Below are 72,089 nucleotides of genomic sequence, written 5' to 3'. Positions count from 1 at the left end.
TTTGAAAAAATCTGATTAGTGCTGTTCAAACTGTCTTTAACAGGTCAGATACAGGTCACATATATGGGCAAAAAAATCAGATTTGGGCCACATTTGCCTGCAGTCTGAACATAACCTACAGTCGGGGAAAAAAATTATTAGACCACCCTTGTTTTCATCAATTTCTTGTTCATTTTAATGCCTGGTACAACTAAAGGTACATTTGTTTGGACCATTATAATGACAACAGCATAAATAGCTTATATGAGTTTAATTTACGAGCTGATATCTAGTCATTTTCCATGTTTTCTTGATAATAACCAAATTCACTTCAGTTCTTACATCAATATCTGTGGCATTGTACTGACAAAAACAGTGCTTTTTGATGACTTTTGATCGTCCAAGAATTTTTTCCGCAACTGTATGTGATGGATTTGTGCGCACCAAGAACTCACAATAGTGTTACACAATAGTGGGCTTTTATTTCACAAGAAAGAAAAACATGTCTTACACATTTTACTTACATGGGTGACTTTCTGTAATTTACTAAAATTTCCACCACTGTTTTGTGTGTCTCCTGAGGCCTCCACTCTTGTCTTGTAAGCAGAAAACTCTCCTCCCTCCTGCATTGTTTTACTTTCAGGACCCACCACAGTATTGCATGCACTCTACACACTTGGAATGTGGAAACGTGGAAAAACATACATTTAGCATAACTAAAAACACTCTCTCAGGACCCCATATGTAACACAGGTTGATGCAGTAACATTTACATAATCTGCCAATTAACTGAAGTTAAAAATGTGCTGCTCCACGCTGCGCTCAACCCCAGTGGGCTTGATGTTTCTCGTGGTTGCTGGTTGTAAAATGGTCTTTGCTGACACAGGCGTCAACTCCAGCCACAAACACTTAGCCTGCTTCAATTAGTGCAGCTATACATTAGCAGACAAAACCACTGTCTCCTGGACAGTGAAAAATCAATGGCCGACACTGATACTGCCACAACTGAAACGCCACACCATCTCTGCAGAACTACACATTGTCAGCACAGTTTAGTTCAAGGAAGCATTGACTGGACAGTTGAGAAGAGTCCAGTGTTGTTAGAATTCAAGCGTTGTATGATTGTTTTGTTCAAGGAGCTACACTACAAACAAAAAGTTAAGGATATTTTTAATTTTTGGGTTATTTTTTTCAGTTGGGATTCTTGCACAGCGCTTTTTACTTTTTTGTGTGTGAATTGAATTGAAACACATTTTTTTAATGATCAGACCTAGTTATATTTACAAATGGCAAAAATGACCAAAAAAAGAGAAATATCCTTATCTTTTTGTTTATTATTATTATTGTTAATAATAATAATAATAATAATAATAATAATAATAATAATAATAATAATAATAATAACACCACCAGACTCCGAAACAGTTTTTATCCAGAGGCAGTTAGAATGATGGACTCCTGCTGAACTTTGAGCCCAGAATGCACTTTTAAATTGGCACTTTACTGCTGTGCACTTTCTTATAAAACTTTTTTTTAGTTATTTATAAGTAATTTTTAGGGGGGGTGTTATTGTTATTGCTATTTTTTATATCAGTATTTTATTATTTTTTATTATTTTATCAGTAACTTATACTATTTTTACTAAATGCTGCTGACAGTTGGGGACCTGAGTACAATATTTTGTTTCTGTGTATTTTTATATGCTGAAATGACAAATAAACTTGAATCTGAATAATAATAATAATAATAATAATAATAATAATAATAAAATTGCATTTATAAAGCACTTTTCATTCAGCAGAATCTCAAACTGCTACAGAGAAAAGACAGTCCAATAAAAAATAAAAATACTTCATCAGGAATAAAAGACTAGGCGAATAAAGCAGAGCATCATGGTGGCCCATAAAAAGCCTGTCTAAACAGGAATGTTTTTAGCCCCTTTTTGAAGAAGTCCAGTGGCTGGTGGTCAGGGAGGGAGTTCCAGATACGGGGGGCGGCAGAGGAGAAGGCCCGGTCACCCATGGTCTGAAGTTTAGTTCTGGGGGGGAGGAGGAGGTTGGTGCTGTGGGGCCGGAGACTACGGGTGGAGGTGTGAGGGGTGAGGAGGTCCTTGAGGTAGTCGGGTGCGTTATTGTGGAGGCACTTGAAGGCAATGAGGGCGGTCTTATGAGAAATTCTGAAGGGGATTGGTAGCCAGTGGAGGTTAAGGAGAATGGGAGTGATAATGTTCTTGTTTATGGGTCCGTTTTAGGATTCTGGCAGCGCTGTTTTGAATGGACTGAAGTTTTTGCAGCTGTTTTTTGGGGATCCCATAAAGAAGGGCATTGCAGTAGTGGTTGTTTGTAGTGTATATGTACTTTAAACATAAAACATGACCCAAAATTATCATTAGGTTGTTTCGAATAAATCATCTCGAAGTGTTGTCAAAGATGCCAATGTATTTGTTTGTAGAGATAGGAACTAAATTTATTTATAATGATAGTCCGCGGGATTTGTGTGACCACTTTAAGGGAGGAGTGAGTCACCCTGCCGGTCTCCCATGGTGAGGAAAACTAGCACCACAGGACCTTCGACCAAAGTATCAGAAAGTGACCAGATGGGACGAGAACCACGAAGAAACAAAGAAGAGTCAAAGAAAGTGACAAAGTGATAAAAGTTAGAAGCACTGTTGTTGTTTTCTCAACTGGACACAGCTCTAAATGAAAAGAATGGAGTTTGATGCTTAAATGTCAGTGTTTCTGATGGAAGTATACAATTATTATGGAATGTTGTTATCATTGCTAAGTTGCCTTTTGTTGATCCACGTTCAGACTAAACTGTGATGGTTCTGACCTTGTTTGGACGATTCCAAACAGAGCTTTAATTCAGCTACTGACAACACAAACCGAACAGAAAACAGAGGTGATTTGTGGTTTTACTGTGGCTGTTTTCAGTCTAAAAACAGAGCTAAGCTAACAGAGCTACAATGTAAACTATCAGCTGATGCAACACTTGAAGATTATGTCACAGTGTTATTTGACTTACTGTCAAAATAACAGTTTGAGTTTTACTTTGTGGAAGAAATGTAATGATGCCATAATACAGATGTTTGTGAACAATGAACTTTATACTGTAGTCAGTGAGTGATACAGTTTGTGATGGCAATTCTTTGTTTTTTTGGTAGTCCTAAGTATGTTCATTGTGTGCCACTTACCCATGCAGTTGAGAATTTGGAACATCAATACTACATAGAACCCTTGAAATATAACTTGCGGGACAGTTGCATCCTTTCTCTGTTCTTCTGTTACAGTAGGGGCTGTATTATAATATCTGTCATCTGTTGAGTGTTCATGTAACCTATTACATTTTAATTCAATTCATTATTTGGATTAATTTGCCTGCGATGGATGTAGGGATGTTTTATATTCATATTTACTAGGCCTGTAACGGTACACAAAATTTTTGGTTTGGTACGTTTTCAGTTTTGAAAGCCACGGTTCGTTTTTTTTTTCGGTTCGGTATGGGAAGAAAGAAAACCCCTCAAAATGTCTTTAATACATTTATGAATTTTTGAAAAATTTTCCCCCAATTTTTGGACACAATAGAATATAGAAAAACAGGAATATAATTCTGCTGCTATAAATCAAATAGAAAATGAAATGAATTATTAATATTACTAAATGTATTGTAAACATTAGTATTGCACTTTTCCCTGAAAGGTAGTTTTGAACTAACAACAAAAATCAAATCACAGTTCTGTCAGTTCACATTCAGCATAAAAATAAAAAAAATTCCACATGAAGTGCAACATTAACAAGAGGACAAACTGGTATTCTGTTTAAACAAACTGAAGAGCAACACTGACAACAAAAAATTAACCAAATTATTTATTTTAGGACAGATAGACTCTTTAGGCCACGTTGTGAACGTGCGTGTGCAGGGTGCCATTTGTCAGGGGGATGTTTTAGTTTTAGTTTTTTGTTGTTTTTTTTTTGGTCGGAGCCAGGGGGGTGGGGGGGTCCATAACTAACATAACAAACTCTGGCATGAAATGAAAGTGAAACTTTATATACTTTCAACGTCCAACTCCTGGTTTTATTCCTCTGTTATACAGCGTACGAGAGAGAGAGAGAGAAAGAGAGAGAGAGAGAGAGAGAGAGACAGACAGACAGACAGACAGACAGAGCTAGTGTAAGTGTTTTAGAACTACCGTGGTTCATAGGCGGTAAACAACGTCCATCTTATTAACGTGTGTTTCCCCGTTGTTGTCTTTCACCGGGACCTGAACTGATCCCAAACGGGATTGTAATGATGGTGGAGGGTCTCCAGTCTCTTCCTTCCAGGTTCACATCATATTTGTTTTTTTTTGTTTGTTTTTTTTTTTTTATCTTATATCATCTGCTATTTCGTACTTCGGGTCAATGTGCGCATCCTTCAATATGTCCGTGTGGAACTTGCGCGGATTTGAAGTTCTGCATCAAACAACGTCTTTTGTTCTTTTTTCTTTTTCTCAACATACTGTGCCGTTTCATTACAGCTGTGTACCGAACTGAACAGGTGTACACCGAAACGGTTCGGTTCGGTACGTGTACCGTTACAGGCCTAATATTTACCCAGTGAGACTGTTCTCCAGGTCACAGTTGAACATTGATGAGTCAAGGAGGTAAAACATAGGGAATCGAGAACAGCCTGCAGTAGGTGACAGTAATGTACTGAAACATTGGATGTCACTTAAAGTAATACGTTGGGAGCTACTACAGAATTATAGAAGACTCTGAAGTGAACCAGCTCCCCCTGCAGAAATAAACAAGACACAACAGGTCTTATTTTCAGCTAATTAGGTATATCCAAATGAAAAACATAAATACCAATTATATATGTAATCTGTGTGATTAGATTCTGTGTTTTTAACCGTCTTTATGTTATTATTCTACCTTCACTGGCTCCTAATTCACACCAAACTGTATTTTGCTGACAGGTTTGCAGCTATGAGACAGGACAGAATTCTCACCTCTATGCTCGATTTACGTCATGTGTGTTACAGGACTGCACATGTACGTCTACACATGGATCACACTCTGGATTGTCTCGGCACACTGGGGGTGGGGTCATCAGTTAAACACTATTGACAGCAGACAGCAGTCGAGCTGACAGCACTTGGCAGCTGATGACAATTAGCCAACAGGGGATGTGGAAACATTGAATTACTGTGGTTTGGTATGTGTGACAGTTGCACTGAGATAAGCCCAAAGCAGACAGAAAAGCAAAAACTAAAACAAACAGACCCTGAAATGACATGGAAAGTACTTTTTGACTGTGTTCCGGCTGCAGGTAAAAGTGGCTTTAATCAGCTTTTTTTACCCTCACATGTTATCAAGACCTTGCTTTTTATAAATGGCATAAAACAATTAGAATCTGACCTTTTCTATTCAGATTTGGTTTGTCTGTGCAGGTGCTCCTTAATAAGATACAGACGTTTTTGTAATGCAGTCTCATGACATATCAGAATCCATGCACCATCGTTATAGATTAAGTCACAATTCAGCACTAGTTGGTATCATTTGTTGGGTGTGTATTGGCAAGAATCTGGCAATACGATACAAATAACAATACTACGGTCATGATATGATATATCATGATATATCATGATACTGTTAAAAAGGCCATTTTTGTTTGTTTGTTTGTTTCTTTTTTTTTAATGATTATTTCCTCGAAGAATTGAATTACACCAGAAATATGCACAAATACTACATACATTTTTATTTGATCACAACAGGATCTAATGCTATATCACAAAATGTTCCTGTGTTCAAACTTAAATTATGTTTTACAGACATTACAGTTTAAGATCCTGTTCAAATGTTCATATTCTATTAGTTCATAACTAACATCAGAACATTATTTTTGTGCAATCCCAACAAAGGAACTACCATTATTTAATAAGAGTGTAAAATAATAATAAATAAAATATAAACAAAAAAAGAAAAACAAAAATGAACCTCCACAATATCTGCATATGAATAAATAGCTAAAAATATCAATACAGTACTTTTTAATATCGATACAGTTTTGTGAAATGAAATATCGCGATATATTGCAGAATCGATATTTTCTTACACCCCTAATCATTTGACTTTCTTCATCTTCACCCTCATTACCATCAAACATACGGCCCGTGGGCCAAAATCGGCCAGTGAAAGGTTGCAATCTGGCATGTGGGATAAATTTGTAAAGAGCAAAAATTACGCTGAAGACGTTAACGGTAAAGGGTGGCTAACTTATGCTAGTTCAGGGGCCAAATACACAGATAGTTTGATCTCAAGTGGGTCAGACCAGTAAAATAATAGCATAATAACCTATAAATAATGACATCACACCTATAAATTCTGTCTATTACTATAGGTTTTGTGTTTTTGTACATCCACTGCGATCTGTAAGTTGTAATGCAGATCTATAAATGATGAAGTTGAGGCATAATATTGTTAAAATTGCACTTCTTTTTCTGAAGAAATTTCAGGTTGTTCATGGTTGTTCAAGTTATTCATACAAAAATTATCAGGCCACTCTTGTTTTCTTCCATTTCTTGTTCATTTTAATGCCTGGTACAACTAAAGGTACATTTATTTGGACAAATATAAAGATAACAACAAAAATAGTTCACAATAGTGTAATTTCAGAGCTGATATCTCTCCATTTTCCATGTTTTCTTGATAATAGCCAAAATCACTCAAGTTCTTACATCAGTATCTAAGGCATTGTACTGACAAAAACAGTGCATTTTTGGCTTTCCATGTTTTGCTTTTCTGTCTGTTTTAGTCGCATGATACACACAGGAGTTAGGACTTGATTGCATAACCATTAATTTTGATGACTTTTGATGGTCTAATCATTTTTTCCGCGACTGTATCTTTTGTGTAAGGATAGATTGTACGTAAACATTTTCATAATTTAGTTTTACTTTTTTGCACTAAAATAAAGAGAAAATGTGTCAAAATATTCCTGAAATTGAGTTTCGGGGATATAATGGTTTAACCACTGGATCCGGAGCTGGAGATCGTGTGAAGGCGATAACTAGGACAGATTTGGTTGGATTTCGTCTCCCTTGATAACCAACATAGTGGACCCCTAGTTGAAGAACCCTATCGATTTCAGCTTCTCTATGAGTATTATAAGTCATTCAACTGGGGGCGCTTTATTTGAAAATCTGTTTTTTGGACATAAATCAAGGAATAATAGGCTGATTGAGATAAAATCTGGTTCAAATTGATTGTTTTACAAATGTCCATTTTCTTGCTACCATCCAGAGTTCGTATGGTGTCATTTTCATTCACTAGGTGGAGTTTTGTGGGGAAAAAATTGGTTCTCTGACTGTTATTCTGCCACTGTCAGGTCGATGTAGTTCAATTTGAGTTCATATCGATTGGCTAACAATTATCATGGATAGATTTATATATAGCAGAGGATTGGGGGGATTTCGGGGATATACTCTTGCTGTTGGCCCCTGACAGCATAAGCCTCATTATTTACAAGTTTTTATGCTTTTATTTAACTGGTTCCCAGAGGTGGGTAATCCCAGCTCCATAGAGTAAAAGTCCTGCCATGTATTTGTTCCAACCACTCACTGAACCAACCCATTTGGATGAGCACAACTCCTCTTCCAGGTAGATGAAGGGATAATTAGTGGAATCACCTGTGTTAAGTGAACAGGTAGAACCAATACATGGCAGGACTTTTACTCTATGGAGCTGGGATTACCCACCTCTGCTGGTCCCTGTGGCCCCTGAACTAAAATGAGTTTGACACCCCTGATCTACACCTGACTTCAGTGTCTGAGACGTCTTTATTGTTTCAAATGATTCAAAGGAGTTTATTTATCATTCCATCACAGAGAAAGAACGAAACTAGTTACTGAGGACCCGTATTAGCCATAGCAATATGGAATAAATAACTAATAAATAAATTAATACTTTAAAATCGACTAAAATCTAAGGCTAATTTAAAAAAATTAATTAAAATATACGTCTAAAATTTATTGTTTTGTACATGTGGGTCAGCTCAGAACCGTAGCCCCACTGGAACCTGTTTTTATTGACAATACATAAAAGATAAAGTGAGCAGCCAAAGACTGAAACAGATCTGACCGATAAATTTCCTTTAAGTGTGAACGTAACCTTTGTGATTGAGCTGTTATGTTATGACTCGACCTGGCATGGACCACTTTACACGGCCCACTATCATCCACCTCTGAGTTCCAACAGCTGGGTGTCCTGACCCTCATTCCTCCACATCATCCCCCCCCTCCCCGGAGCACATTCTCACACCCATCCTGTTCTTATACCCACTTTCCTCCTTCTCAACACCACATCATGTCATTGTCACCTCAATCTGCCATCAACCAGCTTATGATTCGCAGCCCAAACACCCACCCCCCAACCTCTAGACCTCTTTATAATTCCTCCTGGTCTTGATCCTCTATTTCAGTATAAATAATATAAGACAAAGAGGTTGTTGTTAGATTAGGATGTCTGTCCTCTTTAGGGTTGATAATACGGTATTTAAAGGGGTGGGGGGGCCCTGGATTGTACACATTTCTATACCGATGACACAGTTTTATTTTTCCTTTTTTATCTCACCAGCTGATAGACTGTATCTGGCGTCGTCTTCATCGTTGTTGTCAGTAGTGGTTTTTCCATTGGACATCTGTGCAAAACATTACCGATATTTCCTAAATGTCGAAAAACCGAAGTGCATAACGTCGGTTTTCCATCAAATCACAAATGCTTTGATTTGTTTATTTATTATCGCAAGATGGCACAAGAAGTTATTCCATAAACATGGTGACGGACGTAAATATCACGTTGATTTACAGATATATTCATTTATTATTATATATTATCTCTCTATCCCGTGCTAAATTTTAAAAAAAGGATTCAGTTTCCTGGTGTCTCCACACATACCGCGTCATGTTTCTTTTAAAACTCTTCTTCTTCACTTGTCGCAACGTCCATCAACATTTGTTTTTTTTTTTTTTTGTTTTTTTTATTCAAGTGACTCTAATTGTGGAAAAAGGTCTTTCCATTGCAGTTTTGTGTGATATACCAATTTTGCTAAATGCCCCAAAAAACCACCAGCGCAAAAACTTTTCAACGAAAAACGAGAATTTTGGCGAAATTGTCATTTTTACATTAGGCAAATTTTTATGCGCAAGTTATATTCATTGGAATTCAGTGGAAAAGCGACTACTGTCTTTGTTAATAATTTCTTCAAACATCTTCTCCCACAAAACTGTTGGTTGATTCATTTCAGATTTTATATGTAACTTCCTTGGGATGATGTCCTCAAAGTTTGAAAACAGTTTTGAGAAATGTTGATTTTTGAATTTTCTGACCAATTTCTGAAACATTTAAAATTTGCCTTTACTTAAAATGGTCCATATTTTGATGTCTTATAACATGGAAATGATTACTGATAGGAAGTCATATGAGCTCAAATGAAAGTACCATCCACTTCTGTTGGGAGATTGATCTCTAGAGACAGAACCTGATAACCTCACAAATTCAACTTGTTATTGATAGGGGTGTAAGAAATTATCTGTTCTGCAATATATCGCGATATTTCATTTCACAATACTGTATCGATATTAAAAAGTACTGTATTGATATTTTTAGGTATTTATTCAAATGCAGATACGGTGGAGGTTCACTTTTGTTTTTTGGTTTTCTTTATTGTTTATGTCTTATTTATTATTATTTAACGCTGTTTTATTGAATAATGGTTATTTGAATCATCCTAAAAGCACTTTTTACTGTCTGAGAGAGGCAGATGTTTGATGGGACTGCACAAAAATAATAAAAATAATAAAAACAAATTTTTTTTGGTTTTACTTTTTTGTTTATATTTTATTTATTATTATTGAACACTCTTTTATTCAATAATGTTAGTTCTTTTGTTGGGATTGCACAAAAATAATGTTATGATGTTAGTTATGAACTAATAGAATATGAACATTTGAGCAGGATTTTAATCTGTAATGTCTGTGAAACATAATTTAAGTTTTAACACAGGAACATTTTGTGATACAGCATTAGATCCTGTTTTGATCAAATAAAAATGTGTTTAGTATTTGTGCATATTTCTGGTGTAATTCAATTCTTCCAGGAAATAATCATTTTAAAAACAGAAACAAACAAAATTGTCTTTTTAATGGTATCATGATATATCGTATTGTGATTCTAGTATTGGGATTTGTATCGTTTTGCCAGATTCTTGCCAATACACACCCCTAGTTATTGATTCAAGCATACGTTTTTGTATCAATTTAGTAAAAAAAAGCAATTTTAAAAATAACCAACCAATAACCATTTTGAGCTCATTTTATGTATTTATTTAGGCACCTATCCTAGACATACTGATACTGCCTCTAATTTGACTAAACTCTATATGTGATGCAGTCGATTTTGTTTGGGGAAATGGTCACTGAGTGCTTTGAGTCCTAATGGATCTGCATTGATAAACCTTTGTGGAAGGGTTGGGCCAAATATTGATCAGGAATCCTTTAAGGTTGACTGGAAGCACTCAGAGTAGAGCTTTCATTACATATTCAGGAGAGAAAAAGCAGCTGCTGATCGCTGAAAGACAGGTTTTGGTTTTGGATTTCGATTACTTGCTTTTGTGGGAAGTATTTGATACAGCATAGGGGTTTTTCCCAAACTGACTCCATATCGAGAAGCTAAAGAAGACGAAGAAGCTACATCATTGTTACTGTCCCCGTTCCAAAACACACAGACAAAAAGAAAACATTTAAAATATCTTTAATCATTGGGTAAGCTTGTATAATTCACATACAGCATATTAGAATTCTCCACATCAATCAATAGTTATTTTTTTTCGGAACATTTCCACTTTACAAAGAAAAATAACGTTTTCCTCTGGACACACTGCATAACAAAATTATAAAAATGCATCATACATTTGTTCCACTCATTCAAGGAAATATCTATTGGACGGATCCAGTGGCTTTTGTGTCGTAAGCCTCTGTTTTATGTCGCATTCAGTGGTGTGTAATTGAATTCACCTCCATTATCATCTCTTAGAGAAAGTTTGGAACCTGAACAGCCCACACATAGAACTGAAGTATCAATAAAACCGAAGACGAGGAACTGCTTTTCATAATGAGCCTTTTTTGCAGAAGCTGTTCAGAAGCTACTCAGACCCACGTCAGTCCTGGGATGAATTGTGCTTGTGAGTGTTAATGTGTGTGAGAGAGGGGAAGAAAACAGCAGGGCACCGGGAGAGGAAGCTTCCTTTTAGCTGCATACTGTGTGCTGTGCTGCTCAGTTCTCTCTGTTTATCCCTCTGCTGCCTCCAGGGAGACAAAACCAGTCTGTGTTTCAGCTTCTCGAAAAAAAAAACAAAAAAAAAAACAGCCAAAACTGAAGCCACCAGCAGAGAAAAGCATCTCGACAGCATCTCAGGTGGCTAATAGAGAGGAAAGATGAGCTGAGAGGCTGAAAAAACAATGAGTATGCAAGAAAGAAGGCAAATCTGTATCATTTCGCTTCCTTGTAAATATACTTTCTTGGTTAATACTGTATTTGGAGAGTCAACCTGCAGAGAGTATTGGCTTATTTGCGGAAATTGAACAATGTATCTCTTTTGCTTTGTCTGTATGAATTATGAATCCTCAGGTACATATTTTACAGATAATTGGTTGAGCTCAACTTGTATCATCTTTAACCCTTAAAGCAGTGGTTCCCAACCTTTTCTGGCTCGTGACCCCATTTTAACATCACAAATTTCTGGTGACCCCAGACATTTTAAACAGAGACTTTTTTTTTTTTTTTGCTAAAATTAATTTGTTTTTGATCATGCAATAGTTTGCTATACTATGTTGCAAATAACCATTAATTTTAGAAGACATTTAGTCTACAGGGTGGGGAAGCAAAATTTACAATGAACATTTAGTTGTTTTTTTCTCAGCAGGCACTACGTCAATTGTTTTGAAACCAAACATATATTGATGTCATAATCATACCTAACACTATTATCCATAACTTTTCAGAAACTTTTGCCCATATGAGTAATCAGGAAAGCAAACGTCAAAGAGTGTGTGATTTGCTGAATGCACTCGTCACACCAAAGGAGATTTCAAAAATAGTTGGAGTGTCCATAAAGACTGTTTATAATGGAAAGAAGAGAATGACTATGAGCAAAACTATTACGAGAAAGTCTGGAAGACACTATTAAAGAAGAATGGGAGAAGTTGTCACCCGAATATTTGAGGAACACTTGCGCAAGTTTCAGGAAGCGTGTGAAGGCAGTTATTGAGAAAGAAGGAGGACACATAGAATAAAAACATTTTCTATTATGTAAATGTTCTTGTGGCAAATAATTCTCACGACTTTCAATAAACTAATTGGTCATACACTGTCTTTCAATCCCTGCCTCAAAATATTGTAAATTTTGCTTCCCCACCCTGTATATAATGTATATTATTATGGACGGAGGCAGAAAAGCCAGGCGTAGATTACTGCACAATGTGAGAATTGGATTTTCCTTGGTCAGGATATGTACAGTCAGTCCAGCTTGGATTTACAAGGCTGACAATTAATACTGAACAAACAAGAACTCAAACTATGAATTATGAAAGCGCTGCAGCATCTGAAACCGACCACAGTGAACATTTGAAAGACAGTTTCAGAGTTTGTCATGTCTTTTATGTATTGGGATTGTCTCTGTCAACTCAACATATATTTTTTATAAATAAGTTTTTTTTTCTATTTTTATCAATTTCTAGAAATTTTAGGTGACCCCATTTGAATTCCAGGTGACCCCACATGGGGTCCCGACCCCAAGGTTGAAAAACACTGCCTTAAAGACCTAGAACTATTTTTGTGGCGACTTCCAAATACATTTTTTTTTTTTTTTTACTACATTTAACCTTTCTGAAGTGATTTATCACCCTTTACTTCAATAATGCCCTCTACATTTTGCAAGTATTGTCCTATATTTTATGTACTGATCATCTATGTTCAGAGTAAATTCAAAGGTTATTATATCAAAACAGAGAATACTGAAGACAATGTGAGTTTTTCAGCAAAATGTTTCATTAATTGAATATAAAAACAAGTGTCTCCATCCACTGTCATTTGTCAAACTACGTGGGTTTTACTGGTGAATCAATGTTGCAGAAGATGACGGTGTTTCCACAGTAACTACGGAGCCTCTGAACGTCCAAATGGGTCATATCTGGTGACCATGAAAAGATGACAAACTGAATTTTATCTGATTTATTTAAATGTATTGATATGATTAGTGGTACAAAAATGTTACAGTAGATTATCTTTGACATTTAATGTCATTTGGTCTCGAAATGATGATTAAAGTGTCTGATATGATGATATTCCTAGGTAGGTAAGGCTTCCTTTGGTTTCTTAATGGTCAAACTGTTTAATTAAAAATGTTTCTCATATTTTTAAATGTGCAAACTAACAGACTTTTTCACCATTTCATGCATGAGTTATGACAGAAAGATCAAGATTTGTTTTTATTTAATGAATCCAAATCTGTACATTTTAGAATTGAACCTCAGTTGTTGCAAACTCTCTGTAGGTGGACTATCGAAAACTGGAAAAAACCTTTTGTTGTTGTGAAAATCATGAACATATTGACTAAATGGGGGGTTTTCCGTAACTTTGGACAAGATATTGTTCACACAGAACTATTCAGTGTGAATGAAGCCTCTTTTTTGCATAATATAACCAGTAAAAGGCATTTTTTGCAGCCTTGTATCTTTGCATTTGTTTACTATGTAATGACCTCCATCTGATTTATAAATGATAAGTTGTATTATAAATAGGGGTGTTAGAAAATATCGGTTCTGCAATATATCCCAATATTTCATTTCACAATACTGTATTGATATTAAAAGTACTGTATTGATATTTTTAGGTATTTATTCAAATGCAGATATGGCATTGGTTCATTTTTGCTCTTCTTTTTTGTTTATATTTGATGCTGTGACATTAGTTCTGAACTAATAGAATATGAACATTTGAACAGGATTTGAAACTGTAATGTCTGTAAAACATCATTTAAGTTTTAACACTGGAACATTTTGTGGTATAGAATTAGATCCTGTTGTGATCAAATAAAAATGTGTTTAGTATTTGTGCATATTTCTGGTGTAATTATAATAATCTTTTAAAAAAAGAAACAAAAGCAATAAAAAATTGCCTTTTTAACAGTATCATGATATATCGTGATATACTGTATCGTGATCGTGATTTGTGTCGTATCGCCAGATCCTTGCCAATACACACCCCTAATTATAAACCAACAGTAATGACTGTTAAGCTGCCATTGGCACCTAAAAACATGATTCATCAAGTTTCATTATTCCAATATTGAAGTTAATATTCTGACAACATTCATGTTAAGTTGTCACTGCTCCTACCACGGCCGTAAACATTGTTCTATGACACCGCTGAAGCCCAGGCCCACTCCGTCTCATCGTCATGGTAACGATGTCGACATCCACTCATCTATGTAATCATGCTGTTTGACTTGTGCCCAGAATAGCCCGGGGTGACTTGCACCTGAAGCCAAGGCAAACACGTCACACAGTGGGCATCTGATAAATCCTGCGTCACGAAACGGTAAAAACAGAAGGATCTGAAGTAGCCGCTTTTATCTCAATATCCTCTGAAAACCCGACACAGAGTCAGAGAGGTTTTTCTCCCCGAAGCTTATTCCTCCACAGGTTTTCCAGTTAGTCACACTTCTATTCTGTCTCCTGCACACGTTATTACCCCTCTTTCAATAACAATCAAGCCGCAAATAATACCCGTTGGCACCTAAACTGGCAGCAAACCTTAAATCTCTCAGTGAGCAGTTAAAACAATGTTCATATTCAGCCGTGGATGTGCCCAGTGAAAACACATTACAGCATCCTTGGCTGCAGTATATCATCAGAGAGACACTATAGCTTGATGTAATGTGTTTTACAGATTTGTTCCCTGCACTCACATGTAGTTTTTTTCCCCCCATATGGCGTGCCTAATTTGGAAAGAAAACCACAAACTAGCAGAGCAGACAGTCTCTTTGGCATGCAATATTGTTTTATAGCTAACGCATATGTTAAAGAGGAAAGGAGGTTTTAAATGACTTCAGGCCTATACTGACGCAGGATGATATACAGAGGCTGAAATACTTATCCAGAGATGGATGGATGGATGGATGGATGTATTTGTCTTATTTAGAGAAAGTTGGAAAAAGGAACAAAAATAGGGGGCAGTTTTCAAAGAGAGCAGAAAAGTTCAGTCCAGTTTTAGCAGTTTTCCTCGTCCGTCCCCAGGACTTGCCTACAGTCAGTGTTTCTGTGGTGCCGGCTTTATGGTGCTCTCCAGCGCAGAGGGCATTGTGTGTGCATGATGTGTGTGTTGGCACAGGCTGAACGTTTCCATTAAACCAGCGTGGTGGTGGAAAGTAGGGTGAATAGAAGCACAGGAGGAGGCCAGAGGAAACACTTCAGCGGCTCAAACAAATGGAGATACTGAGCATAACGTCTTACTGTATCACACAGGAAAGACGGACTTTACAGTGGGAGGCTGAAAAAGGAGGTTTGTTAAGGTTCCAAGTGATGTGTTAGAAAGATGTGTTAATGTGAGCAGAAAAAATGCAGTTGGATCTTCAGATCTATGAAATGCATGTATCAGAAAAGAAGGAAGTATATTTAGAATGAATGAAATGTTGAAAGAAGATGTAGTCTAGGCCTTTACGGTGTTAAGGCTGAGGATCGAACTGTAATACTGTTTTTGATATTAATGGAAATGCATCATAGCTTGGAGTATTTCAACCTATCACACTTTAAAACCATTTGTTACTTGAATATATTGAAACTATTGTAGTTATTCTTTGAGCAGACGTTTTCCGGTTTTAAAATGTGACAAATTTAACTTTATGTAATGTAGGTTTTTATGTAAAGCCTTGTGTCTGGCAGCCAACTTGAAGCTTTTAAGTGTAAGTTATATGCAAATATACTTTTAGTCCCATACGTTAGTGTAATATATGTACACATATTCAATTTCATGTACAAAATATATGCTTTCACTTTATATTTACATATATAAGTGAAGTATCCACTCAATTTGGCCAAAAGGTCCCACACTGTAATATTTTTGTTGGACCACCTTTAACTTTGATTATAGCATAAATTTGCTGTAGCATCATTTTCATGACCTTATACAATGTCACAACATTTATTTCCATCCATAAATGCATGAATTTTCACAACATTTTTCCATTGAAACACAAGCCAATGTTTTTGATTATTTAAGAAATGAGAGGCTACTGCATCCGTTAGCGCGAAATAACTTGTTGCAGCTAAAACATATTAATCACTGTAGTAATTATCCAATGGAAAGATCTCAGCCATTTGTTTAATTAAATCCTGGTGAGGGCTGTTTTATGATCAGACTGTGTGTAAACTAGTTAAATATTGCAACTATTTCATGGATGAGCTGAAAACAGGCCACATATTTAATATACAGTTGTGGAAAAAATTATTAGACCACCCCTTGTTTTCTTCAATTTCTTGTTCATTTTAATGTCTGGTACAACTAAAGGTACATTTTTTTGGACAAATATAATGATAACAACAAAAATAGCTCATAGTAGTTTAATTTCAGAGCTGATATCTATCCGTTTTCCATGTTTTCTTGATAAAAACCAAAATCATATCAATTCTTACATCAATATCTATGGCATTGTACTGATAAAAACAGTGCTTTTAGGCATTCCATATTTTCTTTTCTGTCTGTTTTAGTCACATGATACACACAGGAGTTAGTACTTGATTGCATAACCATTGTTTTTGATGACTTTTGATGGTCTAATCATTTTTTTCCGCAACTGTATGTACATAAAATGACTTAAACTTACACCTTCATATATCCGAAAGGTGTACTATATGTTAATGATTTATCACTCTCTAAGTAAATACGTTGCGACATCACTCTCGAGATGTCATATATTACATTTCCGTATGGGGTAAAAGTACCAAAACCCAGGTATTTTATTTGTACCAGTGTTGAAAATGTTCAAACTCTCCCCGGCCATGAAAAAAAAGATAGTAAATAATTTAAGAGCGATGCCACACAATGGAAGAAACTGAACAGATCGTAAAAGGAAAGCGAGAAAGGTGAGCATTAAAAAAACCTATAAAACTTTTTGCACAGATTATGTAATGTTTTCCCCTCGGTTTATCAAAGCGTCGCGCTATTCCTGCAGCATGACTAACTGCAGACTGGTTGGAGGTGTAGTAACACTGTGATGAATGAGCTGAAATGCTTGAAAACCACTGGGACTCATCTATTCTTATCCGATCCTGTCAAGCCAGCTGTGCACCGGCAGGCAGTCGGCATCTGATTCCCTCTTACAAACACTCACACACACACACACACACATACACACACATTTTCCCTGTCAGTAGTCTTGGCAACTCCTGAAGATCAGACAATATTATTAGATTTTGTTTGCTGGGAAGAGGCTGCTTATGTAAGCCAGTACAAAGGCTTTGAGAAATATTGCTTTTCTTCTTTGATTGTGTTAGCGTTTCCACACAGTTCAACCAATAAAGCTCTCAACACAGGCCATGCAATAACCACCCGGCCATCTAAACACATTTACCACTCAACACACACATGGCAAGAGCACACAGACTGTTAGTCGAGCCATTTGTACACGCAGAGCGGAGGCCAAAAATATATATATATATATATAAAAAGAAAACAACAAATCAGTCAAACCTCAGATTATCATAACAACAGTGCAGTTATCTCAGAAAGAAAAAAAGTACAGGCATACAGTTAAGGTTTACACCGAACAGGCACGACATCTGCTTTGAAAAAAAGAAGCTAACACAGGTTAAGTGTAAAAAGGAAGAAGAAAAATATTCAGTTATATTCAGCCTACAACCAGTCACAACTAGTACCTGATGCACAGAGTAGCCGTATTGCAATTCAGCCAATATACAATAATTGCAGATGGTTGTTTTAAGCACTGAAGTTATTAGCTTTACAAAGACACAAATGCGCACAATTATTTCAGAATGAGGGACATTTTTCTCTGTCTGCTATGCTCATATCATCTACTGTCGAGCAGGGGAGGGCACACTCAGAATTCATCATAGTACGTATCTGGTTAACAGTTTTTGATAATACTTTGTTAAGTTATACCATCTACAACCGCTGGAAATGTTCAGTTATACTTTCCAAACATAAGGGATTATATACGACATTTTTCGTGACTTAAAAAGGGGGAAATGTCGGTCATATAATTATAACGTTAAATGCAGTACAGTGGCTCTATCAGTGCGTTTGATATTGAAGTAAGAGTTGGTGATGATAGTTAAGGGCCCATCAAACATCCAAAACCCAGAGTTGTTTGCCTTTTCTTTGGGGTTTTCATATATATATATTTATATATAGACTGTACTCAGTAGGAATTACTCTTCTGGATGAACAAGAGAGGTCAAATTAGGATACTAACTTTTAATTTACACCTGAAGTCATGTTTCAGCTCTCCGGCAAAACATCTGACTGTGCTTTTTTCTAAGGGATAAAGTAAAATAAAATAAAATAAAATAAAAATAAAATAAAATCAGGGAATGCCAAGAAAGATCCTGAGAAAAACTATGACACAGGATTTTCAAACTGATTTTCCTTAAGTTTGTTTGAGGCAGCCTTGTTTCGGCTTCATGTGGTCAAAATCCTGTCATGTGCATCCGCCTTAAAACTGACATCATGTTTTATAGAAAGTTAGTGCAGTCACAAGAGGGAACAACACGAAAAAAAAAGGCATTTCTTTGTCTTTCAAACCCAGTGTCTTTCAACAGGGAACACTTCACTCTGTTTATGTGCATCTCACAGCAGCAGTTTGTTCTGTGTCGAAGTCTGAAGAAAACTGGTCTTTGACGTTGCAGAGGGAGCGTTCAATAGTGGCTTTAGTCCGCTCTGTCATTAGGCCCCTTACAAAAACGTCACATCTTCTTGCGACTGCACCCAGCGCCAGTGTGCGTCGTACTCCAGATGCATTTTGCCGTTCATTTTGCACGTGTCCAAGTCGATCTTTCCGTTTTTGTACGGTTTGAGTTTGGGGCTCTGGCTGGAGCCCAGTTTGTCGTTGAGGCAGGAGCGGGTCGGGCTGCCCGTCTGCGGGGTTGGCTTCTCCAGGACACCGTTGGCCTTAATGACTTGTGTCTGAGATTTATCCTTAGAGACGGGGCTTCCTTTACCCGTGTCTGCGGCCTTGGTCCAGACAGGAGGGTCATGCTTGGGGCCCGTCGTCTTGGTCTGGGCGGAGCCGACAGGAACTTTTCCATTTCCAGTCTCAGCAATCCCAGTCCCGCCTCTCACCTCTGTGACCTTCCCATTTTCATTCGTCACGGCTCGAGATCCACTTCCAGCCCCCGCAACAGGCCTCCCTATTACCCCAGCTCCTGCCCCACCAGCTGGCCCCGGGGCTCCTCCTGTCCGGCCCCCGGCAGTAGCCTCCGAGACCAGCGGCGTGGACGAGCAGATGACCGACTCAGAGCTGGACGGGCAGTACTCATCCATATCATCCGCCAGCGTGTCCAGGTAGCTACCGATGGAGATGTTGTCCAATTTGTCGTTGGGGTCCTGCAGGCTGCTCCAGGAGCCCCTCCAGGAGGTGTCGGGCCCCTCGCCCAGACTGTACTGGCTGCTGGTCAGGCTGCTGCAGCGGCTGGTCAGCGTGCTGCGTTCCTCCAGAAGCCATTTCACCGCCTCTATGCCCTCATGGACGGCCAGTAACTGCTGCAGGATCTTCACGTCTACTGAGCGCAAGTGGGCCTGTGGAGGAAACGCAAAGGACACACACATGACTTTCATTGCATTCATGTTTTCGTTGTTTGCAAAAGGAAAGGTATGAGGGAGCAGACCAGAACCTGGGCAATAACCAGGGCTCTGCACATATTTAAGCATTCACATTGAGTGTAAACACCATTATACGGCTACTAAACCTCTGCCAGCTTTTATTACTTCTAATTATGGTTGTTGGCAGAGTATTCAGGGGAAAATAAGAGTGTAAAGGTAAAGGGAAAAGAAGCCAAAAAAGAGAAAAGATTCACAAATGAATGAGTGTCATGGATTAGCCCTTAGAGCTCTGAGCCTATTTTGGCTGTTTTTGAGTACTTTTGATTTTGCCTTTATATACTATATAAAGAAATGTTTATTATACCCATGTTTGGTATCTTTCTTTTCAGCACAACTTCATCTATCTCACCTGCCTATTATTTTTTCACTTTAACCTACTATATCAACACACGAGGCCAAAAAAGACACAAAAAATATAAAATCCAATTTGAAAAATGTATATAATTTATTGCATAAATAACACAAAGATGCTTAACAAACCTTTTCAAAGACGTTAAAAGTGAATATTGGTTCCAAATATTAGGTATATAAAATTAAAATTGTAATAAATTAAAACTATACTCAAATATTTGACATAAAAGCATAACTCTACATAAGCGTTTTCTCCGGTTCCACCCCACACACACACACTCGTCCACCCTTGATCCTCCCAGTTTCCGAATCTGGTTCAGGTGGGGGTCATTCTCACCCTTACCTGTAATGCTAATGCAGTCTGTGGATTAGAATCCACAGATTCACCCGTTTTTTTCCGTTTTGAAAACGAACAAAAAAATGATGAAGATAAGGTCAGAAATATAACACCCCCCCACCTCTTTTTCACATTTTTACACACATTTGTTTGCTCTGAATTCAAACTGCCATATCTCTGCTTGTATTTGCTCTATTAACGCCAAATTAAAAAGCGGGAGAGTGTTTCAAGTCCATACTTCCAAATGCGATTACCCCCAGTGGTCTATGTGACCGACTTCCGATGCTATGACTTGTTGAAAATGTCATGTGATTCAATCACTGGGCCGTGACCGTGGACCCCTAAGGGTTCAACACAGTTTAGAGCAGGGGTCTCAAACTCATTTTCTTTCAGGAGCCACATTCAGCCCGATTTGATCTGTAGTGGATCGGACCAGTAAAATAATAGCGCAATAACCTATAAATAATGACAACTCCAAATTTTTGTCTTTGTTTTAGTGCAAAAAAACCCAATTAAATTATGAAAATATTTACATTTAGAAACTATCAAAAAAAAAGAGCAAATTACCTGAAAAAAATGAAATTAAAATTTAAAAAATTAAGAAAATGTAGTGCAGTTTTAACAATATCATGCCTCAACTTATCATCTGTACATGTGCATTATGGATCAGATCTACAAAGTCACTAAACACTTAGTAAGAGGCAGAAAATTGTTAAAATTGTGCTTAATTTTCTTTTGACATTTCCGGTTGTTCATATTTGTTCAGGTTATTCACATTTTATTGTTACAGGATAGTTTGTAAATGTAAATATTTTCATAATTTAATGTAATTTTTGCACTAAAACAAAGAAAAAAGTTTGAAGTTTGCATTATTGAGAGGCATAATATAATATTTTTCTCACATCAAACTGAGAAGAAAATATGGAGTCATTATTTTTTTGGTGGTTATTCTGCTGTTATTATTTTACTGTAGATCACATTGGTCTGTATGAGGAACCTGAACTAAAATAAGTTCGACAGCCTTGACTGCAAAATTTTTGCACTTTGCAAATTCACCTCAGGGGCCGGATTGGAACCTTTGGCGGGCCACATTTGGCCCCTGGGCCGCATGTTTGAGACCCCTGCTGTAGAGTGTTAACAAGAAAATATGAGTCAAGTAATAGAAGCTGTTGAGACATGGAGTCAATGGAATGTACAAGAAATTCAACAAAAAACATCACATTCCATTAGTTAATCTTTAACTGCTGTCTAATCGGTCTACAAGTGTAAACCGCTCAACAGGTTATGTATACATGCTGTAGTACCGCAGAATTAAACAAATTAATGATTAACTAGAAAAAACAGCCCCAGGAGTTTGCTTATGCATGTGGACGGTGGGAGGATTTGTAATAAGAAAAAAGCTTAAACGGTGAATCAGGGTTTAAAAAAAAACAGTTGTGGTCATGGAAAATCCCTCCTCAGAAGGCCTTAGCAGGGCTGTGTGGTGAGGTCCAGGGCCAGGGGGTGATATACGGCCCCGATACTCAGAGCTCAGCCTGATGATGTCCGCCCCGCTCTGCAGATAACCAGCCACTCCCTCTAACTGCCTGAACATTTCCTCAACTTAATCCTTTTATTACTTCCTCTTACTTTCTGTGCAGCTCTCTCAGTGCCCACCACCAGCTGAGACTGCACTTCTCACTCTTTATTTCCTTTCTTACTGGCATCATGTACGGTGTATAACCCATACAGTGGAAAAAATCTAAATCTTACCGAGTGTATTTTTCTCATTTCTAGTCCAAATATCTCATCACACTTAAAATAAGACATAATCACCTAAAGAGTAACTTTTCAGTGAGATATAAGAACTGATTTTCAGACAATAGATCTGGAAAATCTTTTTTTTTTGCCTTTTTTTTTGCTTGAATCATGCAAAAAGAAATATTGAATTGAGCAAAAAAATCTGCCAATGGAACAAGTGAAAATTATCTTGGTAAGATTCCTTGAAATAAGTTCTTACATCTCACTGAAAAGTTACTCTTTAGGTGATTATGTTTTATTTTAAGTGGGATGAGATATTTGGACTAGAAATGAGAAAAATACACTTGGTAAGATTTAGATTTTCTCCAGTGCAAGAAGACATATAATCAGTACTTTTTTTTTTTTGCATTGTTTCCATTATTTGTCATTCTTCACGCCTCATGAAAGCTGATCCAGGACAAGGCATGGAACTGAGTCAAATCCCACTTCATTGGGCAAATTTATATTAATAAATAAGACAGAAAAAAAGGATATCTGACTTAGATAAACTGACTTGAATTTCAAATATTTATCTTGAAAGATCATTCTTTAGATTTATTTACTTATTGAAACTTAGCCTAATCTTGTTAAGATTATTTGACTTATTCCAAAAATTTTCATCTTGAGCTACCCCACTTAGATATTACAACAAATTTTAAGCAGTATTTATAACAAAACAGGCTGCATTGTTAGGGGATGAGTAGATAATTTTCACTTGTTCCATTGGCAGATTTTGTTGCTTAATTCAAGATTTTTTTGCTTAATTCAAGCAAAAAAAATTTGCCAATGGAACAAGTGAAAATTATCTTGGTAAGATTTCTGGAAATAAGATTTTCAAGAACTATTTTCTAAAAATAAATTCTTATAGCTCACTGAAAAGTTACTCTCTAGGTGATTATGTCTTATTTTAAGTGTGATGAGATATTTGGACTAGAAATGAGAAAAATACACTTGGTAAGATTTTCATTTTTTTTTCCAGTGTAAAGACCCAGTGCTATTTGTGTGGCAAAATAGTTTCTTTATATTTAACTTTTCTTAATTGTTTATCACCATTTATTATAATATTATTATAATATTAATAAAAAAGTGTTAAATAATAATACATATAATATAAACAAAAAAGAAAAACCAAAAAAGCTAAAATGAACCTCCACAGTATCTGCATTTGAATAAATACCTAAAAATATCAATACAGTACTTTCTAATACAGTATTGTGAAATGAAATATTGTGATATATTGCAGAATCGATATTTTCTTACACCCCTAGTTATAAATAATCTGTCTTATATACAGAGGTTAAGGGTAATATGTTACAATGCAGTGCATGAAATAAACTATAGTAATAATTGGTCTGTATACGGGGTCATTTGAAAAGGTCGAAAATTGCACAAATGGGTTTTTACTAGCGTTTCAGAGCACATGAGGCCACTCCCCCTTTCGCCCTCTGACCTTTTGTGCACCTCTCATTTCTTATATGAAGCCCATCTGCCCTTTGAGGTCATCTCAATCAACAGCAGTGAGATAATGAACATATTGACTGTTCCAACCTGCCAAGATCCTCATCTCTGGATAATGTATATGTATCTATGTCTCACGTGGACCAATACATCATTGTAGACTCAGAGTCTATAACGCTGTGTCGTGATCCATCATCTACAAGAAAAAACACCGTGTAGGGAAACTAAAACCTCCCATACACAGTCTTTCTCTCTCTGAAGGTGGTGTTGACCTATGTATGAACCGGCCACCATTTGAGACCGCTAACACTCTGACCAGCTGCAGGGTAAAACTGCCGGAGCGTATTCAGTCCTCCACACAGTCTTTCTTTCAGTTTCCTCGGTATCAGGCCAACTGTGGTTTAAAAAGCCACACTGGAGGACTAGCCTATCATTTAGATCAGCGGTTCCTATCTCGGAGTGAGAAACCCCTCGAAGTGAGCACATGAGAAATCTGGGAAGTCACATGATAATTAAACTGATAAGAATTTATGTTCTTAAAAGTCTGGTTTTATGTGAAATACTGGAACTGGAGCCTTCTCCCCTCCTCAGGCCTCTAAAAACTAAGAGGTTTAAGAGGCTATGGTTACATTCAGACAGCAGATCTTAATGCACAATTCGGATTTTTTTGTGAAATCAGATTTTTTTTGTGTGCTTGTTCATATTACATATTAAATGTGGCTTCTATCAGTATTAAGTATGAACTGAATGCAACCCGAAATTGACCCGCATACGCAAAAGAGGTCCTGATGTAATGCATGACCACTCAGGCACGCACTGTGTTTACAGAAGTAAGTATGTTTTTCCTGCCGCTCCTCCTCCTGGGACGCAGAATTATGTTTGTTGCATTTCAATGACGTAAAGGTCGGATAAATGCAAAATATCGCATTGCAAAATATCAGATGCGTATCGGATTTAAGACCACATATGAAAGTGGCCTGGGTTGGATTTGAAAAAATTGGATTTGTGCTGTTCAAACTGTCTTTAACAGAGCAGATACAGGTCACAATATGGGCAAAAAAGTCGGGTTTGGGCCACATTTGCCTGCAGTCTGAGCGTAGCCTAAGGGTGTATTCACACCTACTTAGTTTGGTCCATTTAAAACAGACCAGAGTTCGTTTCCCTGGAAAGTCTGGACTTTTTTTTTAGGTGTGAACACAAACATACAAACTGATTCAAATCAAACAAGCGGACCGAGACCACCTCTTGTACATGGACTCTGGGCCGGTTCACTTCTGGTGTGAATATAACCGGCCTCGAACCGAAACAAACCAAAAAATCAAACAAACAAATCTTGCGCCTTTTTGTGCTTGATGAGCCACCGTAGCAGCTGGAAGTAGCCGAGATTCACGGGTGGTCAGAGCTGACAGCAACAGCCATGAGCCGTGGACAGACATGGAGCAATGAGTAGATTGAATGTCTCATTGACATTTGGTCAGATGTGCATATTATGAAACTGGCTCCGAATGAGCTGTTCTTGACCGTTAACATTACTTTTGTAAATCTGTGTCTGTAAAAGTAGAACACATATTCCGAAAATGATAACTGCACGTATAGGGATGGGAATGGTTAAGAATTTAACGATTCCGATTCCATTATCGATACTGCTTATCGATCAGATTCCTTATCAATTCTCTTATCGATTCTCATTGGGTGAGGGAATAAAAGAGTACAAACAGGTGTGTTTGCATTAACTGTCTTTTATATTTCCATCTCTGCACAGAAAATATAACATATGCAATATGTACAAATAATAATAATAACAGATGACGCCGGCCCAGTTCGAAGGTGGTGGTGGTGGTGGTGGTGGGGGGGGTACAGTGAAAGTGAAACTAAAGACTCTTTACTAATTCCTCTATTGCTGCATTTCTACTACGTGGAACCAGTTCGACTCGGCTCGGCTTGTCTCCCGTTGTTGTGCCCCTCATTTCCTTTCCCTTCTTCCCTTCGGAAACTTGTATTTGAGGAGTTACTACGTTTGTTGCCCACACCGGAACCGGCCCAGCGTTCACTCTGCCGCTACATTCACAAGCGCTGCTAAGTAGAGTATCAAATATGTGACATTCCTGTAAATGATTCACATGCTGTGGACAAATGTTTGAGAATATTGGAGGGAAGACATGGAAGCTTTGCAAGTGTTCCAAGTAAGTGGACCTGGTGTCATCTTTTTAGAACATTTCTGCCTCAACGCCATGTTGGCTACGTTCTGACCAAAACAATGCAGTGTACGTGTGACGTCATCGCGCATGCACAACGAAGGCAGAATCGATAAGCAGAATCGTTAAGCGGGCAGGCAAATGATTCCAAGGAATCAAGCTACTGGGAACTGGTTCTCAAAAAAGAACCGGTTCTCGATTCTCATCCCTATGCACGCAGGACCTCCACATCTGTTTTATTCAACACCGGCTGTCTGCGATTCACCCCGCCCCCAACTTTTCTGTCCAATGCCAGCGCAGTTCGTCACATGTGTGCTTCTGTTAACGCATTTTGGTCCACTAGCAAAAAGTGTAGTGAGAATGCGATCCGACCCAAATGAAAAAAATAAAGTCCGCTTTCGATCCGAATCAAATAAGCGGACCAAAGGACTTTTCAGGTGTGAATCCACCCTAAGTGTCCACATGTTTACAATATAATGTAACAATGGATGTCAAGTTCTTCATAGAGAGTCTTAAGGAAGCAGACGTTTAGATTCACAGAAAAGTGTGACCAGTATTCACCTGGATCCTGTTTATTTTTTACGTTTATGAAAAATCTCCAGTTGCATCCGAATAATCTTTTTTTTGCTTGATGAAATTACCCCAAAGTATTTCAGTGTCAGCCATGAGAACTGATGGGATTCTCTAAATATAAAGGAAACAGGATTCAGTGCTTCCTTTTGTGTCTCCATTAGCATAAGATACGCAAGACCTCCCATTACGACACGAGAAGACAGAGAGTGTCCCAGAATTCACTGCAGTGGCAACATCAGCCTCCATATTTATTCACAAAAATAAACGATCAACATCACAGACAGGACGTGCATGTTCACCTTATGCCACAGCTGTCTAATATGCTGATATGGTTTATACTTTAAGCAGCTGTTGGTGTAAAACGTGAAGCTAATGCAGCAGAACCTGTGCTTAGTTTGCATGAGTCAGATCATCACAGTCTATAGTTTTATTATTACTCATTAATTTTGGCTCCTTCAGTCACAGACGCTTTAATAAAACTAAATAGAAAACTGAGAACTGTGAGGTGGATCTTAAGGAAGAGAAATCCAGCTGAATCAGGCCAAATGAAGTGCATTTGTGGGTTAAAATGTTATAAATGTAGGCTGACCACATGTAGGATAGTAGATTTACAATTATATTATTATTTATTATTTTTGGCCCCAATATTTTATTAAAAATGCACTAATTATGGGATGGCTCAGAGCAAGAGTATAATTTTTTTTTGCATTTATCTGAGGTCATCATTAGGTACATCCTGGGGGGGAATATGTCTACATTTCTCTTTCGTTATTGGGTCGAAAAAGCTGGTATAATGGCAGATACCAAAATAAACCCAGTTTCATGGAAAGACCCATATGTGATTTATAAAAACATACTATAAACTAAATTACAGTGAAAGTCAGGATGAGAGATAAAGGAATGAAGAGAGTAACATCTAAAATAGAGCATTATCTCTGTAAAACATTAAAAAGCCGAAGCCCACACGTTTAATTAACATAGGAGGAGTGCCAGCAGATGAAGATAGCATCCACAGCGTCATGTCTGCGAGGGCGTGTGCCTGTAAAGCGCCCGGCGTCCCGGAGCGCCGTCAGACATTCGGGGTGGGGCTCAGGTTTGAGGTTTGAGCTGGCAGAGGCCGAGCGTCTAATGAGGGTGGCAGTAAAAGCAGCTCCATGCCTGTCAGCGCTGAGGTGGCACAACGCTAACAACGCAGCGCTCCAATAGTCTGAGCACAATCTGCTGCTGAGCTGTTTCTGTCTCAGAATATAGATCTAAGAAATTCACTGCTGCTTAGTGCCTTCACACCAACATTTGTACTCCTGCTTATTTTTATTATTACCAGTCTAAATAAGGTGTGAGCTACTGCAAAAGACAACTGAAAGGACAAAAATATGATAGGATGATAAGAACAAAATGCCTTAATAATAAGCAATAACAGAAATATAAGCATGCAAAATACATCATACAATTGTATATTTTTGCTGTACGTAAAAAAATTTGTAAAAGAAATTCAAAAATACCCACAATTACTGGTATTACTGTTCTATTTCTCTCCAGTATTTCCAGAAAAGATACATTTGCCCAATAAAGTGTGATTTGATTTTGGTTCCAGGCCTCGTTCTGAGACAGCTTTCATGAGGCTCACTTAAAGAACAAAAAAATAATGCAAAAAATGGGCTGTCTTTATAAGTATTAACAAAGAAAACTCAAATATTTCACCAAGATCAAAATGTCTTAAAAATAAGCAATAACCGAAATACAAGCATGCAAATACAAGCAAAACAACACCATATAAATGCATATTTTTACTTTATGTAAAAAAGAAAAAATAATAATAAATTGAAAAATACCTGCAATAACTGCTATTACGGTTTTATTTCTCTCTGTTATTTCCAGAAAAGATACATTTGCCCAAAAAAGTGTGATTTGATTCGGTTCCATGCCTCATTCTGAGACAGCTTTCATGAGGCTCACTTAAAGAACAAAAAATAATGCAAAAAAATGGGCTGTTTTTATAAGTATTAAAAAAGAAATCTCAAATATTTCACCAAGATCAAAATGTCTTAAAAATAAGCAATAACCGAAATACAAGCATGCAAATACAAGCAAAACAATACCATGTAAATGCATATTTTTACTTTATGTAAAAAAAAAAAAAATTGAAAAATTGAAAAATACCTTCAATAACTGCTATTACGGTTTTATTTCTCTCCATTATTTCCAGATAAGATACATTTAACCAACGAAGTGGGATTTGATTTGGGTCTATAGACTACCTTGTTCTTCTGAGACAGCTTTCATGAGGCTCACTTAAAGAACAAAAAAATAAAGGAAACATTGCAATGTTTTTATAAGTATTAACGAAGAAAACTTAAATATTTTACCAGGATCAAAATGTCTTAAAAATAGGCAACAACAGGAATACAAGCAAAATACACCATACAAATGTATATTTTTGCTGTATGTAAAAAAAAAAAAAAAAAAAAAATTTGAAAAATACCTACATTAACTGCTATTACTGTTTTATTTCTCTCCATTATTTCCAGATTGATTGCAGTATTTAATCATACAATAAATGCCAAAGCCAAACGTATTCATTATACACTGAACCCTGAGAGGAAACGGAGCCAAAATGTTTTCATGTGACAGCAGTCAAGTTAATGGCAGAGGATGGACGACCAGGGCTACACGGCCCCAAGCGCTGAAACACCATTAATCATCTTTTCTCATTTTTTTGGTACATAGTCAACAGATTTCTACTCAGGCATGAGGCCAGGCACCTCCTGGCTGATCCACGGGATTCTGGAAAGCTCATTTTCCTGCCTTTTCATATCTAGAAAAAAATAACATGTGTAAGTGCAAGTGTTCACCGCAAATAATATTTGTCAAAACAGTAATTTTACTGCAAAAAAGGCCTGTACAAAAATAAGAAAATGAAACTCATTATTTGGTTAAAATGTCTTTTTTCAAGTAAAATTATCTGCCAGTGCAGTAAGAAAAATTTTCTTAAAATAAGACAGTATTATCTAAGGATTATAGAATGCTAAAATTCGTATTTTAAGCAGAATATACATGTTTGAAGTCTTCATAGTAAGATTTTTTTAGCTATATATGGTCATATGAAGATAAATTGATAAGAAAAATTGCATAAAACAAGTACAAATTTCTTGAGGACAAACAGTTTCTGTGTCCACCATACTTCATCCCCCAACAATGGAGCTTGTTTTGTTATAAATATTGCTTAAAATTAGTTGTAATATCTAAGTGGGTATAGTTCAAGATGAAAATTCTTGGAGTAAGTCAAATAATCTTAACAAGATGAGGCTAAATTTCAATAAGTAAATGAATCTAAAGAATGATCTTTCAAGATAAATATTCAAAATAAAAGTCAGTTTATCTAAGTCAGATATTCTTTTTTTTCCAGTCTTATTTATTAATTTAATTTGCCCAATAAAGTGGAATTTGACTCAGTTCCATGCCTTGTCCTGGATCAGCTTTCATGAGGCGTAAAGAATGACAAATAATGGAAACAATGCAAAAAAAAAAAAAGTACTGTTCATATGTCTTCTTGCACTGGAAAAAATCTAAATCTTACCAAGTGTATTTTTCTCATTTCTAGTCCAAATATCTCATCACACTTAAAATAAGACGGAATCACCTAAAGAGTCACTTTTCAATGAGATATAAGAACTGATTTTTAGACAATAGATCTGGAAAATCTTATTTCAAGAAATCTTACCAAGATAATTTTCACTTGTTCCATTGGCAGATTTTTTTTTTGCTTAATTCAACTTTTTTTTTTTTTTTTTTTTGCTTAATTCAAGCAAAAAATCTGCCAATGGAACAAGTGAAAATAATCTTGGTAAGATTTCTTGAAATAAGATTTTCCAGATCTATAGTCTAAAAATCAGTTCTTATATCTCACTGAAAAGTTACTCTTTAGGTGATTATGTCTTATTTTAAGTGTGATGAGATATTTGGACTAGAAATAAGAAAAATAGACTTGGTAAGGTTTAGATTTTTTCCAGTGTGGTAGTTCTTCTCGGTTCAACTGGACTGGTTTATAATGGAGTGAAGAACGATGACCTGCGCAAATGAGAACCTACACAGACATGTTAATATAAGTACGAACAAAGAAAACGCAAATATTTTAAAAGTATAAGATAAATTATCCATCTTATCCATCAATTATCCAAAACATCTGCCAAATGCATAAACATAAATCTTAAATATTTTATTCAACCACATATGCTTGCTTTTCTCATTTTCGTCAAATTCATTGCCTGAAATATTGCGCTTTAACACTTAAACATCAATAATTACAATATGTCGGCCCCCTTAAATACGTACATGCCTTCAAGAAAATTGATTTTATGGAAAAACCTGTATTCCTAAGGTTACAAACACCGAGTATGAGCTGTGTTTTTCTGTTTCTGACCTATTTCTATTCAGTTGACAGCAGAAGAAACCAAATGAGACCATGGATGTGCCAGAACTACCAAACAGGCCAGAAAAACCTTTGGATTCTTGGGGAAATTTACAGTTACGGTTACACCGTTTGGACTTTATTTCTCTCTCAGATTGTAGTTTTCGTTGGACCTTCGGACCTTGAACATTTTTCAGCAGAGGAGGCTGTGGTTTGAATGCAGTTTCTTTGGATCAGAGTTTGGGTGATAGCCAGATTCTCTCTTTGGTGCTGTTTTTTTTTTTTTTTTTTTTTTTTTTTTCTTCTTTGCTGAAATAGTAGTTACATGACTAAGTGAGAGGACACACTGTACCAGATGTATGTGCACGCTGAATTATGCAGCAAGGTGATCCAGTCTTTTCTTTCAGATGGATTGTTTGCAGTAGGAACACAGTTTCAATCACGTACTGACAAATTCGACATCTAAACACAGGCGTTCGATAAATGACGGATACACTGTGATACTGTATGCATAGCTGAAGCCTGATCCAGTACGTGACGCAGACTCTGCCATGTGGGGAAAACAGCTTCCCAATGTCACACGGCTCCTGAACAGACTGCTGAATCACTGCCAGGAGGGACAGCATAAACACACAAGTGCTCATACACCAGCGCAGTAAACTCCCATCTCTAGCGTCTCCCTTTCTAACGTCCCCTGGAAGGTGAACCGACAGATACTCTGTTCCCCCGCGTTAATTCAGGACCTCTGCAGGCATACGGCATTCGTGCAGAGCCTCCGTTTGACAGCAGAAGGTCGACGCCGCCTCTCTCCATGAATCTCCATCTGCTCCATCTGCAGTAATTCACCTCTGAATGAAGGGCAACATACACAGTCTTAATTGTTGTTCTCAGACTCTATTACATTTTCTCAGACAGCTATAGATGATTGAGGATCCTTCATTTCTATCTTTCTTTAATCCAGGGGTCTCAAACTCATTTTCTTTCACGGGCCACATTCAGTCCGATTTGATGTCAAGTGGACCGGACCAGTAAAATAATAGAATAATAACATAAAAATAAAGACAATTCCAAATTTTTGTCTTTGTTTTAGTGCAAAAAAACCCCATTAAATTATGAAAATACTTACTTTTACAAACTATCCAAATAAAAAAGATGTGAATAACCTGAAAAAACTGAAATTTCTTAAGAAAAATAAGTGCAATTTTAACAATATTATGCCTCAACTTGTCATGTCTACATGTGTATTATGGATCGGATCTGCAAAGACACTAAACACTTAGTAACAGGCAGAAAATTGTTAAAATTGTGCTTAATTTTCTTTAGACGTTTCAGGTTGTTCATATTTCTTCAGGTTATTCACATTTTATTGTTACTGGATAGTTTGTAAATGTAAATATTTTCATAATTTAATGTTATTTTTTGCACTTAGAAGTTGTCATTAGTTACAGGCATAATGTTTTTGTTTTTTTTTTCACATCAAACCAAGAAGAAAATATGGAGTCATTATTTTTGCAGGTTATTATTCTGTTGTTTGACTGTAGATCATATTGGTCTGTATGTGGAATAAACTAAAATGACTTCAACAGCCTTGACTGTGGAATTTTTGCACTTTGCAAAAGATGACATGACATTCTTATTACATTTTGAACTTTTATTACATAATGGGAATTTATTACATAATGTGGCTCAACAATCCCAAATGTGAGGAACGGATGTATATTTACAAATGAAATTACACTGACCAGATCACAACGATACCTTACAATTTAATATGATAGTACACACTTTATTGTCCTCCTGGGGAACTTGTTTTGGGCTCAGTAGTGCTGCATACATACTGCAATCCTTACATGACATCCGTGATGTACATGTTGGAGCTGTGTCTGTAGTTAAAGGAGACCTGCTGAGTTGTGTTCATTGGTTTCTTGCTTTGTGAGATACTTATGTGTGATGCAGCGCCCTGTTTTACTGTGTTTTTTGTCTCGTATTGATGGTATAGTATTGATATTAAAGGTGGATTAAGTCAGGTAGAACACCACCCAAGGCCTAGGTATATATAAATCATTCTGGAATCCGCTATACAGAAAGGTTCATAGAGGTTGAATTTCACAAAAAAAAAAAAAGTATTTGCTTTCAGTTTGTGTTTTATCTCTTGTCCCTGGACTTGGCGATTTTATCGTCTACTGAAAATGCTTTACGTATTGCGGCTCTGGAAGATGACAAATTCCTAATCTAATCAGTCCTTGTCTTTCCCTTGTCTTGCGAAAACAAATTCTTACACATAAAGTCAACAGAACACAATCTGACTGCGATGTTTTTCTTTAGCAGTTGTTTAGCAGAGTCCAGCGCTCCATCTTCTCCTGTGACATCCAGGTTCTCTGAGCGCGGGTCATTTGGCAGTGATTTAATTAGATAAAATCATTGTGTTTGAGGAGATTGCCAGCAGCCAGTAGGCGAAAGAGTCTGAGTTTAAATAGACTAGATTGTAATTCCCTACGGCCCTGCAGCTCTCAGCTCAACATTGACTTTGTACTGACATTCATCAGCCCAGAGGTAAAAGACAGAGATGAAAAGCAAGGAAAAAAAAGACCAGGAGACATGGATTCTAGAACAAGAGGATGTTCACATGCAGTTCCTCATGTATGTCCTCCCTCTGAGAGCTGACAGGAAGATACCGATCATGTATAAAATATATAAATCAGCTTGTATAAGAACTTTACAGACTGTATGAGTGTATCTGGCTGACTGCCCGTCTTCAGTGGGTTTTTAAGGAGTGTTTCTATATCCCGTAAATCTCTTTAGATCAGTGGTGGACGTGTCCTTCATTAGACCGGTAGAGACATATGTGAAGTATAGAAGCTTTAAAACGACTTCAACAGAGATGAAGACTCGCACAGTATCATTTTTAACCTTCAGTCTGCAGCAGTCTGTGATGTTCTGTTACTATGCTGCGGTTATGGCGGAGTATGTCGTCTTCACGCCAACAGGCAGTTGATCTATCCAGATGCCAGACAGATTAGAAGATCACAACAGGCGGATTTCCACTGATGAACTTCACTCACCATGTACAGTCGCGGAAAAAATTATTAGACCACCCCTTTTTTTTCTACAATTTCTTGTTCATTTTAATGCCTGGTACAACTAAAGGTACATTTGTTTGGACAAATATAATGATAACAACAAAAATAGCTCAAAAGAGTTTAATTTCAGAGCTGATATTTAGCCATTTTTCCATGGTTTTCTTGATAATAACCAAAACCACTTAAGATAAGATAAGATAAGACTTTATTGATCCCACCATGGAGAAATTTAACAGTATACAGCAGCAACATGCAACACACCAGTGCAAAAGAAAAGGCAGGTCGAAAAAAAACATTCTTAAAAGTATAAAAGTTCTTAAAAGTGCGGTAGACTTTTGTGACCAATTTTTCATCAGATCTGTCAAACCTCAGTCTTATCCTAAGTACCACGAATCTGTAAGTCTTTCTGTGATTATTCACCTGAATCTCTTGCATTACGGTGAACAATTTTGAAGTGCCATCCACTAGAGACAAAACATGTGTTTACATTCAGAGCTGGGAGGTAACTTGGACATCTTCGTTCATCAAACATTAACCTCCTATCCATCCCCCGCTCCAACTTCTCAACAAAAGGCGACTGTGCTTTTGCAATTCTGGCCCCAACCCTCTGGAATAGTCTTCCCCATCACATCAGATCATCAGATTCTGTAGACACCTTCAAGCGACTCTTAAAAACTCCCTTTTATAAACAAGCATTTCATTAAATCTCTTTTGTTTACACCCCAGTGAATTCATGTTACTGACTTGACTTCTTCCCTGGAGTCTCTGTGCTTTATCACCTTGCAGGTTTTCCCTGGATCATCACCGGTTTTTCCCTGGATCATCACAGGTTTTCCTAAGATCATCTCTAGACCTGCTGCTATGGTCCGGCCTCTCTCCACCTTCATCTCTGGACCTGCTGCTGTGGTCCTGCCTCTCTCCACCTTTATCGTCATCACTCACTTATCCATATAGGTACGATAGTGTTTATTATACTGTTCTATACATGTTCTGGTTCGGTTATCTGTGCATGTGTCTCCCCCTACCTCCCCCCTCTCCACCCTCTCCCCCAGTCTCTCTCTATCTCTATCGCTCTCTCTTTTCTCCTCCTTTACTTTCTCGCTCTAACCCCAACTGGCCAAGGCAGACGGCCATCCTTCAGGAGTCTGGGTCTGCTCGAGGTTTCTGCTGTTAAAGGGAAGTTTTTCCTTCCACTGTCACCAGTCATAAGTGTTTGCTCCTGGAGGATTCTGTTGGGTTTCTGTAAATTGGCTTAAAATTTGATTTGATTTGATCTATCTCCCCTTCATGTGAAGCACTTTGTAACATGTTGTTTTAAAAAGTGCTGTATAAATAAAGCTTTACTTACTTACTTCGGAATTTTGTCGCGACGTGCATTGTGGGAAACAGAGGCTTGCACCACCACCTGACGGCGGCAGCTGGAACAGACACAACGCGGAAACAGCAGGAGCTCCCTTCCCTCTATGCATATTCCTCCAGCCGTTTCCATGTTTCAGATGTTTCCGCATCGTGTTTGTTTCATCCATATAATATCATATGGTTGCGCTGCTGCTGCAGGTGGCTGTACGAACCTCCTTTTCCCACAATGCACATCGCGACAAATTCCGAAGATGCCCGAGTTACCTCCCAGCTCAGAATGTAAACACACGTTTTGTTTATGGTGGATGGCACTAAGAAATTGTTCACCGTAATGCAAGAGATTCAGGTGAGTAATCACAGAAAGACTTACAGATTCATGATACTGAGGATATGACTGAGGTTTGACAGATTTAATGAAAAATTGGTCACGAAAGTCTCCCGCACCTTTAAGTTCTTCCATCAACATCTATGGAATTGTACTGCCAAAAACAGTGCTTTTAGGCATTCCATGTTTTCTTTTCTGTCTGTTTTAGTCACATGATACACACAGGAGTTAGTACTTGATTGCATAACCATTGTTTCTGATGACTTTTGATGGTCTAATAGTTTTTTCCACAACTGTATGTGTCAGTGATCCCATAAGATCTGATCTTATAGCAGGAGTGTCAAACTCATTTTAGATCCGGGGCCATGGTATAGGTTGTTAGGTTAAAAAAGAAACAAGAAGTGGTGAGTTGAGTTGTTTTTATGTACAGAATGCAGATTTTTACATGTTATTGTCAGTGATAATGCACATAAGCAGTTGAGTCATGTGGTGTTCGTGAATGATAACACATAACAGTTGTGATCTTGAATGTTGCTTGGAGTGATGAATGCTGGGAAAGTGGTATAGACCAATGAGCTTGAAGAGGGGGAGGTTCTACAGCAGAATAGGGAAAAAAGAGCGTTCAATAAAGTGAATCGACATGTTGGCTCGGAGTTCGACTCACAGGCATCTCTCTAAAATATAATACACGACGAGTCACATGACACTACGCCTCAAAAAACTTTAAATATGAGCATTTGCTCCTTTTTTTCTGTATTGCGTGTTAGTAATATATTCGAATGTGTGCCACTGTTAAACAGAAAAGTTTGAACTTCAATTTATGGGCGTATTTCAAGATATTGTTAAAGACAATATATGTAAAGATTTTACTACAGAAAACTACAGACGGTTTTGTTTTGGTGTGCTCCGGTTGTTTGAGTGTCGACAACCTTCAGGCAGTGAGTTTTACTCCCGCTACATTATGAAATACAGATGTCAACAATATAAAAACTGCTCTTCTCTTTTACACAGTACTCATTGTGTTGTGCTGTTCTGTCTGAGAGGCACAACCATTCGCAAACCACGACCATTCTATTTCTTATTTATTTATCATATCATTTATTTTAGCTACTTATATCTTACTGCTTTATTCTTATTTTCTTTTATTTAAAGTGAACAATATTTGCCCGTATAGCCTAGTTTTTCTTTGTGACTGTTCTTTCCCAGTTTTTATCTAAGTTTTCTTGACTATTGTTTGTTTAGTTGGTAAAACTGTTGCACTCACTGTCCCTCATTCACTGTCCCATTTTTAGTCAAAGCACTTTGTAAACTGTTTTTTTTAACTTATATATAATGAAAATTAATAGTATAGATAGGGCTGCTCGATTATAGAAAAAAAAAAAAATCACGATTATTTTAGCAATAATTGAAATCACGATTATTAAAAACGATTATTTGTTAACCTTAAAGTTGTTTATTTTTTTCTAGCAAAACAATGTAAAATACACTCTTTAAACATAAATAAAGCTTTTAACCACTAAAACAAAGTATGTTCACTTTTGTACGAAACAAAAAAATCTTTGAATGCAAATAAGTGTACTGTAAATTCAAGTATGTTTCCTTTTGTAAATAAATAGTGCACTGTAATTAAACTGCTATAGACTTGCCTTAGAACTGTAGCAATAAAAAAAAAAAAACTCCCGTAAAGTGCAAATTATAAATTCAAGTATGTTCAATGTAGTATGAAACAGTAAATTCAGTGGCGTGCCGTGAGGTTTCAGTTCAGGCCTTCTGTATACATCAGCCATCTAGAATATGCACGCTAGGGTTATACAGGTTAGGGTTAGGTTAATACGGGAGTTGCAGCGTAAAGAGATTCGGAGACTGAAGATTGCATTGCGGGCGAAGTTGTAAACGGAGTTGTTTTTATGTGTTTTAGTTTTTCATGAGATTATGATAACGGTGGCGGTGGTTAAACTTTAGATGGTTACAAAGGTTTGTTGTGTTAGCGGTCGATGCGGACACAACTACGAAACACTTTTTGCACGTGATGTGTTTTTGCTCTTTGTCTTCTTCATCAAACCCAAAGTGATTCCATACAATTGAATTTGACTTGCCTTTTTTGTTTACCAAGCACTTCTGCTGTGATTCTCTTACCGTTTTTCCAGGTCGCTAGGTACAACTCTCCTCTTGGGGTGGACCTGCCGGCTAGCAGGCAGCAGTAGCTTAGAGGGGGGCGGGGCAGAGCAGCTCATAGTAGCTTGCGTGCGCGTGAATTAAAACAACTCAAAATTAATAATCGTTTTTTCTCGATTACATAATTTTTGTAATCGTTGCGTGTAATAATCGAAATCGTAATCAAATTTCGATTAATTGCACAGCCCTAAGTATAGATGTCTTTGTACTCTTAGAACATAACCGCTGTAACAAACGAATGATCTGTTCATAAATAACAAACACGATAGGTTATATTTCTATATTACCTTTTGCTTTTGAGCAGTTTTCATTCATCTGAAATATAAATATGTGGGTAAAGGGCTGATAGGAAAGGGTTAGAAGATCCCCCAACCCTGAATTCCATACATTTTAGTTGTGGTGGCCATTGAGCATCTCATTCCTCTTCTCTCTCCTCCAGTTTCCTGACATCTCATCTATTGTGACAAAAACAGGATGCCCCACAAAACATCATTTTCTTCAAAGTGCTAACTATGTCTTTACCTCTAATTACCTCCTACATAATAATTCAGACTGATCAATGTGTTGTCCATACGATGTTTGACACATGTTTACATTTTACATCAAAGTTAAAAGCAGTGGTTTCGTTCCAGGCTATAACACAGACTGAACGGAGTATTGGAAATACAACATAACATCCTGTTTTTCCTGACAGTTAACGAGGACCAGATCAGCATTTCATTATTAGTGGTGACACAACGACAACAAGCCCACACACAAACACACACACATACTTTTAATGTTACAGAAAACACAAACCACAGCCTGATGCAACTATGTGAGGTCACAGTAATATGAATGGAGTCTATATAGTACCGGCTTACACAAACATCCAGAGAAAGTGAGGAGAACAGAGCAGATGTTAGGTGTGTTGTAATTGGAAGTGTGTGTTTTGCACGTATCAGCCCGACTGAAGGTGTTTAGCGCCGAGAAAAAGTGAGAAAACACGTTGACACATGCACGCTGCAGGATTTAATATGCCTGCATGAAGAGGGTGTATATGTGAGCGTTTACAGTCACTCAGCACATTTGTTAGGGCACATCTTACTAAGCAGAATCCTGATGAAAGTGCAGTGTTCAGAAGTCTTCTTCAGCACTCCCATTACACCACTCTCACAGATGAATGAAGCTACTACACACAAACGTACACAGGAGTCTGGCGCTCTGCTCCAAGTTTTCCTCCCCTCCTGTTAGGAAGTGGCTCTTTATCACCATCACTTGATACTCCTTCCTTCCAGTAGACCTGATGAATGGCTAAAACAGTTCACAAATCAGTCTGGTCCTCTACTCTTGACAGATTTATTGAAACTCTCCTCATGCTGTTTGAATCCACAGTGGGTACTGTGGTAAACTAGGAAACTAGCTACCATTAGTACTGCCTTCTTAAAGTTGTCTCTGTGCAAGTGAAATGTGTTAACATCCACATTTTTGACAGTGTAACCCAGAGAGTCGGTAACCTTTACAATCTAAAGAGCCATTTTTAACCTGAAACAGAAAATTAACCCTTAAAGACCCAGTGCTACTTTTATGTCAGTTCTCAAATGACATTTTCTCTATATTTAACCTTTCTTAAGTGATTTATCACCATTTATTTATAATATTATCCTCTGTATTTTATGTTATTCAGTGAAAATCAGATGTTTTCCGAAATGTATTTTACTGAACATGTAGATGTTCATAAAAGCTCAGCTGTTAAAGCCTAGGCTTGCGCTAGCCTATCGCCACATCGCCATTGGCGATGCATTTTCTTGGTTGGCGAAGTTGTTTTCAACCCATGTAGCCACAGTGGCAAAGGTATTTTTTAGTAAAATACTAGTAGTAAAGTAAAGTACTCCACCATAAACAATCCGATTACAAACAGAGCTGGTAGGTCACTTGGTTATTTTCGGAAATTTGTCATAAAGTGCATTGAGGGAAGTGGAGCTCCATGCAGCTGCAGTAGCAAGAGACAATGAAGCCGTTTCCGTGTTTGTTGCTGCTGCGGCCATAATGTGACAATGTACATTGCGAAAAATTTGTGAAAATACCTAATGCTGCGTTTCCACTATGTGGAAGCAGCTCGACTCAACTCAACTCGGCTCGACCCAACTCGGGTACCAGGTCATATTCCTGGAGAGTTTCCATAACAGGATACTACCAAATTTACAGTACCTGGACGTCATAGTGATACAGCGTGTTACTTCCGTGTCATCTGCTCAGAGAGTCACTGATAAACTCGCTCGTTGTGTGTTGTCTCGTCAAGCTCATGCTGAATTTTTACGTCGGTCACCAAAGACTAAATGTCCTGAGTGAATGGTGTAGGCTGTCATCATGTGGATTAACCTCCCGCTATATTTACTGTAAACTTCCACATCTGTTTTATGTAAAATGGCGGGTCACAGAGACAAGTCTCTGACCAATCAGTGGTCTGCAGTGTTTATATGTCATGTTTTAGTATCTGTTCCCTCGTCTTGGAACCTCAGCGGAGGAGATACCAAAAAACTAGTACAGGGTACCAGATTCCAGGTCCTTTGTTGTAATGGAAACACAAAAAGGTCGAGTCGAGTTGAATCAAACTGGTACGATGTAGTAGAAATATATATATATACACACACACACACACACATATATATGAAACAGCATTGCTTAAAAGTGATGATCCATTCAGTTCAGTTCAGTATGGTCTTTATGTTTTTATCCAAACTACAGGGATCCATGGAGTGCAGCTAAAGGTCTACATTTGGCCCTGGATCCATGGGTTGTAGACCCCTGGGGTAACCACTGACATTTCCATTCCACATGAAATTAGAAGGGCAGAAGCACAAGACCTCCACCACGGCCAACAGTCCAACATTATAAACCACAAAAAAAGCAAAAGGCAGAAATTAGGACCTATGTTTTCCTGCTTTTTTATTAGTTGGCTAAAAATAAGCAACATATTTCTGCCTGATCTTGTGATGCTCCATAAAAACTGCGTTAATGGTTGGTGTAAATTAAACATTAAACCCTGCTGTTAAAAGATGATGTATACCAGGTGTGAAGATGATAAACAGTATTTATCCGCCTCGACTCCTAAAACTGCCACTGATCGTTTTACTTCAGGAAGTGTTTAGTTACAGAAGGGGGAGAGTGCTATTTCCTTTTTAGGACCCTCCGGACTCCTCGGCTACATCCTTTTTGGATTAAGCTCGCGGGGCTACAATCCCAGCATGAAATAAGGTTCTATTTCTATCATGTGACCAAACCGATAATGTGTTTTGAATGTTAAATGTAACCAGTGTGTTTTAGAGCGAAGACAGCTTGCTTTGTTTGAGAGGTCGGTTGTGGCGGTGCATGTGCTCTGTGTAACAACCACAGACTGGGTGCATGTGCCACAGGAATGTATGACACAGTTGTGATCGCTGAGGAAAACTGGTGCATTATAGAGAGAAACCTGCACTGTTTCAGAGGAGGGGGCGACGTTCAAACAGAAGGCAGGGTGCTGTTGTTTCAGAGGAACAAATAAACTCTAATCAGTAGGAAATAATCTGTTTTTACTGCACGTATTACCCCCTGGAATGTGATAGTTTAATGTTTGAGTTTAAAGCAGTCCTAAAATCTATAGCTGTAAAATGATGCACCAATGAACAAGCACTCCCTGCAGTAAATGTCCAGAAATGAAGTGATTCCCCTTTTTTGCATACAAATGTACGGATTACATTGATCACCTGACAATAGGCTCATTTCCTAGCAACCACAGCCATCTGCAGCCGCTGGCATGGAGAGGACACTGATAAAATATAGGACATTTTCACACTTATTAGTAGGGGTGTAAGAAAATATCGGTTCTGCAATATATCGCGATATTTCATTTCACAATACTGTATCGATATTAAAAAGTAATGTATCGATGTTTTTAGGTATTTATTCAAATGCAGATATTGTGGAGGTTCATTTTTGTTTTTCTTTGTTTATATTTTATTTATTATTTAACACTCTTTTATTAAATAATGTTAGTTCTTTTGTTGGGATTGAACTAAAATGATGTTTTCATGTTAGTTCTGAACTAATAGAATATGAACATTTGAACAGGATCTTAAACTGTAATGTCTGTAAAACAATTTCAGTTTGAACACAGGAACATTTTGTGATATAGCATTAGATCCTGTTTGGATCAAATAAAAATGTGTTTTGTATTTGTGCATATTTCTGGTGTAATTCAATTCTCCAAGGAAATAATCCTTTAAAAAAAAGATACAAACAAAAAATTGCCTTTTTAACAGTATCATGATATATCGTGATATATCGTATCGTGTTCGTAGTATTGTCATTTGTATCGTATCGCCAGATTCTTGCCAATACACAGCCCTATTTCAGAGGAGGGGGCGACATTAAAACAGAAGGCAGGGTGCTGTTGTTTCAGAGGAATAAATAAACTCTAATCAGTAGGAAATAATGTGTTTTTACTGCACGTATTACCCCCTGGAATGTGATAATCATTTAATGTTTGAGTTTAAAGCAGTCCTAAAATCTGTTGCTGTAAAATGATGCACCAATGAACAAGCACTCCCTGCAGTAAATGTCCAGAAATGAAGTGATTCCCCTTTTTTGCATACAAATGTACGGATTACATCGATCACCTGACAATAGGCTCATTTCCTAGCAACCACAGCCATCTGCAGCCGCTGGCATGGAGAGGACACTGATAAAATGTGGGACATTTTCACACTTACCAGTCCATTATTCATACGAGATGAGTCAAAACACAGCTGTTACTGCACCATCATAGCGTAACATCTACCAGTTATCCTTCAAAAGGTGTTTTATGTATTACTGATATTCCAAACTCTGAACATCAGGGGGAAGTCTTCTACCAGAACACACTTAAGATAAAAACCACCAACGAATCAACCCTATGTATCCACAGACTGTATCACTCACTGAATAAAGTATGAAGCTCATTGTTTACACACATCTGCATTATGGTATCATTAGGGGTGTGTATTGGCAAGAATCTGGCGATACGATACAAATCACAATACTAGGATCACGATACGATATATCACAATATATCATGATAATGTTACAAAGGCAATTTTTTTGTTTGTTTCTTTTTTTTACATGATGATTTCCTTGAAGAATTGAATTACACCAGAAATATGCACAGATACTAACACATTTTTATTTGATCAGAACAGGATCTAATGCTACATCACAAAATTATCCTGTGTTAAAACTTAAATTCTGTTTTACCGACATTACAGTTTAAGATCCTGTTTAAATGTTCATATTTTATTAGTTCATAACTAACATCATAGCATTATTTTAGTTCAGTCCCAACAAAAGAACTAACATTATTTAATAAAAGAATGTTAAATAATAATAAATAAAATATAAACAAAAAAGAAAAACAAAAAAACAAAAATGAACCTCCACAATATCTGCATTTGAATAAATACCTAAAAAATATTGATACAGTACTTTTTAATATTGATACAGTATTGTGAAATGAAATATCATGATATATTGCAGAAGTGATATTTTCTTACACCCCTGAGTATCATCAAGTTTTTTTTTCTTCAAGCTAAAACTCAAAGCTGCTCATTTTGACAGTCTGTTAAAATAACGTTGTGACTTATAATCTCCATGTGCTGCATCAGTTGATAGTTTACATTATAGCTCTGTTAGCTTAGCTCTGTTTTTAGACAGAAAACAATCAAAGTTCAATCATAAATCACCTGTTTTCTGTACAGTTTGTGTTGTCAATAGCTGAACTAAAGATCTGTTTGGAATCGAACAAACAAGGTCAGAACTGTCACAGTTTAGTCTGAACTGTGGATCAAGAAAGCACAACTTAGCAAAGATAATGACGATATTAGATTGTGAAGGATCAGAACATATCGATGATCCGACAAAGCGGAGAGATCATGGAATCGGGCGGGGAGTTATACAGGGGGTGCATTCCGTGCTGTATATACCCCACAAATCAATCAATCAATCAATCAAATTTTATTTATACAGGGTGGGGAAGCAAAATTTACAATATTTTGAGGCAGGGATTGAAAGACAGTGTATGACCAATTAGTTTATTGAAAGTCGTGAGAATTATTTGCCACAAGAACATTTACATAATAGAAAATGTTTTTATTCTATGTGTCCTCCTTCTTTCTCAATAACTGCCTTCACACGCTTCCTGAAACTTGCGCAAGTGTTCCTCAAATATTCAGGTGACAACTTCTCCCATTCTTCTTTAATAGTATCTTCCAGACTTTCTCATAATAGTTTTGCTCATAGTCATTCTCTTCTTTCCATTATAAACAGTCTTTATGGACACTCCAACTATGTTTGAAATCTCCTTTGGTGTGACGAGTGCATTCAGCAAATCACACACTCTTTGACGTTTGCTTTCCTGATTACTCATATGGGCAAAAGTTTCTGAAAAGGTATGGATAATAGTGTTAGGTATGATTATGACATCAATATATGTTTGGTTTCAAAATAATTGACATAGTGCCTGCTGAGAAAAAACAACTAAATGTTCATTGTAAGTTTTGCTTCCCCACCCTGTATAGTGCCAAATCATAACAAAAGTTATCTCATGACACTTTACAGATCGAGCCAGTCGAAACCAGACTCTCAACGTGCACATCATATGACTGTACAAAGTGAAAGTGAAACTTAAGACTTAAGCGTCTTGCTGTTGTGCAGCTCATTGTCTTTTTCCCTATCTTTGGAAACTTCAATTTGAGGGAGTACGATGTTTGTTTAAGGGGGAAAAACCAGAGCTACCAGCCGCCTGTTTTGTAAGCCTGGGGCATTTTTTCATTGATATTTTGTTCCAGTTTTTTTTGTTGATGTTTTTTTTTACTTTTCATGTTTATTGAAAGCCACCTCAAAAACCAAATGCAGTTTAGTTTTTATGTTCAAGAGTGCATTTAACCCGAGTGTTGTTGTTTACATTTTAGTATGTTTGTGTTCTTGGCATATCGCCCACCCTTCTAACATCCCATAATAACTTTATACCTTCGCAAGCCTCAGAATCAAACTTATCTGTGTGGAAGAAACGCTGCCATTTCAGCATCAAACTCCATTGTTTTTATTTACAGCTGTGTCCAGTGGAGAAAACAACAACAGTGCTTCTAGATTTTATCACTTTCTCCGACTCTAATAGTTGTTTCTTAATGGTTCTCATCCCATCTGGTCACTTTCTGGTGCTATGGTCAAAAGCCCCTTGGCATATTTTTCCTCACCATGGGAGACTGGACTCACTACTCCTCCTAGTGGTCACAAATAAAAAAAAAAAAACATAAATAAATTCAGTTCATATCTTTTCAATCCAATCCACTGGTATCTTTAACAGAACTTCGAAGCTGTTCATTCTAAACAGTCTAATGATAATTTTAGGTAATTTTTCAATGTTTAAAAGCACAACTACAACATATAGTCCCTTTAATCATGAATAAATAAGTAGATGTTATAATTCTCTTTGTACTTATTTCAATAAACTTGTAACAGTGAGACCAAATCATCTGTACTGATGTAACCATCTTATTGGACTGGATGTGTGATTTTAATGGGTTTAACCCTTTCATGCATGAATTATGAGAATGTTAATCAAGATTTATTTTCTTTATTCCTCTTTAGGCATTCTTAAAAAACAATGAGATTATTATTTTTTTTTTTTATGAAGCTATTTTTCATGGAGTTGCAAAAATGTGCGTTTAATTTTTAAAGCAACGAAACGTGTATTTACTGATATACTGTGTGAAAACTATGAAATAAAAACATTAAATGCTGCTAATTTGATGTTTTCTCACATTTTAACATACACTACAAACAAAAAGTTATGGATATTTAAAATTTTTGGGGCTATTTTTTTCAGTTGGGATTTTTACTTTTTTGTGTGTGAATTGAATTGAAACACATTTTTAATGACCAGACATTATTTAGTTTTATTTAGAAATGACAAAAATCACACACAAAAAAAAGAAATATCCTTAACTTTTTGTTTGTAGTCAACTCCAATACTAGTCACTTCAAGGAGATAATATGCCCCCCCCCCCCCCCCAAAAAAAAAAAAAAAAAAATTGTTGTTAATTACAGTCTAATAACGATAGCAAGAAATTGATTTACACTCAAACATGTTAGATTTGGTTTATCAAGAACAGCCAAGTTACAGTAATGTTATCAGTTGCAGTGTATTGTGTATTGTGTTGGCTGATATGAAACTAAAATAACAAAATCCATGAATATATAAGAGAACAGCTGGAGAAGAACTGTCCACTGGAGTGACCACTGTGCATGAAAGGGTTAAAGCAGTAATTCAATATTTGGAGAATCACAGTCACTGGTTTTCCTTCCAGTAGTTGACTGAAAAACACATCAACTGCCAGCCTATACAAAGCTCTGTCTTCAGTGGTTGCCTGGCAACCTCACAGCTGATACCAAGAGTTTAGGAAGCGCACCGCTCCCGGCCAATAAAGCGCTCCAGACATAAATCTTTGTAAAACCATGACTTGTTCGTTTCCAACTGCCGTGTTTGCATTTTTGGATTCGACAGGAAGATGGTGATGGCTGCTGGGTGAAGCTTTAGCGTCACGTGTGTCGGATATGAATATTCTCATTTAATATTTGACGAAAAAAGCGATTACATGTGTTGGATGGATAAACAGATCACTAAATGATACCGTGAATAAATGAAGTCCAAATACAGATGCAGAGTGGGTTATCACTACCACATATAGTATAAACTCTGAACTAAATGAACAATAACACTGGTCAACAACAAATTTATTGTTTAAGTTTTTTGAGCTGATTTAGGATCATTTTGGTGTGCTGAATCCAAAAATCACATTAATTTTGCTCAATCAGGTCAACTTTCTGAACTCTGCTACATATTGGCTTTTGAACATTTTTGCTTACATTTATGGGCATTTTCACATCATATGATACAAAATTCTTTCATATTTCTTGCAATAAACGAGTTCTGAAGATTTGACTTTTGCCAATTTATGATTAATGTTTTTTTTAATATTACAGGTGAATGAAATGGCTTGGACTAGAAGATCTTGCAAAAATAAGCCTGACGTATTCTGCTACATCTGCGGTGAATACACCATTGTACCTAACAGGAATCCTGTTAGAAAATGATTTTTTTTTCTCTTAAAACCTATTTTGGGTGAGAACTATATAAAAAAATCAACTGATAAAGTCACAAAAATGTAATCAATTTTGTGAGAAGATCAAATTTTTCAAAATCAAATTAGCAAAAAAACCTGACCTGATTGAGAAAAACAGATGTCATTTTTGGATTTAGCGGTGCAAAATGGTCCTAATTCAGTTGAAAAAACCTAGACAACTTGCAAAAAACGGGTTTTTTGTAACCCAGTGTAATCAATAGGCCTGGGTCATGTGTTAACATACAAAATAACTGACAGGTGCATATACCAAAGCACCAATCTATGAAAACATGAAGGTTATTTACAACGATATAAAGAATATAAATGAATTACAAAGCATTAATGCAGGATGTTATGTGTTTTAAGTACTAAGCACGGAAAGGCCTGAAGGATGTCTGTTGAACTGCTCTAACAGTCATTCTCCAGTGTCAGCAGATGTTCAAGTGATGCTGTCAGACATCACACTTTATGCACTAAACACTATGATTTAAAAGAATTATTCAATCACGACTGCATACATTAAATAGTTAGTGGTAAATGTTGATACCTGATATTGAATAGGGGCGTAAGAAGATATCGGTTCTGCAATATATCACGATATTTCATTTTACAATACTGTATCGATGTTAAAAAGTACTGTACTGATATTTTTAGGTATTTATTCAAATGCAGATATTGTGGAGGTTCTTTTTAGTTTTTTTTTTGTTTTTCTTTTTTGTTTATATTTTATTTATTATTATTTAACACTTGTTTATTAAATAATGTTTGTTCCTTTGTTGGGATTGAACTAAAATAATGTTCTGATGTTAGTTATGAACTAATAGAATATGAACATTCGAACAGGATCTTAACCCTTTCATGCATGAATTATGAGAACCCTGATTGAGATTTTTTTTTTCCTGAGTGTTTTTATTCCTCTTTAAGCATAAAAAAAAATGTGATTGAAATTGTTTTTTATGAACCTATTTTTCATGGCGTTGCAAAAATGTCTACTCAGCTGGACACCGTGTGTTTAAATTTTGAAGCAAAGAAACATGTATTTACCGATACACTGTGTGAAAACTATGAAATCATTTTAAAAATATTGTTAATTTGATGTTTTGTCACATTTTAACAAACTCTAATACTAGTTATTACTCACTTTATGGTGATTATATGAAGAAAAAAAAACAACAAAAAAACTTAATGTTAATGACAGTCTAACAACAATAACAAGTACTTAATTTACACTCAAACATGTTAGTGCAGATCAGGTTTATCAACAGCAAAGTTACGGTAATGGTATAAATTACAGTGTATGGGATGATGCTTAAGTGTCCACTGTGTTAGCTGATAGGAAACTAAAATAATAAAATCCTTGAAAATATGATAAGAGAACAGCTGTAGAATAACTGTCCACTGTAGTGACAACTAAAGGGCTAAACTGTAACGTCTGTAAAACAGAATTTCAGTTTGAACACAGGAACATTTTGTGATACAGCATTAGATCCTGTTGTGATCAAATAAAAATGTGTTCAGCATTTGTGCATATTCCTGGTGTAATTCAATTCTTCCAGGAAATAATCTTTTAAAAAAAGAAACAAAACCAATTTTTTTTGAAAAAAATTGCCTTTTTAACAGTATCATGATATATCATGATATATTGTGTCATGATCCGAGTATTGTGATTTGTATCGTATCACCAGATTCTTGCCAATACACAGCCCTGATATTGAATACTGTTGTTTTTTCTGTTTGGTAGCTGCAGTATTTCATCCACACCTGAGTCATGATATGTGGAAATACTGATAGATATTTGAAGTATTTACAGTAACAGACAGAAAACAGTGTTGAGTGGTGACTTCACCCAGATAGCAAATATTTTGGCAGTATTATGGCATACATTTGGCATCTTTGGCTTTCTTTTGGCATTATGAAAACCTTTAGGCTTAACTGTGGTATGATTAAGGTTATCCATAATAGATATGGAGGCACCAGCAATATATATCTGAATTATGGCATATGTGTGGTTAACCAAAAGACTGGGCAAAGAGTAGGATCAAGTATAGGGATGGTATGGCATGTTTATGGCAAGCCAGAAGACTGACTAAAGAGCGGCAACATCTTATTCCATATATGGATGTGTTTTGGTTGTGTTTTGGCATATTTCTGTAAAGCCAAAACACTGCGCAAAGAGCAGGAATTTCTACCCAGAAGAAAACCCCACTTCATTTTAAAAGCATGATCAACACAAAATTTGGGTGAATTTTGGCCTCTCTTTGGGTCAGTTTTGGCTACTTTTTGGCTGGATTATGGGGATTTGTGGCTTTTCTGGGACAATTATGGCTATATTTTGGAAGTCCGCAATTAGTTTTGGGTGAATTTTGGCTTCCTTCTGGTTTGAGTTTGGCTTGCCTATTTTGGGCCATTTAGGGCCCATACACAGTGGTGGCACCAGGATTTTAAAAGTGGGGGGGCAACTGGGGGGCAAAAAAATGTCACGCATAGTGCAAAATTAACGCTTTGCGCTTTAGCGGCTGCAATATATATAGCCTATCTGTTACACTTTAGAGGGCAATTTTAGGTAAAATCAGGTAATACTTACTGTATTCAAGGTATTTGTTAAAAACTACAGCATGAACAACTCAGACTTTCTGTTCTGATTATTTAATAGGTACAATCTACTTTCACATATTTCTCTAAACACATCAGAAAAATATGCAGCAAACAAACAGCAATGCCAATGTATGCAAGTGAATAAATGTTGAAAACAAAATAAAACTAATAGCCTAACCAACTAATCAAACAAAAAGTATGTATACAATGGCTTCCACTACATGCACATGTATATAATCACTGACAACATCTGGAGGCTTAGGTCCACTTTCATACCGACTGCTATAATCTTCATTCATTTTCTGAACCCGCTTTATTCTCACTAGGTAGCTACATAGGGGCGAAGGCGGGGTACACCCTGGACAAGTTGCCAGTTCATCGCAGGGCTGAACATATAGAGACAAACAATCACTCTCACATTCACACCTATGGGCAATTTAGATTAACCGATTAACCTATTAGTGCATGTCTTTGGATGGTGGGAGGAAGCCGGAGTACCTGGAGAGAACCCACGCAGACACGGGGAGAACATGGTTCCACCCCCCCGTCGACTGGTGTTGGAATCGAACCCAGGACCTTCTTGCTGTGAGGCACGAGTGCTAACCACTGCACCACCGTGTCGCCCACTGCTATAATCTTCTAGCAGAAATTTAAACTGAGTGATAAAACCGACCTGAACAGTTAACAAAACTATTTGTAATTAATAGGTGGGTTCAAAACATGAAAAACTAGTCCTTATACTACTCGTGCTAATTCTTTGCTTTACATTTCTTATGTAGCAGAAAGATGAATGCAATACATGCGGAGGTATTCATCCATTCCAGAACTGAAGGCACACATCATTATGAACCTACAACTATATTATTCAGAAGAAACAACCTCTGCGTATTAGACCTGCTCTTCAGTCTCTTCTTGAGCAGCAGTGGGGCTTTGGACAGTGACCAGCTGGCCTTTGAGAGAACCCACTATAGATGCATGCGTTGGGGGGGGGGGGGGGGGGGGGGGGCTGTGCCTGGTTGTATTATAACTGTATCAAAATGTGTTATGTACGCTTTCACTGACGGATTTTTCATATTTCTTTTTTGCCCAAATTTTCCCAAAGATTTGCCCAAATGTTGTGACTGGGGGGACATTTGCCCCCCATGCCCCCCCCCCCCCTTGGTGCCGCCACTGCCCATACATCCACCCAGAACTTTGCCAAAATGGCATGCCAGTTTTGGGCCAGATTTAAGCCATAATGATTTTGCTCTCTGAGGCAGTGGATGCACATCTTGGAAAACAGTCTGTCGCCATACGCACACGCACGCACGCACACACACGCACACATGCACACATACACACACGCACACACACGCACACATGCACGGGATAGTGGTTTCTACATCGGACTAAAGCGCTCTTACCATCTCCATCTTCAATTTCCTGATCTTCTCATCCAGACTTCTCTTGCCCGTCTCCTTGCCGGTGTCGTGCGTAATGCCCAGCTTGGCTTCTCCCCGGAGAGAGCTCGCCCTTCCCGCATCCACCTGAGCAAACCCTCGGGGGTCTTCCGGCCGATTTCACCTCTATGTCTTTCGATCTGGGATCGCTTCGCTGCGGTGCTCTCATCCATCGTGTGCGTTTTTTTTTAGGCTTTTACGCGCGGCGAACACTGCGTCCTGTGCGTTTCTTCTCGTAAATTGTTGCTTTTCAAGCTGCGGGAGTCACTTCCTATAGAAGTGTATGGCATCCTATGCGACTCCAGCTGAGTTAGACTGCGCCAAGAGAGAGAAACAATCTGACAGCACCAGCTTCACATCATATCCCAGCAGGATCACACCGGAATAAATCCTTTTTCCAGTTGATTATTTTAACCGTTCTGTCATTTTTGCCACAAATGGAATAAAATGCAATAAACAAAACTGATGATCATCAAGTGAAAACTGGAGCAAAAATCTAATTGTGTTGTTTTTTTTGTTTGTTTTTGTTTTGTTTTTTTCCGTAGGATCCTCATGCAGGCTGAATTGCAGAGTCCATGTCCTGCTTCTGATCCCTGGAGGATGATGATGGTCGCCTTTTGTTGGAGATCCCTACGATGGGCTACATTGCGCAGATTCCACCTGCATGATGACAGCGACCAGCAACCGCAGAGTGAGAGCGGAGACCCCGGACCGGCAATGCAACCACGATGACAGCACACAACATCCGGGACATTTCAGAATAAAACCTGCAAAGGAACCCCGACGCTCTGAGCAATGACGACTACCAAAGTAAAGGAGTTACTATCACAGGTGGAGTCTAGGTCTGTGCAGTGGCGGCACCAAGGGGGGCGGGGGGGGCAAATACCCCCCCCCAGTCACAACCTTTGCCCCCCCAGTTGCCCCCTCCCCCACCCAGATTTGGGTAAATCTTTGGGGAAATTTGGGCAACGAAGAAATATAATAATAATAATAATAATAATAATACATCGGTTTTATATAGCGCTTTTCTAAGTACTCAAAGACGTTTTACAATAAACAACCAAGTGACAAACATACATCCAACGGGTAAACAGATACAAAGTTAATACTAAATGGTAATCGAAGAACAAATACAGAGACAAATACTGACAAAAGAAAAACACACAAAAGAAGGTAGATGAGAGTGGAGGAGGTTGAACGGGCACTCAGTTTTTGAATGATGATCTGAAGAGGTGGGATTTGAGTATATGATATGAAAAATCCGTCAATGAAAGCGTACATAACCCATTTTGATACACTTAAAATACAACCAGGCAGACAGCCCCCCCCCCCCCACGTGCACACATCCATAGAGGGTACTCCCAAAGGCCAGCTGGTCACTGTCCAAAGCCCCACTGCATGTAGTGGAAGCCATTGTATACATATGTTTTGTTTGATTAGTTGGTTAGGCTATTAGTTTTATTTTGTTTTCAACATTTATTCACTTGCGTACATTGGCATTGCTGTTTGTTTGCTGCATGTTTTTCTGATGTGTTTAGAGAAATATGTGGAAGTAGATTGTACCTATTAAATAATCAGAACAGAAAGTCTGAGTTGTTCATGCTGTAGTTTTTAACAAATACCTTGAATACATTAAGTATTACCTGACTTTACCTAAAATCGCCCTCTATATAAAGTGTAACGGATAGGCTATACATACACACACACACACACACACACACACATATATGTATCTTGCAGCCGCTAAAGTGCAAAGCGTTAATTTCACGCTATGTGCGAAATTTTTTTGTCCACCCCCCCAACATTTTTTTTGCCCTCCAGTTGCCCCCCCCCCCACTTTTAAATCCTGGTGCCGCCACTGGGTCTGTGTAAAATAATACAACCTGATATTAGAAGTCATAATTTGCCACTGGTGTATTTATTGGTGGTGGTTCACAAGAAAATATGTCCAGCAATGAGCAACATAGAACATGTAAACCGGGGGTGTCAAACATACGGTCCGTGGGCCAAAACCAGGCCGCCAAAGGGTCCAGTCAGGCCCACAGGATAAATTTCCAAAGTGCAAAATTTCCACTGAGGATATTATTAGTAAAGGGTGTTGAACTTTACTTTTATTTTGAGGAGCACATACACACCAATTCGATTTCAAATAAAACAAGTGGTGCCAGTCACAACAAACCCCACCCCTCGCACATATTGTAATTTATTTTGACATCAGTCCAGCTGATTTCACCATGTCTATGCGTGTGCTGATGTCAGCATAGACATAGACAGCAGGGACAATTTTCAGCCATTATAAGTAAATGGGAGAAAAAAGATTTTAAAAATTCATTAAAAAAATTTAACTTGAAGAACTGACTTACTTTTCCCAAAATGTTATCAGATCTGTTCTAGGTCACTGGTCATATATAAACTCAATTTGGTATGAATTCAACCAATAAATTTTGCTGCTAGAGTGTTAACAAACAAAGAAACAAACCGAACCAAAAACATAACAGGGGTGTCAAACTCATTTTAGTTCAGGGGCCACATCCTCCTAGTATGATCTGAAATGAGCCGGACCAGTAAAATAATAACATAATAATATAGAAATAATTTCAATTCCAAAGTTTTTTGTGTGAAAAAAGTGGAATTACATGATGAAAAACATTTACATCTACAAACAATCCTTTATTAAAAAAAAAAAAAAAGCGAATAACATGAAAAATCATGAAAAAAAAGAAATTTCTAGAAAAATAAGTGCAATTTTAACAATATTCTGCCTCAGTTTTTCATTTACACGTGCATTACAACTTCCAGGTCTACATTGGATCTACAAATGCCCATTAAAAAACTACACTTCTCTTATTACATTTCAGGTTATTTGATTTTTTTTGTCAAAAGACAGTTTGTAAATGTAAACATGTCCTTGTAATTTTGCTTTTTTTACTCGAAAACAAACAGAAGAATTTGGAGTTGTCATTATTTATAGTTATTATGATGGTATTTTACTGGTACGACCCACTTTAGATTGATTTGGGCTGAATGTGGAGCTGAACTAAAATGACTGTTAATATGGTCAGTGTAATTTTTGCATTTCACAAATTCATCCTATGGACCACGTTGGGCCATGTAGTGGTCCGGTTTTGGCCTACAGGCTGTATGTTTGACACCTATGGCCTATAATAATAACCTATAAATAATGACAACTCCAAATGTTCTTCTTGGTTTAATGAGAAAAAAGTAAAATTACATGATGAAAATATTTACATTTGGGTGCTTCTATGAAACTGGTCCGTAAAAACAGGACAGAGGGACTGAAAATTCAAACCAGATGTAGACTAATGTTAAGGAGCAAGTTGGAAGCACTTTGGGTCTGTTTTAAAAAGAAATATTTACTGAGATAAAAGAAACTATTTTTTCAGATAAAACACATTTTTATATAATTTTTATACAGAAATCCGTATATAACACGGTAAAAACACAAATATTACGCGCTACTATTTTTTGGAATGTCTCTTTATTCTCTCACAGGTACATTTTGGGAATAACGGTAATTATGCAAGGCAGAGTGTTTCACAAAAATGGCTGCTGTTGCAAAATAACTTGCGATTTTTTTTGTCTTTAACTGGGCTGGTTCTGCATGTAACGCATGTGGACACGATGGGTTACACGTAAAACCTGGAATGAGACTGAGATTCATGAAAAACCCACATGTCTGGATTAGAAAAAACACTAGGATCATCAAATTTAACACAGTGTCTTTATTTATAGCACTATAAAAGACCATTTCAAGCCATGTTTTCCAGGTAAAATGCACTGACACCTAGGTAGCTTTTCCTATCCTAATTTTGGTCCTATTTTGGCCCCAATATTTTATTAAAAATTCATTAATTTTGGGATGGCCCAGAGCAAGAATATAATATTTTTTTTTGCATTAATCTGAGGTCATCATTAGGTACATCCTGGAGGGAAATATGTCTAAATTTGTATTTTTTATTTGGGTTTAAACAGTTGGTAAAGTGCCAGATACTAAAATAAATCAAATTTCATGGAAAAACCCATTTACAAAGTATCCTTAAAAAAAAAAAAAAAAAAAAAAAAAAAAAAAAAAAGAAATGCAGGTGCTCCATTTGATCTTCTGTTTTTGACTTTTCCAACCGCTCTGGCAAACAGCTCAGAACACCCTGTGGCTGTTTATGTACTGCATTAATCAATTGGTCCTTATGAAAATGCATGGTTTCACTGCGTTCAATAAAGGAATCCAGGGTTGTATCCACTCCTAAATATCTGTTTTCCAAGTAGTCTTTTGTAGCTGACGAGAAAATTTAATTATAAACCACAGTCTTTGCAACAACTAATCTGAGGGGATAAAACTAAGGCCTGTGTTGTGTTTCTCCGATTCCAGATCTGTTCACTGAATCTCTTCTGACGCAGTAGATCTGCTGTTGCATTGGACAATCTCATCAGTGTAATGTAGCGTGACAGATGCTTGCGTGTTACTATAGGCTATCACATTACTATCGGTACACTTTACTCACACCCTGAAGCTAAACATGGCAACTTTCTCCCAGCCGGTCCTGTCAGATTCGTCCTTGTCATGCGAAAAGTACAGGAGCTGTTCTGTCAGAGCTCATGGTTGCGGGATGATGTATTGGGTCGGAAATGTTTTCGGGGGTGTAATGGTGATAAAATGCCGCTGCCACTGGAAAAAGACACGGCCATTAAGAATATCTAATAAGGTGTAACATTTTTTCCTTGACTTTTTCTCAGGGCTGGTAGTGAAAACACTTAAACTTTGCTAACAAATCTTTTTTTTCTACAGGCCTGGAGAGCTTTTCCCTAAAGTGCTAATTAACAAAGACACAGGACTAACAAGGCTCTGAGACTTCACCGTTTTTAATCATGATGAAACAGGACTATGCCAACATATACGGAGCAGTTTAATACAAAAGAATTCGGTTAGTCATCATTTTTGGTTTGCTTTAACGTTCATTGCTCAACACTTGTTCAACGCTTCGTAGATGCATTCAGTTGTGTAATCTGCAGAGAGGAGCTGCTTGGCGCACTGAAAACTCACTCAGGATGTCAGAGAGAAGCTGACTAAGGACGGAAATACGGTTCTCGTCAACACTAATAAAGTGGCTTAGGAAGGCAGAGGTTTTCCAGCCATAAGGTAATTGAATGTGCTTGTGCGTCTCAGGGGAACTGAGTATGGAGAGAAATTTGTTTCTTTATTCATCAATCAAAAAGAATAGATTTGCAATTAAAAAGAATAGATTTGCAACCAAAAAAGAGATTTGAGAGCAAAAGACAGTAAGTGGCAATCAAAAAAAAAAAGATCAATTTCCTTGTAAATCACTCCTCTTTGCGTGTGAGTTAAAAACTTTTGCTTGAGACTTCAAAAGTTTTGCTTGCGAATTTAACTGCGCTTAATGGGCGGGGCCTACGTTGATGGATGGATGAGAGAAGAGTTTCTATTGGTGGGTTTGACCTGGCTCCAGCACCGGCTCCAGCTTCCGCGTTAAACCCACTTCTCCATTGTGTTATGTTACTTGGAGGTCAGTTGATAGTCTGCTCTTTGAAATTGAAATGTATCCCATAAGTAATTGATTACACTAAATAGCGTCGGTTACAGCCTGTACATTCACAGCCTGAGCAGAGAACGGAATGACTGACTGAGTTACTGGCATCGCCTGTGGTTCACTTTTGGTGCCTGTGACTTATTTACTTACGCCCCGTTTCCACTATGTGGTATCGGCTCGACTCGACTCGACTCGGCTTGGCCTTTTTTGCGTTTCCATTACGAAAAAGGACCTGGAATCTGGTACCTGGTACTACTTTTTTGGTATCACCTCCGCCGAGGTTCCAGGACCGGGGACCAGATACTAAAACGTGACGTGTACACACTGCAGACCACTGATTGGTTAGACAGTTGTCTCTGTGACCCGCCGTTTTACAAAAAACAGATGCGGAAGTAGACAGTAAATATAGCGGTACATTAATTCACATGATAACAGCCCAAAATTACACCCTGGTCGGTCGAGGAGATTCAGTCTTAGGTGGCTGACGTAAAAATTCAGACGAGACAACACGCAACGCGCGAGTTTATCAACAACTCTCTGAAGAGATGACACAGAAGTAACGCGCTGCATCACTATGACGACCAGGTACTGTAAAGTCAGTAGTATCTTGTAATGGAAACGCTCTCCAGGAATGCCGAGTCGAGCTGGTTCCACGTAGTGGAAACGCGGCATTACTTGCTCACCATGGACCGGCTCACTCGGACCCGGTCTGTGGTGAGCTCAGATCTGGTCAACATGCACCCGCTGTCTCTCAATGCCTCCCAGTAAGTTGGTCATTCATTCCGTTCTCTGCTCAGGCTGTGAATGTACAGGCTGTAACCGACACTAATAAGTGTAATCTATTACTTATGGGACACATTTCAATTTCAAAGAGCAGACTATCAACTGACCACCCAGCAACATAACACAACAGAGAAGTGGGTTTAACGTGTAAGCTGGAGCCGGCGCTGAAGCCAGGTTAAACCCACCTGTAAGAGTCAGTGTAACAGTGTAAGCATGGAAGAAATTTATGTTTTGTTTTAAGAGTTAAAATGTTTGATGAAATATTATAATTATGTTATTATCTTCATTTATGGAAAATATGTTTTGTTTCATGTATAGGAGGCATTATTTGTTATATTGAGGTTTATGTAAAGCATTTTATTTATTTTGGTCTATTTATCGCTGTTATTGCGAGACTTGGTGAGAGTTAGAGAAGATTCAAGTTCCGTTGTAGCCCAGACATGCTAAAGCCTTTGATGAAGCCACGTCTGCAGTAGCTGCTAAGGGAAGCTAGCTGTATAAGGTATCTTGTAATACTGTGTACATTTGTATCATCGTATATTCATAATCACGTTCTTCTAATTAACACATGTTTATTTAGAATGCGCAAAACGAAAAGACTGTTTACCTGAAATTACCGAAGTGACAGGTGGTCACGAGGTAGGATAGCCTTTTGCTATTCACATTTCATGTTGTTTAAGCTTCAGTTAAGTGCCTAAATCCATTGTATTTTATTTCTTTTAGTTTTCACGGCGTTTGAGAAGCCAAATAAAAGCGCCCGTCTTTAAGAAGCCCGTGCTGTGTTGTCATTTTGGAGCCACACCACTAATAGAAACTCTTCTGTCATCCATCAGCGTAGGCCCCGCCCATTAAGTGCAGTTAAATTTGCAAGCAAAACTTTTGAAGTTGCAAACAAAGAGGAGTGATTTTCAAGCAAAACTTTTGAAGTCTCATGCAAAGTTTTTAACTCACAAGCAAAGAGGACTGATTTTACAAGCAAAATGATCTTTTTTTTTTTTTTGATCGCCACTTACTGTCTTTTGCTGTCAAATCTCTTTTTTTAATTGCAAATCCATTCTTTTTGATTGATGGATAAAGGAACAAATTTCTTTCCATAACGGGGAGTCTCCTAAAAATGCTAAATAAAAGCTTAAAAGCATGAGCGGACAGAAGAATCTCACTCTTTCTGATGAAACATGAGGGTTAGTGGATCGTCTTCTGAGTTTAGATGAATATGAAATCAATCAAAACTATTAACGTAATGAATTTTTAGGGGGTATTAACGCTGACCTCTGAGAAGACATTAATGCTACTGTACAGAAGGATGGGATTGGAAAGTATAAAGTCTGGATTAGTGAGGCTTTCCTCTGATCCTGTGACCCCTCGTATTGAGTGTCACATCTTTTGAAGGGGCCCCTAATGTCCCTGTTGTGCTCCTGTCAGTGTAAATGTAATGTGTTTGCTGAGAACACTCACTCAATACAGATTAACAGCTTGTTATTTCGAGGGATGTTGCATTTGTCACCAGTGATAAACTAGATATACATCCTCAAACAAAAAGCACGACATAGGTTATACTGTACATTATCTTTACTGTGTTTGAGTTACTGTGTTGAGATGTGGGGAAACGCATATAAAACCAATTTGACTGCTTCTATGAAACTGGGTACATTTTGGTATCTGGTACTTTTCCAGCTCTTCAGACCCAATAATAAAAGAGAAATTTACACATATTTCCCTCCAGGTTGTACCTAATGATGACCTCAGATTAATGCAAAAAAATAAATTATACTCTTGCTCTGGACCATCCCAAAATTAATGAATTTTTAATAAAATATTGCAGCCAAAAATAGGACCAAAGTTGGGACATGAAAACCTTCCTAGGTGTCAGTGCATTTGATCTGAACCACATGGCTGTAAATGGTCTTATACAGCGCTATAAATAAAGGCACTGTGTTAAATTTGTTGATCCTAGTGGTTTTTCTAATCCAGACATGTGGGTTTTTCATGAGTCTCAGTCTCATTCCAGGTTTTATATGTAACCCATCGTGTCCACTTGCGTTACATGCAGAACCAGCCTAGTTAAATGCATATAAATCACGAATGGTTTTGCAACAGTGGTCATTTTTGTGAAACACTCTGCCTTGCCTTGTTTTCACTTGTTCCATTGGCAGATTTTTTTTTATTATTATTAATAATAATAATAATAATAATAACAATAACAATAATAAAGATGGATTAGATTTTATATAGCACTTTTCTAGACACCCAAAGCACTTTACATTATTGATCTATTACACTGGGTTACAAAAAAATGTTTTTTGCAAGTTGTCTAGGTTTTTTCAACTGAATTAGGACCATTTTGCACCGCTAAATCCAAAAATGACATCTGTTTTTCTCAATCAGGTCAGGTTTTTTTGCTAATTTGATTTGGAAAAATTTTATCTTCTCACAAAATATAATAATTAATACCAAGATAAGATTGGTAAGCACACTTTATGAAACTTGTGACTTGATTCCTGTTAGGTAAAATGGTGTATTCACCGCAGATGTAGCAGAATACGTCAGGCTTATTTTTGCAAGATCTTCTAGTCCAAGCCATTTCATTCACCTGTAATATTAAAAAAAAACAATCATAAATTGGCAAAAGTCAAATCTTCAGAACTCATTTATTGCAAGAAATATGAAAGAATTTTGTATCATATGATGTGAAAATACCCATAAATGTAAGCAAAAATGTTAAAAAGCCAATATGTAGCATAGTTCAGAAAGTTGACCTGATTGAGCAAAATTAATGTGATTTTTGGATTCAGCACACCAAAATGATCCTAAATCAGCTCAACAAACTTAAACAATAAATTTGTTGTTGACCAGTGTTATTCATTCACTCTCACATTGTCCCTCTGGTGGTGGTAAACTACATCTGTAGCCACAGTTACCCTGGGGCAGACTGACAGAAGCGTGGCTGCCAATTTGTGCCTAAGGCCCCTCCGACCGCCACCAAACATTCATATACCAGTGTGGGTGGCACTGGAGGCAAGGAGGGTGAAGTGTCTTGCCCAAGGACACAAAGGACTGACTAGGATACAGTGGGATTCGAACCGCCAACCCTTCGGTTATTGGACCACCCGCACTACCACCTGAGCCATGGCCGCTTGAATTAAGTGAAAACAAATCTTGAATTAAGCAAAAAAAAAAAAAAAAAAAAATCTGCCAATGGAACAAGTGAAAATTACCTTGGACGTTCAGAGGCTCTTCACTGTAAGCCCAGACTTTGTATTTACTAAAATGCTTCAGTTACAATATACTTAAATGATTTAAGTTTCATTACATTACTATGAAATGTTGAGTATATTCTACTAATTTGTAGACATAGTCGAAAGTACGAAAAAGTTTAAATTTAAATCACTAAGTTTTAGTGCTTAATTCAAGCAAAAAAAAATCTGCAAACGGAACAAGTGAAAATTATCTTGGTAAGATTTCTTGAAATAAGATTGTCAAGATCTATTTACATTGCTTCCCTGATCCAGCCCTACAGCTCGACTCGTAGCTTGAGGTCTTCAGGACAGCACCTGCTGATGGTTCCACGCACCTGTTTTAGCACACGCGGTGACAGGTCTTTTAAAGCTGTGGCACCACGTCTATGGAATGACCTGCCTCTACACCTACGGTCCATGGACTCTGTAGAGAGCTTTAAAAAACCCCTCAAAACCCTCCTGTTTAAAAAGGCTTTTTAGTCTCCCACCTGACCCAGAGTCACCACAAACTGATTACACTCTATGTATTCAGCATAAAATACTCCATGTGTGCCGTCCCGTCCCGTCCCGTCCCCCTCCCCCAGTCTCTCTATATCTCTATCGCTCTCTCTTTTCTCCTCCTTTACTCTCTCTCTTTAACCCCAGCTGGTCAAGGCAGACGGCCATCCTTCAGGAGTCTGGGTCTACTCCAGGTTTCTGCTGTTAAAGGGAAGTTTTTCCTCACCACTGTCACCAATCACAAGTGTTTGCTCCTGGAGGACTCTGTTGGGTCTCTGTAAACTTAATTTGATTCTGATTTGAATTGATAAAGCACTTTGTGACTCTGTCTGTGAAAAGTGCTCTATAAATAAAATTTACTTACTTTTTTTTTTTTTTAATTCACTTTTTATTGACATTCTGTATCAATGTTGACAAAGATATTCATTTTAAATGTCATCAACATTATGTTAATCTGAATGTCCCATTTTTTAACAATGAAACAAACAAAAAGAACATAAACAAGTAGGGAGTGAATTGCAGTTATTGCGTTTACTATATCTAATCTTCTATTCAAAAATAAAAGTATCAAAGTCCGGTCTGCGTGGCATGATGTATTCCATCCATTTCTTCCAGCGCGTAACAAACAAGTCCTTCTTATAGTTCACCTCTGCTGTAAGTCTCTCCATCTTATATATGTCCACTGTAATGTCCATCCACATACTCAGCGTTGGGCTTTCCGATGAGAGCCATTTTCTTGTGATGGCTTTTTTGGCCGCTATTAGCAGGATATTAAATAAATATTTGTCTCTCTTTGGCCATCCTTCTGGTATAAGTCCAAAAAATAAAGATTTACATTCAAAGGATAAGTGGCTCCTGATAATTTCTTGTGTTTCCTTATGTATTTCCTTCCAGTAATTTTCGATAACAGAAAAAATTTACTTACTTACTTACTTACTTGTCTAAAAATAAGTTCTTATATCGCACTGAAAAATGACTCCTTAGGTGATTATGTCTTATTTTAAGCGTGATAAAATATATGGACTAGAAATGAGAAAAACACTCTTTGTAAGATTTGGGTTTTTGCAGTGCATGTAATGTATCTGTTATGTCGTTTGATCGCTGGGATATGAAGTCTGTCATCAAAATTAAAACCTTTATGAGTGGAATTGCTGTTGAAATGCCGTCTTTGGTTTGGACAGCCTCGCAAACAAGCATCTGTAATGATTATGTTACCATGCAATCAGAGTTCAGGCTGGTATCCATGATGACCGCCATGGCAACGGCTGTCAAGAGGAGAAAATGTTGAGATTTCTGCACACCCACATGGTACAAATGGAAAATGCCACCCACCGGGAGACGGATCTGTACCACTAAAAGCACTTTATGCAACGTGCACTGATTGCAGCTAGCTAGCAGTAGGTAGAAGGTTAGTGAGCCAAAAACAGGCCTGAAGGCGTCTGTGTGGGGGTGTATGCGCTCTGACCACATCACACTGCATGTTGGGGGTTAGCTGGACTCGTCTTACTGTCCCTGACCCGTGTGCTGATGGTCCAGTGCAGCCAGCTGTGGCCCTGTCTCCTTCATGTAGTCCGGGTCATCTCTGCTCCAGGGAACCCCAGCTGCTGCCTTCCTCTAAACTGAACATCTTTGTATAATCTAAATATCACCCACCCCATAGTCCCCTGAAGCTCTGTACCACCTACCCTGCTTCAGTAGTTTTAATGCACATAACAACGATTCACTAAGCATTTCCTGGGACCTTCTACTATTAATCTTATTCCTCATTATTCCTCTTACACTGCAAAAAAGGAATATCTGACGTAGATAAACTGACTGGAATTTGGAATATTTACCTTGAAACATCTTTTTTTTTTTTTTTTTTACATTTATTTACTTATTGAGACTTAATCTTGTTAAAATTATTTGAGTTGTTCTGAGAATTTTCGTCTTGAGCTACCCCACATAGATATTACAACTAATTTTAAGTAACAAGCTCCATTGTCGGGGGATGAGTATGATGGACACAGGAACTATTTGTCCTCAAGAAATGTTTACTTGTTTCATGCAGTTTTGCCTATAGTATATATCTGTAAATATCTGTTAAATCATTACATCTTCATAACACCAAATAAATCTATACCATAGGTAAAAAAAAGAATCTTACTAGGAAGACTTGAAACAAGTATATTCTGCTTAAAATAAGAATTTTAACATTCTATCATCCTTACACTGCAAAAATCAAAATCTTACCAATTATATTTTTCTCGTTTTTAGTTAAAATATCTCATCACACTTAAAATAAGACATAATCACCTGAAGAGTAACTTTTCAGTGAGATATAAGAACTGATTTTTAGACAATAGATCTGGAAAATCTTATTTCAAGAAATCTTACCAAGATCATTTTCACTTGTTCCACTGGCAGATTTTTTTGCTTGAATTAAGCAAAAAAAAAATTCTTGAATTAAGCAAAAAAATCTGCCAATGGAACAAGTGAAAATTATCTTGGTGAAATTTCTTGAAATAAGATTGTCAAGATCTATTGTCTAAAAATCAGTTCTTCTATCTCACTGAAAGTTACTTTTTCGGTGATTATGTCTTATTTTAAGTGCGATGAGATATTTTGACTAGAAATGAGAAAAATACACTTGGTAAGATTTAGAATTTTTCCTAGTGCAAGAAGACATATGAACTACTTTTTCTGTTCTGTTTTTTTTGCATTGTTTCCATTATTTGTCATTCTTTACGCCTCATGAAAGCTGATCCAGGACCAGGGATGGAACTGAGTCAAATCCCACTTTATTGGGCAAAGTTATATTAATAAATAAGACTGAAAAAAAAAAGAATATCTGACTTCGATAAACTGACTTTAATTTCAAATATTTATCTTGAAAGATCATTCTTTAGATTTATTTGCTTATTGAAACTTAGCCTAATCTTGTTAAGATTATTTGACTTATTCCAAGAATTTTCATCTTGAACTATACCCACTTAGATATTACAACTAATTTTAAGCAATATTTATAACAAAACAAGCTCCATTGTTGGGGGATGAAGTATGGTGGACATAGAAATAATTTGTCCTCAAGAAATTTGTACTTGTTTTATGCAATTTTTCTTATACATTTCATCTTCATATGACCATATATAGCTAAAAAAAATCTTACTATGAAGACTTCAAACAAGTATATTCTGCTTAAAATAAGAATTTTAACATTCTGTAATCCTTACACTGCAAAAATCAAAATCTTACCAATTGTATTTTTCTCATGTTTAGTTAAAATATCTCATCACACTTAAAATAAGACATAATCACCTAAAGAGTAACTTTTCAGTGAGATATAAGAACTTATTTTTGGACAATAAACCTTGAAAATCTTATTTCAAGAAATCTTACCAAAATAATTTTCATTTCTTCCATAGGCAGATTTTGTTTTGCTTGAATTCAGCACAAATATTCTTGAATTAAGCAAAAAAAAAAAAAAAAATCTGCCAATGGAACAAGAGAAAATGATCTTGGTAAGATTTCTTGATTTCTCTCTACTCCTTAGGTGATTATGTCTTATTTTAAGTGTGATGAGATATTTTAACTTGAAATGAGAAAAATACACTTGGTAAGATGCTGATTTTTGCAGCGTACATAATATTTTCTTATTTTAACAAAACTTGGTAAGTGCAATTTTCTTACTGCGCTGCCAGATAATTTGACTTGAAATAAGACATTTTAACCCAGTAATGACTCTAATTTTCTTATTTTTGTACAGGCTTTTTTTTTGCAGTGTACTTATATTTTATAGAACTTCATATCACAGCTATTCTTAATGTACTGAGGCTGATTGTCAAAGCTACACCATACAGCATTTTGGTTGTTTTTACATGATAAAATACATACAATGAAGAAAAACATATGTAGATAATCCAGTAAGCTGCTTCTCTTTATTATTATTATTTTTTACACTTTTGGTTACATTTTACAACTTAATTCCAATGATTACAAAGCACTTACAGTCACATAATGTACTAAACCTGAGTGACTTGCACTTTCGTCAATTTTATACAACTTTAAATGTCTATGCCAGTACATTTCAGAGGCAAATATTGCACTTTTTCCTCCATCACTCTGACTACTTTGATTAACAGTTATTTTCTGATTCTTTATATGCTTTACTGCTTTTCATACCCTCTCTATCATGTGAAAACCATGTCGGTGTAACTTACATTGATAGGATCTTAACAATAATAACAATAACTATACATATATATATAATTAAACAGATGAAAAGAAGCAATTATACATACATGGTCATAGGATATAGATGCATACAAGCACATATACATCATGTATACATTCCAAATTTGTACTATTTTCTGCCTAATGTGTACTTCCACATACTCACTGACGTACACCATCCATGAAGAACATACAGATGTATAAATGTATATTTATTGGTGTCTATATAATCAATACAATGACATTATAATTAACTGATCGCTAGGAAATGCACTGTCACGAAGCTGAAAACAGTTCTGTTTGTCTGAGCTCACGAAAAGTCAACTATTTAACCCTTTCATGCAATTATGAGAACTTTGGTCACAATATTTGTGTGTTTTTATTGCTCTTTAGGCATGAAAAAAACATGCGATTTAGGTTTTTTTTTTTTAAGGAGTTACAAAACTGTCCACTCAGCCGGATCCCATGCATTTAATTTTTCAAGCAAAGAAACTTGTATTTAAAACCTAATATCAGAAATATGATATATGATATGGAAAAGTATGTAATAAAAACATTTTTAATGCTGCTAATCAGATGTTTTCCCACATTTTAACATACTCTAATACTAGTTATTATTCATTTCATGGAGATAATATGCAAAAAAAAAAAACTGTTTTGTTTGTTGATTTACACTAAAACATGTCACTGCAGATCAGGTTTATCAAGAACAGCATAGTTACAGTAACGGTATGAATTGCACTGTATGGAATGATGCATAAGTGTCCACTGTGTTGGCTGATATGGAACTAAAACAATAAAACCCATGAATATACAAGAGAACAGCTGGAGAATAACTGTCCGCTGGAGTGACCTCTGTGCATGAAAGGGTTAAAGATGCTCCTCATAGGACAGCGACTCTACAAACAATGACATTATAGAATATGATGCTTTGCTGTAGGTGAAAATGTGAACTGAACGTTAAAATAAGATCAACATTAAAAAATCTACAGGAGTAAAATCTAACATACATATTAATGCATCAGTAAAATGAATCCAAAAACATCATAATATTAAAACACTCAAAAGGAGCACATTTTTATTAATAATAATAAAAATAATTACATGCATGTTTTTAATGCATAACCTTTACTGGTAGGGGAGTGTTTCCATTGTGGTATTAATACTTAATTTATTTATTTATCTTATTGCTGTAGTTATATTTAAGATACACTTATTATAATCCCACTTTGCTCTTTCATTGTTATGTTTCTGCTTATAAAACTACTACTGCTTCTGGTTCCTAAAGTTCTGGCATTTGTGGAGTTTTTTTTGTATTTTTGGTCTTGTCATAGAACTTGGGAAACTCTTCTGAAATGGGCCTTTAAAGCCCAGTGAGATGCCATGACATTTTACTAGACGTATAACACTCTCTTCTCTTTGTTTCACTACCAGTTATACAAGTTTACCCTCTGGTGGAAGAGCTGGGTGTTGTAAGCAGAGGCATTCAGGAAACACTGTCCTCATGAATATTATCAGCATGACTTGCAGGATGAACCAGTATGACAGTTTTTTTTTTTTTTTTTTTTTTTTACAGTATATTAACACGCCTTATTAACAGTTTATTATCAATTGTAGTGATTTGATTATGAGTTTATTCATGTATAATTTCCTCAGCTTTACTTTCTTTTCAAAACAATAGCATTGTTTTCATTTAAGATGAAAGATAACTGAAGATTGTAACAAGACACAGAGAGAACATTATGGACATCGAGTATTTCCGTCAGTGTTTTCACGCTCACATTGCCTCATGGTTCACATTCCTCTGTTGACTGAAGCTGACGTAGTCACATGTGCATTTAGAAAGAACATGATTGAACATACACTGCAAAAATCTAAATCTTACCAAGTGTATTTTTCTCATTTCTAGTCCAAATATCTCATCACACTTAAAATAAGACATAATCACCTAAAGAGTAACTTTTCAGTGAGATATAAGAACGTATGTTTAGACAATAGACCTTGAAAATCTTATTTCAAGAAATCTTACCAAGATAATTTTCACTTGTTCCACTGACGGATTTTTTTTTTTACTTAATTCAAGAATATTTTTGCTTAATTCAAGCAAAACAAATCTGCTAATGGAACAAGTGAAAATGATCTTGGTAAGATTTCTTGAAATAAGATTTTCAAGATCTGTTGTCTAAAAATCAGTTCTTATATCTCACTGAAAAGTTACTCTTTAGCTGATTATGTCTTATTTTAAGTGTGATGAGATATTTTGACTAGAAATGAGAAAAATACAATTGGTAAGATTTAGATTTTTGCAGTATAAGGATTATAGAAAGTTAAAATTCTTATTTTAAGTAGAATATACTTGTTTCAAGTCTTCCTAGTAAGATTTTTTTTTTTTTTTTTCACCTATGATATATATTTATATATATATGGTGTTATGAAGATGTAGTGACTTAACAGATGTGCATGATATGATATGTACTTATATCTCACTGACAAGTTACCCTTTAGGTCAGGGGTGTCAAACTCATTTTGGTTCAGGGGCCATATTTAGCCCAATTTGATGTCAAGCAGGCCAGACCAGTAAAATAACGACTTAATAACCTATAAATAATGACAAATCCATGTTTTTCTTTTTGTTTTAGTACAAAAAAAACCCCAATTTAATTATGAAAATATTTACATTTAACACAAAAAATGTGAAAATCCTGAAAAAAACAGAAATTTCATTTGAAAAATTAGTGCAATTTTAACAATATTATGCCTCAACTAATTATTTATACATGTACATTACACACAATGTTACATAAACATTTGGTAACAGGCAGAATATTGTTAAAATTTGGGAGTTTGGAACTAAAATTTGAACAATTTCTACAATATTACATCTCTTATTATTAACACAGCAACAGGCAGAATATTGTTAAAATTGCACATTTTGGGTTGTTCATCTTTGTTTTTATGTATGTATTTATTTGCATTTTATTGTGAAAGAATAGTTTTGTAAATGTTAATATTTTCACAGTGTAATGTTATTTTTTTCACTTAAAAATTTTCCACATAATTTTTTTACAAAGAACGGTTGTCGTCATTATTCATGGGTTATTGTGTTGTTATTTTTACTGTAGATCACATTGGTCTGTATGTGGAACCTGAACCAAAATAATTTTGACAACTTGACTGTTCAGGTTAATTTTTGCTCTTTCATCCCAAGGGCCGGAATGGAACCTTTGGCGGGCCAGATTTGGCCCCCGGGCCGCATGTTTGACACCTGTGCTTTAGGTGATTATGTCTTATTGTAAGTGTGATGAGATATTTTGACTAGAAATGAGAAAAAAAACACTTGGTAAGATTTAGATTTTTGCAGTGTAGTCCCAAATAAGGCTTCAAGTCAAGACATTAAAGTTATTGCATAATCAAAATGGACTAAATGCTGACTATAGTTGAAACCGGAGCCTAAATGTGGATGTATTTGAAAATAATAATTGTAATGACTGAGTACATTATGTTTCATTTAAACGTGTCAGTAATGTAGCGATCACACATGAGTGGGACAATCACACTGATGTGTAGGTGGACTCTATCTGGCCTCGTCTACACACCCCCGTCACTCCCAAACCTCCAACCTGTTGGACCTGTCTGTGCGGGCTGAACACAGGCAGGGTGAACCACGTCACAGTAGATGAGACGGTTCTGTTGAGCAGGTTTAGGTATTTTCTCTGCCTTTTGTTCTTTGATTAAACTAAAACCCAAGTGGCATGCAGAATAGTTATTGTATCATTTAACATTCTGATCTCTTTTTAAACAAAAGGTGAAGAGGAGGAGCAGGAGGCCATGGAGGCAGACAGCTCAGAGGACATCGAGTCCCTCATGGAGGACATGGACTACATCCCGGGTCACTTCCACCTGGATCTCAATCTGAACTGTGACCCGGTCGGACCCGTGAAGCTCCGGCACCGGGACACGTATCTGAAACAGGAGAGTCTGCGAGGGGAGCTGGAGGCTGAGGTTGGATATCTGCAGTACGCCGTCCGGAACCTCCTGGGTCTGCTGGCCTTTCACCTGGACCACCTGGAAACAGCTGAGGAAACGTTCAGGTGAAGAAATGAACATATTATACTATATTATATTGTACTACATTAACCCCTCGTAGGCTACTGTCGAGAATTCACCTCAGTATTCCACCGGTTTTATAATGAGGTGCTGCTCAACAGTCATTGTGAATGTACATGTCATTAGCCTCATAGTCGTACACTATATGGACAAAAGTATTGGGACATGTTGAATTCAGGTGTTTCTTTTCTAATGGGTCTGGGATACAAAGCAGTAATGACAAATGACATAATATAGTTTTATATTGGGATCAATATCATTTCAGTGGTTAGTTTGGTTTAAATTGTTACCTTTGCTTCCAAAATGCCTCAGAGATGTTTTTTACTTAATTTCTTTCAACACTGATTCTTTTTTTTTTTTTTTTTTTATCCATGACTATGATTTTGAATGTTCTGCCTCTAAATTTCTATAATATTTTTCATACTCTGACTGTAAATAATAATTTTCTACCACAGCTTTCCATCTAATTTCTTCACGTCTCATTGAGGAAGAAAAACCTCCCATTTAACTTTCAGGAAATACAGATGTTTATAACCTGTAAAGACAGAAATACTGGGACACATCATGTCTACAGCTGTAAGATGTCCTGCTCATGCTGATTTGACATATAAACATCAATATTATTATTATTTTTTTAAATTATCTTTTTATTAGAAAGGCAAATGTCCATCACATGTATTAATTACATAATCATTAAAAAAAACAAACAAACAATAGGATGGATACAGAAAGTTTAGATCATTATATCCATATTGCCCTTCTATAATTTCTTTTTTATGGACTCTTAATTTTATAAACATTAATATTAATAATTAATATATTTATCACAATATAAAGCTATATTATGATATTTGTCATTATTGTTTTGTAAGAGAAGGAAACACCTGAATTCAACTTGTCCCAATACTTTTGTCCATATAGTATATGACTCAGGCAATCATGCTATGAGGCTAGAGCTATGTTCCCTGGTTATCTATGATCCCTGATGTTCATGGATCAATTTCAAAGCCCTGTTTCAGTAAAAGTGTTTTTAATTTCATGACATGCTACTGATTTTTGGAACATTTTTGTTTTGTTTTGATTGTTGACTCGAGGAATTGATCATTAGCAGCATCAGTCATCAAATTTGTTAAATTACTCGTATGCTAATTATGCTGAATGTCACATTTCCGTCATAATATCACAATTTCCATCACAGCTGTTGTATGTGCTATATTGAAATTAACAATCTCCACTTAATTAGCATCGGCTTGATAGATAATAATTATAAATAATTTTGGCCGGTAAGAGGTTAAGTAGAGTGTACGATTTTAGGCACAGTCACAATTTGATCAAAGGTGGAACTCTTCAGATCTTTTCCTTAAACGAAAGCATTTATGTCAGGCTGCAAAAAACAGTCCTGCATTTAAAAATCACAGCAGTATTATTTGTGAAACTTGAAGAACGCAAAATGAAAGTAGACATTATACAGTACAAGGGTTGTTGTTCTTGTTAGTTTTCTATAATTACATAAAACACATCATATATGATGTTTTTGGATTAATTTTACTGCTGTTTTAAATGCATATGTTGCATTTTACTCCTTAGATTTTCAAGGTTTAACTCATTTGTTCTAGTTTATGTACAGTTAGTAGTCTGTATAAGGAAGCAAAACTTCATTTACAGCTGAGGAAATATTCAGGAAATAAGAAATGATCGTACTTTTAAGTGGAATATACACTTTTAGGGCACTGTCAGAGTTTGATCAGAAGTGGGAGAGGCATTCAGATCTTTTCCCTAAATGAAAGTATTGATATCAGACTGCAAAAAAGTCCCGAAACAGCATTAAGGATGTTTTTGGATTCATTTTTACCTCTGTTTTAATGCATATGTTTTATTTTATACCCTAGATTTTCAATGTTTAACTCATTCTTACTAGTTCATATACAGTAGGTAGTTAAATCTACAGCAATGTTTTGTATTTTATAAGCAAGAAAAAAACTTTATTTATACAACACATGTCACTCCAGATGGAAGCACAATGTATTAAGTATGAATATCAACAAAACAAAGGCAGAAATTGGCCGTTAAAGTGAGTTAAGACTAAAACATCATAAAAAACAGTCATTTAAAACAGAATATGCAAGAGAAACCAAACAATAAATTAGAATTAAACAGTGCTAATTTCTAGATAATAAATACAGATACAAATATGAAGTAAATAATAAGATAATAAGATGGAAGACCAGTAAAAAAAAATCATGAAACCCATTATAAAGTTCATACGATTGCACTTTTCTCTAAAAGGTCAATATTTTATGAAAATTTTGCCTGTTTTCATCTTCATGACATTTCATTTTACAGCTAATCCAAGTGGGTTTTTTAAAAGTTTTTATTTAGAGTACAATGAATAGAGTAGAATTTTAATACACTGACGTCCCATCACTGTAATATTGTGTTTATTAAGTTTTTTGGAAAAGCATCACACATATTCTTATTACCGGTACTTTATTCCTTCTTCGCTAACCCACAACCAAAACCCCTTTT

The 72,089-nt window shown here is 36.7% G+C and overlaps 2 protein-coding genes across 3 annotated transcripts in view; one reads left to right on the top strand and one right to left on the bottom strand.

The window, feature by feature from the left end:
• Positions 1 to 16,834: 16,834 nt before the first annotated feature.
• LOC115418269 (uncharacterized) lies at positions 16,835 to 51,670 on the bottom strand. Its single transcript, XM_075353468.1, is given in 3 exon segments — positions 16,835 to 19,829; positions 51,128 to 51,235; positions 51,238 to 51,670. Coding segments are annotated over 3 exon segments (1,050 nt in total). The 5' UTR covers positions 51,337 to 51,670; the 3' UTR covers positions 16,835 to 18,986.
• Positions 51,671 to 69,093: 17,423 nt separating this feature from the next.
• The window catches only part of ttc22 (tetratricopeptide repeat domain 22), an 18,272-nt gene continuing 15,276 nt past the window's right edge, over positions 69,094 to 72,089 (top strand). For both annotated transcript variants that reach the window (XM_030133092.1, XM_030133091.1), the window contains exons 1-2: positions 69,094 to 69,160; positions 69,262 to 69,547. In XM_030133092.1, the coding sequence (XP_029988952.1) occupies positions 69,285 to 69,547 (263 nt within the window). In that variant the 5' untranslated portion in view covers positions 69,094 to 69,160; positions 69,262 to 69,284. The remainder of the gene's footprint in view (positions 69,161 to 69,261; positions 69,548 to 72,089) is intronic.

Source organism: Sphaeramia orbicularis, chromosome 4, assembly GCF_902148855.1.
Source record: "Sphaeramia orbicularis chromosome 4, fSphaOr1.1, whole genome shotgun sequence".
In the NCBI taxonomy this organism is placed as follows: domain Eukaryota; kingdom Metazoa; phylum Chordata; class Actinopteri; order Kurtiformes; family Apogonidae; genus Sphaeramia; species Sphaeramia orbicularis.
Note: the sequence above shows the minus strand (reverse complement) of the source record. Positions and strands in the feature narration are given on the sequence as shown.